Source organism: Lithobates pipiens, unplaced genomic scaffold (assembly GCF_037356315.1).
Source record: "Lithobates pipiens isolate NorthernLeopardFrog02 unplaced genomic scaffold, aLitPip1_a1.2 Scaffold_1, whole genome shotgun sequence".
NCBI classification, from domain to species: Eukaryota; Metazoa; Chordata; class Amphibia; order Anura; family Ranidae; genus Lithobates; species Lithobates pipiens.
The window spans coordinates 126,992,829-127,062,441 of record NW_027507685.1 but is presented as its reverse complement, the minus strand read 5'-3'; the positions used below and the strand labels follow the sequence as shown (position 1 = coordinate 127,062,441).

The window sequence follows — 69,613 nt, the reverse complement described above, 5'->3', positions numbered from 1 at the left end:
GTGTCATATGTAAACAGCAATTGCATCATGCATGTGAGGTATCACTATGAACATCAGATCGAGGGCAGTAATTCTAGCAGTAGACCTCTGTAAATCTAAAATGGTAACCTGTTAAGGCTTTTAAAAATGTATTGCTTGTCGCTGCTGCACAGTTGTGCGCAATTTTAAAGCATGTTGTGTTTGGTATCCATGTACTCGGCATAAGATCATCTTTTATGTTTTACCAAACATTTGGGCAATATAGTGTGTTTTAGTGCATTAAAGTTCAGAAAAAGTGTTTTTTTTTCCAAATACTGTGTAAAAAAAATTGCAGCACCCACCATTTTAATCTGTAGGGCGATTCCTTTAACCACTTAAGGACCGCTGTATTGCCATTGTATGTCATCACAATGGCACAGGCAGGCACAAGCACGTACATGTACGTGCCTGCCTTCCAGCGGGTGGGGGGTCCGATCGGACCCCCTCCCGCTGGATACGGCGGTCCGTTTCCCTCCGGGAGCGATCCGTGATGAGGGGATGGCCATTGGTTTCTGGCCACCCCCTCTCGATCGCTCCTGGCCAATGACGAACTTCCTCCCACTGTGTATTGTTTACACAGGAAGGAGGAAGTGATGTCATTCTCCTCGGGGCGGTCTTTTTGACCGGACTACGAGGAGAAGACTAAAAGTAAGTGCACCAAAACACTACACTGACACATAGGTACACAAACCCCCCCCCCCCCCCGATCGCCCCCCGATCCCCCCCCCCCCCCCAGTCACAGTGTCACTGATTGCATTGATCATTTCTTTACTGATCAATGCATTCAGTGTCAGTTGTAAAAGTAAAAACTGTCAGGGCAGTTAGTGTTAGGTCCAGGGTAGCCCCCTATCACCCCCCAATAAAGATTTAACCCCCTGATTGCCCCTAGAGTTAACCCTTTCACCCCCTTTTGCCAGTGTCACTAAGCGATAATTTATCTGATCGCTGCATCAGTGTCGCTAGTGACGCTAGGTAGCTAGTTATTTTTTTAGGTTCACCGCCAGGTTTTTATATCGCTAGGTACCCCGATATACTACCCAATAATGGTTTTAACATCCTGATTGCCCCTAGTTAACCCTCTCACCCCCTTTTGCCACTGTCACTAAGCGATCATTTTTCTGATCGCTGCATCAGTGTCGCTACTGTCGCTAGATAGCTAGTTATTTTTTTAGGTTCACCGCCAGGTTTTTATATCGCTAGGTACCCCAATATACTACCCAATAATGGTTTTAACCCCCTGATTGCCCCTAGTTAACCCTTTCACCCCCCTTTGCCACTGTCACTAAGCGATCATTTTTCTGATCGCTGCATTAGTGTCGCTACTGTCGCTAGGTAGCTAGTTATTTTTTTAGGTTCACCGCCAGGTTTTTATAGCGCTAGGTACCCGATATACTACCCAATAATGGTTTTAACCCCCTGATTGCACCTAGTTAACCCTTTCACCAGCGATCACAGTATAAGTGTCACTGGTGACGCTGGTTAGCCAGTTAGTTATTTAGGTTCCCCGTCAGGTTTTTATATAGCGCCAGGGACCCCCATTGACTACCTAATAAAAATTTTAACCCCCTGATTGCCCCTAGTTAACCCTTTCACCACTGATCACCGTATAAGTGTTACGGGTGACTCTGGTTAGTTTGCTTTTTATAGCATCAGGGCACCCACCATTTATTACCCAATAAAGGTTTAACCCCCTGATCACCCGGTGGGTGATATCAATTAGGTTTTAGGGTCAGGGTCTGCGTCGCCCCAGGCAGCGCTAGGTTAGTGCCAGTACCGCTAACACCCACGCGCAAAGCATACACCTCCCGTAGTGGTATAGAATCTGAACAGATCAATATCTGATCTGATCAGATCTATACTAGCGTCCCCAGCAGTTCAGGGTTCCAAAAAACGCATTGTTAGCGGGATCAGCCCAGATACCTGCTAGCACCTGCGTTTTGCCCCTCTGCCCAGCCCACCCAAGTGCAGTATCGACCGATCACTGTCACTTACAAAACACTAAACACATAACTGCAGCGATCGCAGAGTCAGGCCTGATCCCTGCGATCGCTAACAGTTTTTTTGGTAGCATTTTATATTTAAATCCGGAAGGCAGTGCTTGGTTTTCGGGGTCCCGTACGTGGCTAGGCTCCCAAAAAGTCCCCCACATGTGGTATCCCCGTACTCGGGAGAAGCAGCAGAATTTATTTTGGGGTATAATTTGACTTATGCCCATAGCATGTGTGAGCAATATATCATTTAGTGACAACTTTGTGCAAAAAAAAAAAGTTTGTAATATTCCCGCAACTTGTGGCAAAATATAAAATATTCCATGGACTCAACATGGGGTCATTTTGAGGGGTTTTGTGCTATTTTGGCATTTTATGGCCTTCGAAACTGTGATAGGTAGTGAGGAGTGAAATCAAAAATTTGCACCCTTAGAAATCCTGAAGGTGGTGATTGGTTTTCGGGGTGCCGTGCGCAACTAGACTCCCAAAAAGCCCCACACAAGTGGTATCCCCATACTCGGGAGAAGTAGCGGAATATATTTTGGGGTGCAATTCCACATATAACCATGGCATGTGTGAGCAATATACAGTGGTGTGAAAAAGTGTTTGCCCCCTTCCTCATTTCCTGTTCCTTTGCATGTTTGTCACACTTAAGTGTTTCGGAACATCAAACCAATTTAAACAATAGTCAAGGACAACACAAGTAAACACAAAATGCAATTTGTAAATGAAGGTGTTTATTATTAAAGGTGAAAAAAAATCCAAACCATCATGGCCCTGTGTGAAAAAGTGATTGCCCCCCTTGTTAAAACATACTATAACTGTGGTTGTCCACACCTGAGTTCAATTTCTCTAGCCACACCCAGGCCTGATTATTGCCACACCTGTTCACAATCAATGCATCACTTAAATAGGAGCTGCTTGACACAGTAAGGTCCACCAGAAGATCCTTAAAAGCTACACATCATGCCGAGACCCAAAGAAATTCAGGAACAATTGAGAAAGAAAGTAATTGAGATCTATCAGTCTGGAAAGGGTTATAAAGCCACTTCCAAAGCTTTGGGAATCCAGCGAACCACAGTGAGAGCCATTATCCACAAATGGCGAAGACATGGAACAGTGGTGAACCTTCCCAGGAGTGGCCGGCCGCCCAAAATTACCCCAAGAGCGCAGCGACGACTCATCCAAGAGGTCACAAAAGACCCCACAACAACGTCCAAGGAACTGCAGGCCTCACTTGCCTCAGTTAAGGTCAGCGTTCATGCCTCCACCATCAGGAAAAGACTGGGCAAAAATGGCCTGCATGGCAGAGTTCCAAGGAGAAAACCACTGCTGAGCAAAAAGAACATCAAAGCTCGTCTCAATTTCTCCACAACACATCTTGATGATCCCCAAGACTTTTGGGACAACATTCTGTGGACCGATGAGACAAAAGTGGAACTCTTTGGAAGGTGTGTGTCCAAGTATATCTGGCGTAGAAGGAACACTGCATTTCATAAAAAGAACATTATACCAACAGTAAAATATGGTGGTGGTAGTGTGATGGTCTGGGGCTGTTTTGCTGCTTCAGGACCTGGAAGACTTGCCGTGATAAAAGGAACTATGAATTCTGCTGTCTACCAAGAGATCCTGAAGGAGAATGTCCGACCATCTGTTCGTGTACTCAAGCTGAAACAAACTTGGGTTCTGCAGCAGGACAATGATCCTAAACACACCAGCAAGTCCACCACCGAATGGCTGAAGAAAAACAAAATGAAGACTTTGGAGTGGCCTAGCCAAAGTCCTGACCTGAATCCTATTGAGATGTTGTGGTATGACCTTAAAAAGGCCGTTCATGCTCGAAAACCCTCTAATGTAACTGAATTAGGACAATTCTGCAAAGATGAGTGGGCCAAAATTCCTCCAGGACGCTGTAAAAGCCTCATTGCACGTTATCGCAAACGCTTGGTTGCAGTTGTTGCTGCTAAGGGTGGCCCAACCAGTTATTAGGTTTAGGGGGCAATCACTTTTTCACACAGGGCCATGATGGTTTGGATTTTTTTTCACCTTTAATAATAAACACCTTGATTTACAAATTGCATTTTGTGTTTACTTGTGTTGTCCTTGACTATTGTTTAAATTGGTTTGATGTTCCGAAACACTTAAGTGTGACAAACATGCAAAGGAACAGGAAATGAGGAAGGGGGCAAACACTTTTTCACACCACTGTATCATTTAGTGACAACTTTTTTTTTTTTTTTGTCATTCAATCCCTTAGGACAAAAAAAAAAATATTCAATGGGCTCAACATACCCATCAGCAATTTCCTTGGGGTGTCTACTTTCCAAAATGGGGTCATTTGGGGGGGGGGGGGGGGTTTGTACTGCCCTGCCATTTTAGCACCTCAAGAAATGAGATAGGCAGTCATAAATTAAAAGCTGTGTAAATTCCAGAAAATGTACTCTAGTTTGTAGACGCTATAACTTTTGCGCAAACCAAAAAATATACGCTTATTGACATTTTTTTTACTAAAGACATGTGGCTGAATAAATTTTGCCCTCAATTCGATTTTTCTTATAACAAAAAGAAGAAAATATCTTTTTTTTTCAAAATTTTCGCTCTTTTTCCATTTATATCGCAAAAAAAAAAATCGCAGAGGCAATCAAATACCATCAGAAGAAAGCTCTATTTGTGGGAAGAAAAGGACGCAAATTTCGTTTGGGTGCAATATTGCATGACCGCGCAATTACCAGTTAAAGCAGCGCAGTGCGAAATTGGAAAAAGACCTCTGGTCCTTAAGGTGTTTATTGGTCCGGGGCTGAAGTGGTTAAAAAAATATATAACGTTTGGGGTGGTCCAGTCTTGTAAACTAGCGTTCTCGAAATGCAGCACACATTTTCTTCTTTCTCTTTCTTCTTAATTATTTAATGGGATAATAATGAAGCTGATTTGCTGGTGATACTGATGGAGTTATTGCAAACAATTTTTCAAAGGCTTTTTTTTTTCTAGTGATAGCAAGAATAATATTATGCTTGTTATTTTAAAAAAAATTTAGTGCAAGTTACCACAACGCCATTATCCCAAAGTTTTTAAGATCAAAGATACAACTATGTTGGTGTCCCTTGTTAATTTTACATTTATTTTGTATTTTTTAAAATGTAACTGCCTATTCCCAAACTGTCATTTGAAGTAAAACACAGCCAAGTATTATTCTCCACAATTTTTTTTATTTTGTATTAAAAAAAGAAAAGAAATAAAATTAGACGTGCATTCTGTGCATCCAAAAATATAGAAAATATACCAAATCAAATCATTATTATTCAACCAAAAAAATAAAATAAAGGCCTCATGCATGTGTCCTGCTTCTTAATATAGGGGGTCACCATGAAAGCATCCGGAGATAATTCCAAAAATCATCTGGATTATTCTCCTGGAGCTCCCGCAGCAAAGGCATATGACATAATTGAGGCATCAGTATATGTACCAATATATCCTTAGGTTTTACCTATGGTGGCCCCTTTGTTTTTGATTCCTTTCATGGTCCTTGATGTCTGATCGCTCTGTCCATTCTATTTCCATCTGTCCGATTGAGTACTGTACAGTCAACCTGTCAGCACTGCAGGAGGGATCATTGGATCACTGGATCTCCCTAAATAGCAAAATGTTGGATCGGGCATCATTCCTACAGGGGGGCTACATCAGCTGGAGATTTTCACCACCCGAGACTGGGAGACAATCCCTTTCAACTGGCTATCTGGTAAGCCTACATCTGTTAAGATGGTGGATACACATTTTTGCACATCATATGAGGAGTCATCATTGGGTGTCTTATCAATATCAACACATTGGGTTGACTTCAACCTTCGTGAATTTTTCCTGTGTTTGTGCACATTGAACTCTACTATTTAGACTTTTATTTTGAAGAGTATATACATCACGGTATATTGTGGTGTGATATACCCACTTAAATTTTGCATGTGTGTTCGCTATCATCATTTCTTTTATTTTCACACGTTTCATTTATATATATAATTTATTACAGCACAGCTCCCTATATTTTATTGTTTTATATGACATAATTGGTCACAATTAATAAAGCAACCAATTTTTGGTCCAAGAAATCCTCCTCCTCCTGGACTGGACTTGGGTCACAGCAATAACTCCAAGGCCAATAATAAATAACACGTTATCTCTGATTCCGCAACATGGCTGGTTGACGAGCGGCCGCCCAGAAACAAACTGAAAAGCGTGAAATGAAAAGCGAAAATCAACAATCACCAAACTTCTAACACAAAATTAGCAGAAGGAGCCCAAAGGGTGGCGCTAAAGAGCTGAAAATCCACTGCGTTCGTGTTTGTTGGCCGACAATTGTGTGCCGTTTGTATGCAAGACAAGTTTGGGGCCAACCCCCTTCGGACAAAAGTCTGAGGTTTTGTCTGCGGAAAATCCGATCATGTGGACAAGGCTTTAGGGCATAAAATGGTTGTTTCACTTCCTTACTACCTATCACAGTTTCAGAGACCATGAAATGTCAAGATAGCACAACCCCCCCCCCCCCCCCAAATTACCCCAATTTGGAAAGTAGACACCCCAAGGTATTTGCTAAGAGGCATGGTGAGCAGACTAAACCCCTGTTCTTAACGCATACTGTTATACATGTTGGTCGCTGGCTGGTTGGCAAGTTTGAGCTTGGAAATCTTTTTGTGTTTGTTTGACATACGTCGCCCTTCCAGTGCTCTTTGCTGCATAGACCAGTTATAGGTGGGGGCAGTAGCCTGTTGTTTCTATATTGGTTATCACCACCCCCAGCCCCTTCCTTTGATTAATTGTTCATCTCGTCAGTCAGTCTTTTTGACCCCCCCCCCCCCTTTCCTTCTAATCCAGGGAATGGATATCTCTGGGAATACTATTTATACTCCACATTCAGGTTGCTCTTACGCAGTGTTATCCAAACTGAGGGCCGTGGGTTGGATGCAGTCCTCATAGCACTAGTCTTCAAACTGATATTAGGCACTAACACCAAGATGAGGTATCATTCCTTCCACTGACAACAAAAGTAGGGCATCACTTCTATCACTGACACCAACAAAAGGGCACTATTCCTTTCACTGACAAAAATGATGGGGCACTATTCCTTTCACTCACACCACTGACACAACTATTCCTTCAATTGACAGCAAGAATCAGGCAAAATTCCTCTGAATGATCAAAATGATGAGGCACTATTCCTCTCACTAATACCAATGATGGGGCATTATTCCTCCCACTGACACCAACGATGAGGCACTATTCCTTCCACCAACTAGAAATGTGCATGACGGAAAAATGTGTTTTGTTTCGGATTCATTCAGTACGTTAATAATTTTTTATATTTCGTATATTCAGATTTGTTTTGCATATTTGTTATTTTCTAATTAAATCAAAAATGTATTTGAAATTCGAAAATGAATTTGGATTTGAAATGGAAACATATTGCAATAAATACAGTAAGGTATAAAAGGGTAATAAGATGATGATTGCTACTTAGGCTGTTTTCAAGAATATGATAGAAAAGAACAGAATAAAATAAAATAATAGAAAATAAAGAAATAGAATAAAACAGAATACAATAGAAAATATTCAATTATTTTATAATATATTCTTTTCTATTCTATTTTGTTCTTTTATTTTATATTCTATTTTGTTTTATTATATTCTAATCCCTTATTTTCTATTCTGTTTTATGCTTTTCTATTCTGTTTTATTCTATTCTATTACTTTATTTGCTATTCTAATTTACTCTAGTCTGTTTTATTCTATTCTACTCCTTTTTTATTATATTCTTTTACTTTCTATTCTCTTCTATTTTATTACATTATTTTCTATTTTGTTCTATAAAGCAGCCAAAGAAGGAGCCATCATCTTATTTTATACCTTACTGTATTTATTGCAATATATTCCCATTTCAAATACATTTTTAAATTCATTTTCAAATTCAGATAGATTTGTTTCATTATAATTTTTTTTTCGGATTAGTTGAAATTCATTACTATTGTGATCCGGAAATTCAGATGCATCAGAAACGAAAATTACATCCATATTTCCAATGAAACAAATCGTACATGTCTAACAACAACAGTGGGGCATTATTGCTCCTACTGACACCAATGAAGGGGGAATGCTTCCTCCCACTTACACCAATGATGGGGCAATATTTCTCCAACTTACACCAATGATGGGGCACTATTCATCCCACTTACACCAATGATGGGGCACTATTCATCCCACTGATGCCAATGATGGGGCACTAATCCTCCCACTTACACCAATGATAGGAAGCTATTCCTCCCACTTGCAACAATGATGGGGCACTCTTCTTCCTGCTGATACCAGTGATGGGGCACTATTCTGAGAGTGCAAAATCATGTGCAACTGTCCATGGTAGCCAATCAGCATCTAACTTCAGGTTGTTCTGGTAAGCTTAGACAAAAAAAAAAAAAAAAAAAACACGAAGCTGATTGGTTTCTATGCAGAGCTGCACCAGATATTGCATGCTCCATTTTTAGAAATGTACCCCCCCCCTCCCCCTTTACAAACACCAACTGCTAATAATCCTATAGCAGCCTGGGTAAAGGTGACAAATTACACTGATTGTCTAGAATAGGATATTTGCTAAACTGCACATGGTCTACCTACCCAGCCTCAATATCTGTAATACGTATTTATAGAGATTGAATAAATCCATTAATTGAACCTCTTCCTTAAATTAATATGCAGGTTCACCCATTACAAAATATGGCTGGTGGCTTATGTAGCACTGGTTGAGAGCACTGGTGTAGGTAATAGAGGACTTGCAGGAAGAAGTGGTATAACGGAGAGCAAACTGAAGGGGAATTGAGAAAGGTTGTAGGTTGCTTGTATTCTGTAGATGGTAAAGGATTTGCAGGGAGAGGTGATGTACATTGCATGTAGTACAGCAGGGAGGGGGGCTGCTGAACTGCAGAAGAGGGGAGGGGTCACTTTCAGCTCTAAGATGCAGAAACCGCTGCTACCGAAGGCATAGAAAATGGTGCATTTGTAATGAATACAGCATCTTGGGATCAAGGTAAGACAGGATGTTATTGTAATATAGTAATGTATTCCTTTAGTGTGCAGGATGTGCTCATGATAGAAGATTCATATATATATATATATATATATAGACAACTTTTGTATTCACCTCTTTAAATAAAATAGGTGATGCCTTCTGGATCAAATATTTGTATAGAAGGAGGTGGAGATAGTTCCTAATTATTAGATATCAATACAGGGAGGAGGTGGATCAAGAGCTTGATATTCACATACATTGGAGGAGGACAGATCTCATGTCAGATATTGTATCTGTATAGTAAAAGGATTTCTATTTATAGAGTCAGGGACGCATGTCAAGGATTCTAGCTAAGGTATGCATAGAGAGAAAAATATACATAGTCTAGATGTACATTTAGACAGGAGAGGACAATTGCTGGACCCGCTCTACTGCAGATGAGGGGGTTGAGTTGTCTGTGTGTGTCCAAGGTTCTAAAAAAAATGTATAGAGCTAGATTTAGGATCAGATACTGTATCCAGAGCAATACCTAATTTCTACCTGTGTCTTTGCCAAAAGGATGATGTGACTTTTAGGATAGAGATATATAGGAGATGGGCTCCAGATAAGGCATAGCTCCCAACTGTCCCTGATTTTGAGGGTCTGTCCCTGATTTGCAGCACTGTCCCTCATTTGCCCCTCATTTTGGTCTGATCCATATAGTTGTATATAAAATGCACTTTGTATCTTTCAAAAAGTGTTTCCCAGTGCTAAACCTTTCATCTAAATTGCTACATTTGTTAAGTTTAAAAGCCAATATAAAGGATTAATAATGGTAAAAAAAAGCCCTTGTGGATTTAATTAACCTTTTGTTTTTGGTTAATTCTCCTTTAAAGGGGTGTGGCAGGGTGTGTGTCCTATGCCTACATACCTTTTCTAGTAGGTGGCCCTCATTCCCATCTCAAAATGTTGGGAGGCATGGATAAGGTATAAAGTGCAGAAGACTGAAGACCGTATATCTATGTAATGAAAGAAACAAGTCTTTGGCTCTGTATCAGCCTGAAGGCCATTCCTCTCGAGAAAAAGGAGACAAGTTCTAGGTCCTGTATCAGAATGTCGACCATGTGATTACGGAATGAAAGAAACAAATCATAGGTTCTTTATGAGACTGGAAACCATATATCTATGGAATGAAGGAAAGAAGTCCTAGTTCTTGTATCATACTAGAGACCATGGGGGTGAGTTACTAAGAAGAAAGCACTGCACCAGTACATACATTAATTGGTGCACCGGAAAAGTCATTGATTGAACGTGCGAACTGGTGCACATTGAAGGACAAATAACGATAATAAATACCCGCATATATAAACTGCAACTGGCGCTATGGTACCTGTGGTTTTGATAATAGCGCACTCCCGATACAATTTCATCTCATTGGATGTGTCTTGTGAGGCAATTAGTAGGTGTACTCAGTTAATTAACTCTTTTGATGCCAATCTCATTCCTATCACTTTGAAATTATATCTTTGAAATGTATTTTTTTCTTTTTTTACCCAAATCTTTCAATACATTACAAAGAACTGAGAAGTGTTTCTAAACCCAATATATTTATATTTTCAGATCTTGATCTTTAACTGCTTCCCGACCACCTCACGTAGATATATTGCGGCAGAAGGGCACGTACAAATTAACATACCTGTATGTTGCCCTTTAAGAGGCGGCTTGCGCGCGCCCACCAGGAGCTCAGTGACTGTGTCCACGAGGATACCCATGACTGTCTCACGGTGAGGAAGAACGGGGAGATGCTAATGTAAACAGGCATCTCACTGTTCTGCCTAATGACACTGTCACTGATCACAGCTCCCTGTAATCGGGAGGGGGGATCAGTGATGTGTCACACAGAGCCCCTCCCCACAGTTAGAATCACTCCTTAGGACACTCTTAACCCCTACAGTGCCACCTAGTGGTTAACCCCTTCACTGCCAGTGACATTTTTACAGTAATCAATGCAATTTTTTAGCATTGATCGCTGTATTAATGCCAATGGTCCAAAAAATGTGTCAAAATTGTCCGATGTGTCTGCCATAATGTCGCAGTCACAATAAGAATTCCTGATTGCCGCCATTACTAATAAAAAAAATTATCAATAAAAATGCCATAAACCTATCCCCTATTTTGTAGACGCTATAACATTTGCGCAAACCAATCAATAAACGCTTATTGTGATTTTTTTAACCAAAAATATGTAGAAGAATACGTATCGGCCTAAACTGAGGAAAAAAAAGTTTTTTTATATATTTTTTAGGGGATATTTATTAACGCAAAAAATAAAAACCATAGAACCAAAAGAACGCTCTAATTGTGGAAAAAAAAGGACGTAAATTTTGTTTGGGAGCCACGACGCACAACCGCGCAATTGACCATCTTAAGTGCCAAATTTGGAATGTAGATGTGTCATGACCCACTTGTATTTTCCTAACGATATTTCTTGGGCATTACACATCCCACGAGGCATTGTAAAACTCTGACATTCACAGACACGACTAGGCATGATGGGAATTGTAGTTTCTGAACTGGAGGGCTGTAGTTTGAAGACCCCTGTGCTAGACCATTATTATGTCTCCAGAATTGGGAGTGTGGCATCTACCCAACTTCTCTCTGCTGGTGGACTCAACAACCTATATATATATATATATATATATATATATATATATATATAAAATATATACACACACACACTGAAGCAGGAAGCAATATATATTGGCCCGGAAGTGAATCTGTAAACAGGAAGTAGGTGTGTGTTTTGAGGCCAAATCATTTAGACATACACACATGAACCACACAAACACCACCCCATGTAAAAATTAAAGAAAAATTATCTTAATTTGCCAATAAGCATCATCTCTTTCACAGAGAACAGTGAGCGGGGCATGGTGGTGGTAAGAAATTGGCAGCAGAACAAGCAACTTCCTGGAGGGGCATGATGTCATTCCTGTGTGCTGCCCACCATTTACAGGAACCAGATATATGCCACGGGCACATACCTTCGCACACACAGCAGTTGCGCTTCCCATACAGCAAAAAAGATGAAGGAACCTCATTTTTTATGGAAATGAATAGTAAAGCAGATGCAGATTTCCAGGACTGGACTATCAAATGTTTATAGTGAAAGGAAAACTGTGTTTTCTATTAAACAAGGTCTAAATGGGCCATTGACATGCATCACAGTAGAAATTAGGAAAGTGTCTTTGCAAAGTTAAACTAAATGAAATCCTTTCCTTTTTTTGCTTGTAGATAGAGGGATTTGACAGAGGGATTAGAAGTCTTGTCAGTTTTCGGGGGTGTCTGCACCCTGATAGGGTGACGACCCCTCCCAAATTTTGCCAGTTTCTCCTTAAAATGTATTCACTTCCTGTCACATAGCCAAACAGGAAGTGAGGGTAAAACCCTAACAATGTCTTTCCTTGGGGACACACACAGGTCAATCTAAATGGTTTCCCCATTAGGTAAATGCACTCTAGCATTTTGTTGTGTACACCCCAAATTATTAGGTATCTTGGACTTTGGGGTTTATTTACTAAAGGCAGATCCACTTTGCACTACAAGTGCACTTGGAAGTACAGTTGCTGGAGATCTGAGGGGGACATGCAAGGGAAATAAAAATCAGCATCTTTGATTCTACGTGATTGGATGATAAAATCACCAGTGCTTCCCCCTCAGATTTACAGCGAGTAAATTGCAGAGTAAATTTGCCTTTAATAAACCCCAAAATACCTAATAATTTGGGGTGTACACAACAAAGTGCTAGAGTGCAATTTTCCTAATGGGGCCACTAGTTATACTGACCTGTGTGTCCCCAAGAAAATATATTGGTAGGGTTTCTCCTTCACCTGTTTGGCTATGTGACAGGAAGCGAAGCCAATTTTCAGAAAAGGAACACAAAGCCCAACCTAAAAAAAGACAAGCAGGGGTTCTAACACTCATTTAGTTTCCCTCAAATGCCCACAATTAGAATAGGATTGTCTTGATATAGATTTAAGCTCAGTGCTCAAAATGAGTGGTTCTCAATACCACCAAAAGGACATGTTTGCAGGTTTACCTTTATCTTGCACAGGTTCTTTAAATCAGAGTCAATGGCTTGGTATTGTGAACCGCTATTTAGCTAAGATAAATTCCCAAAACATGTCCTGTCAGGGGTACTTGAGGACTGAAGCTGAGAGCCACTGTGCTAAAATGGAAAATGTAAAACTTACCTCCCTGTAATTTTCCTTTTCCGGTGCCTATCCATGGCAGCATACCCACAATCCATGTGTATGCTACCATGAAGGCACCAGGAAAGTAGCTTTTAGGCTGGGTTCACACTGCGGGGGGAGATCCGGATGTGATTCGCACAGCAAATCACATCCGATCTCCGTAGCAATGCGAGTTCAGCCATACAGATAGTATGGCTGAATTCGCAGCGCTCCCGCAGCAAACTCACACGGGACCCTTTTTTGGGTCCGCAACAGAATCGGATCGCATGGGGGTTCACACCATGCGATCCGATTCCTGTGCGAGTCGGCAGATCGCACTGCGATATGCCGACGGATCTGGGGGTGTCATTAACATAACATTGACACTCCCAGCCGTCCGCATAGGGCAGTGTGAACTGCCGGCGGGAGGTGTGCGATGCGGGAAAACGCCACGGATTCGCGGCGTTCCCGCATCGCAGCGGTGTGAACCCGGCCTTAGACAAATCACACCTTTCTTTGTTTTGCCATGCCAATCAACTTAGTTAGGCTGCAGCTGGGAAATCTGTTGCATGGGAAAATTGTTTACTTGGATTAAGCATGCATCTACAAAACAAATTATTAACAAAACACACAAAACATAAAAATTTGCTACAAATTTTATTGGTCAACAAAACAGGACTTGGAAAAGAGCAACGAAAGCAAAAAAAAACATGTATGTTAATTTGAGACACTAACAAAATATGGTTTCAGGTCTGACCATTTTGCAAATTAACAGGAGTTAAAAGGACTGCGCCCACAAACGGACAATCTCTTAAGGATTCAGGCTGGGTTCACACTGAAGCAATGCGGGAATGCCGCGAATCCGCGGCGGGTTCCCGCATCGCATGTCTCCCGCCGGCAGTTCACACTGCCCTATGCGGACTGCTGGGAGTGTCAGTGAAACCTTAATGACACCCCCAGATCAGTTCGCATATCGCAGTGCGATCTGCAAACTCGGACAGGAATCGGATCGCATGGTGTGAACACCCATGCGATCCGATTCTGCTGCGGACCAAAAAAAGGGTCCTGTGCGAGTTTGGAGCGGGTGCAATGCGAATTCAGCCTTACTATCTGTATGGCTGAACTCGCATCGCACAGAGATCAGATGTGATTTGCACTGCAGTGCGGTACGAATCACATCCGGGTCTCCCAGCCACAGCAGTGTGAACCCAGCCTTAAACACACAAACGTAAAGAATGCTATCTGCAAGCTTTATATAACATAGGTTTGTGTGCTAATGAGGCAATTGAAAACACATGCACAGTCCATGAAACACATAAAATTGAAGTTCACACAATGTAGAGACAGAACTTCAAAGTGGTTACACCTGTTAAGGATGTCCTTAACCACTTTCAGACCGGACCAATTTGCTGGTCAAAGACCAGACCACTTTTTGCGATTCGGCACTGCGTTGCTTTAACTGACAATTGCGCGGTCGTGCGACGTGGCTCCCAAACAAAATTGACGTCCTTTTTTTCCCACAAATAGAGCTTTCTTTTGGTGGTATTTGATCACCCCTGCGGTTTTTATTTTTTGTGCTATAAACAAAAATAGAGCGACAATTTTGAAAAAAACACATTATTTTTTACTTTTTGTTATAATAAATATCCCCCAAAAATATATAAAAAAACATTTTTTTCCCTCAATTTAGGCCGATACGTATTCTTCTACATATTTTTGGTAAAAAAAATCGCAATAAGCGATTATTGATTGGTTTGCGCAAAAGTTATAGCGTTTACAAAATAGGGATAGTTTTATAGCATTTTTATTAATAATTTTTTATTATTTTTTTTTTTACTAGTAATGGCGGCGATCTGCGATTTTTATTGTGACTGCGACATTGTCGGGGACCCATCGGACATTTTTGACACACTTTTGGGACCATTGTCATTTATACAGTAATCACTGCTATATAAGTGCAGTGATTCCTGTGTAAATGACACTGGCAGTGAAAGGGTTAACCAGTGGGTGGCAGTGTAGGGGTTAAGTGTTCCTAGGGGTGTGTTACTAACTGTGGGGGGGTTGGGCTTTCATTTAGTGTACACTGATCTCTGCTCCAATCACATGGAGCAGAGATCAGCGTCACTAGTTGCTAGGCAGAATGGGAAAATGTTGTTTATACAGCATTTCCTCCATTCGGCCGCTCCGTGAGACGATCGCGGGGATGCCCGCGGCGATCGAGTCCGCGGGTCCCGCGACTGTACTCACGGGGGTCCCGACCAGCGCGGGAGCGCGCCGCCGGCGGCGCGCTCCCGATGGCATGGCGGCAACGAATATTGGACGTACATGTACGCCAATATGCCTGCCCGTGCCATGCTGTCGACGTACATCGTCGTGCGCTGGTCGGGAAGTGGTTAAATTACTAACCCAAAAAACACATTCTCTGAGCATGCCCAGAAAAATCCAAGTGCTGTTCACACAGAAAAAAGCACAAAAACAAAATTCCTGAGCATGCCCAGAACACCCAAATGCAGCTAGCACAAAATAAGCCACCCCCCATCCAAAATTAAGCACATCATCCAGCATGCTACAAAATTACAGATGGGACAAACACCCCCTGGTCCAGGGGGACAAACAAAGAGCCTAACATGGGCAAAAGTTATACAACAAATACTACTGGGGTCTGGGAATTGACTTGTTCATTTTGTGAATCCCCACTGGCTTATATTCCAGTTATTGGCCTTAAAATGGATATGGGGGCCCAGGTCCCACCCTGGGAGACATATAGCAATATCGCCAATTTGGACAACCTCAAAAACAAAACAAGAAGTGCCTTTAAAAATGCAAAATTGTTGAAAAGCTAGTAACTTGGGGGGGGGGGGGGGGCTTACTTTGCCTGCAAAGTGGTGCATCCGTAGATGCATCCAAAATGCTGCTTCAATGATGTGTGGCTTTAGAGAAAACTTACAAATCTGCATGGCAGCTGCAAGATTTTAACCCAAAACAAAAAATAGCCTGCCCCCCCCCCCCCCCAATACACACAAGGCCATTTGGGTCTGTTAAGGCTTAAAATGAGAACCCCCACGTGAAAAATGCCATCCCAAACTAAAAAAATATTGTGCCCCTCCCAAACACTAACAAACCCCTAGCCAAACACACAGCAAGCCAGCCCATGAAAGGGGGGTGGATGCTTGGGGGCAGGAGGGACACGGGCACCCCAAAAGCCAACCACCCTGTTCCCATGATATTCAGGAGGACAAGGGCCTCTTCCACACAACCCTAGGCTGGGGTTATGGGAGGCTGCAGACAGGAGGCTTTACAGAATGTGGAAAACCCCTCTAAACTAGTGGGTACAAGGGGGTTTGTTGTTGGTATTGGGCTGAGCCCAACATGCCCCAAAGGCAGCCAGCTATGTTGAGTGCATGTGGCCATGTATGGTTCGGGAGGGGGTTGGGCGATTGCTCTTCTTGTCCCTTTCCTAGCTGGCCCTGTTGTATACTCTGAAAAACTATGTGGTTTGGATTGGTGAAGGCAGCTCACAGCCTTTTGAGAATAGGGTGGAATGTGGAGTTCCCCTTTAAAAGAAAAAGTTAGCCCAAGGGGTTAGAGGGGGGAAGACAAGAGTATTGGAGTGTGGAGTTCCCCTTTAAAAGCAAAAGCTAGCCCAAGGAAATCATATGCATTATGAGGGGCAAGGTTAAATGCCCTTTTAGGAGGAGCAAGAGACTTTTTACATCATTTTAACAAGGTGCATGTCACGTGTTGGCAACGTTGCATGCTAACATGACCTGTGTGCAAATCTCCTTAAAAAAAATACATAAAGGTGAACCAGCATAAAAAAATAAATTGTCAAGTTTAGAGTTGTGCCTGGTCAACCCATGCTACTGCATGTACGTTGCTTAACATCCACTAAGATTTTGGCTGCACAGTGAACAAACACATGTGAATGAGCGCAACAGCCGCTTGCGCATGCACACTGCTTACATTGATCTCACACAGTTCTAAACGTACTTGCGGGCACAGCAGGCTTTCTCTGAAAGTTACTTTCTTATTCTATTTTCGGCATATTTGTTACTTGGGCAGTTGTTACTAAACTTCCTCACATCACCCCATAATATTGGCACCTCCATCTTCTGTCAATATTGATTTGGAGATGCCGTGCGCCATGTCCATAGTGGCGCACAGATTTCATTCTCCCGTGTGCCAAAATTGCTATAGTAAATGGGGGATTCACGCTCTGTTACCATTTTGTAAATTTGGAAACGTGCACCATTTTGTAAATATGGAAACGTGTACCACTTCCATCAGCTCATTCCCCACAATTACAACCTTTTGTACCACCGGCCCCACCCTATTAGATTGTAAGCTCTTCTGGGCAGGGCCCTCTTAATCCTCTTGTATTTTATTGCATTATAACTGTATTGTCTCCCTTTTATATTGTAAAGCGCTGCGTAAACTGTTGGTGCTATATAAATCCATGAGCTTGATGACGCATGGCTTTTGTAAATCACCCCCCTGTATCTATGGAATCAAGTAGACAGCTCCTAGGTCAAATACCTGACCGGAAACCGTTGGGTTGATTTACTAAAACTGGAGAGTGCAAAATCTGGTGCAGCTGTGCATGGTAGTCAATCAACTTCTAACTTCAGTTTGTTCAATTAAGCTTTGACAAAAAACCTGGAAGCTGACTGGTTCCTATGCAGAGCTGCACCAGATTTTTGGTCTCTCCAGTTTTAGTAAATCAACCCAAATATGTCTAAGTCCTGTATCAGACCAGAAACAATGGGGGAATTTACTAAAACTGGAGCAGACAGAATCCAGAGCAGCTGTTCATAGTAACCAGTCAGCTTCTAGCTTAGCTTGTCCAGCAGTTTTGAAAATGAAAATTAGAAGCTGATTGGTTGCCATGCACAACTGCTCCAGTTTTAGTAAGTTCCTCTCAGTAAATGTCCTAGGTCCAGACTGAAGATTATACGTCTACTGAATAACGGAGCCAAATCCAAGCTCCTATATCAGACTGGACACCTTATATTTATGGATTGAAGTGGACAAGTCCTAGGTCCTGAAACACAATGAAGACCATATATCAATGGAATGAAGGAGACAAGTCCTAGCTCCTGAATCACACTGGGGACCATACATTCGCTGACATTTTATTAGGTACACCTTGCTAGTACAAGGTTGGACCCCCTTTTGCCTTCAGAACTGCCTTAATTCTTTGTGGCATAGATTCAACAAGGTGTTGGAAACATTCTTCAGAGATTTTGGTTTTTATTGACATGCAGTTTGCTGCAGATTTGTCGGCTGCACATCCATGATACGAATCTTGCATTCCACCACATCGCAAAGGTGCTCTATTGGGTTGAGTTTTGGTGACTGTGGAGGCCATTGGAGTACAGTGACCTCATTGTCATGTTCAAGAAACCAGTTTGAGGTGATTTGAGCTTGTGATAAGGTCCATTATCCTACTGGAAATACCCATCAAAAGATGGCAACTCTGTAGTTATAAAGGGATGGACATGGTCGGCAACAATACTCAGGTAGGCTGTGGCATTTGAATAATGCACAATTGGTACTGACGGGCCCAAAGTGTGCCAAGAAAATATCCCCACCATTACACCAGCCTGAACCATTGATACAAGGCAAGATGAATCCATGCTTTCATGTTTACACCAAATTCTGACCCTACCATCTGAATGTCGCAGCTGAAATCGAGACTCATCAGACCAGACAATTTGTTTTTCCAATCTTCTGTTTCATTTTGGTGAGCCTGGACAAATTGTAGTCTCAGTTCCCTGTTCTTAGCTGACAGGAGTGGCACTCGGGGAGGTCTTCTGCTGCTGTAGCCCATCTTCTTCAAGGTTTGATGTGTTGTGCATTCAGAGATTGTATTCTGCATACCTTGGTTATTTGAGTTACTGTTGCCTTTCTGCCCACTCTCCTCTGACATCAACAAGGCATTTCTGTCCACACAACTGTCACTCACTGGATATTTTCTCTTTTTCTGACCATACTCTGTAAACCCTAGAGATGGTTGTGCATGAAAATCCCAGTAGATTAGCAATTTTTGAATTACTCAGACCAGCCTGTCTGACACCAACAACCATGCATTGTTCAAAGTCACTTAAATCCCCTTTCTTCCCCATTCTAATGCTCGGTTTGAACTTGTGTTACCAAGCAATTGAACAGGTGTACCTAATAAAGTGCCCCCTGAGTGTATATCTGTGGAATGAAGGAGACAAGTCCTAGGTCCTAAATCACACTGGAGACCATATATTTATGGAATGAAGGAGACGAGTCCTAGGTCTTAAATCACACTGGAGACCATATATTTATGGAATGAAGGAGACGAGTCCTAGGTCTTAAATCACACTGGAGACCATATATCTATGGAATGAAGGAGACAAGTCCTAGGTCCTAAATCACACTGGAGACCATATATTTATGGAATGAAGGAGACGAGTCCTAGGTCCTAAATCACACTGGAGACCATATATCTATGGAATAAAGGAGACAAGTCCTAGGTCCTAAATCACACTGGATACCAATGAAGGAGGCAAATCATAGGTCCTATATCAGACTGGGGACCATATATCTATAAAGTGACAAAGACAAATCTTTGTTTCTGTATCAAACTAGAGACCATATATTCACAAATTTAAGGAGACAACTACTGGATTCTGTATCAAAAAATATAATTATGGAATGAAGGAAACAAATCCTAGTCCCAGTCTCAGGCTAGAGGTCATATATTTGTGATAAAAAGACAATCCTGGGTCTTGTGTCACATATAAGTTCACATAGAAGGGGGTGGGATCTTTAACCACTTGTGGACCGCCGTATTGCCAATGTACGTCAACACAATGGCACGGGCAGGCACAATCACGTAAATGTACGTGAATGCCTTCTAGCGGGTGGGGGGTCCGATCGGACCCCCTCCCGCTAGATACGGCGGTCCCTTTCGGTGCCGGAGCGATCGGCGATGAGGGGATGGCCGTTGGTTTCCGCCCATCCCCTCTCGATCGCTCCTGGCCAGTGACGAACTTCCTCCCCTGTGAAAATGTAAACACAGGAGGAGGAAGTGATGTCACACTCCTCGTGGCGGTCTTTTTGAACCGGACAGCGAGGAGTGAAGACCTTCAAGTAAGTGCACCAACAGTCCACTGACACATAGGTACACACAGGCACACATTTCACCCCAGTCACCCCCCGATCACCCCCCCGATCGGCCCCCCGCCCCCCCCCAGTCACAGTGTCACTAATGCAGTGTTCATTTATTTATTGATCACTACATTTAGTGTCAGTTGTGACTGTAAAAAGTGTCAGGGCAGCTAGTGTTAGGCCCCTTTAGGTCCAGGGTAGCCCCCTACCCCCCCTAATAAAGGTTTAACCCCTTGATTGCCCTCCCAGTTAACCCTTTCACCCTCTTTTACCAGTGTCACTAAGCGATCGTTTTTCTGATCACTGCAATAGTGTCACTGGTCCCGCTAGGAAGCTAGTTTTTTTTTTAGGTTCAACGCCAGGTTTTTATACCGTTAGGTACCCCGATATATAACATAATAAAGGTTTTAACCCTTTGATTGCCCCTAGAGTTAACCCTTTCACCAGCGATCGCTGCATAAGTGTCACTGGTGACGCTGGTTAGCCAGTTAGTTATTTAGGTTCCCCGTCAGCTTTTTATAAAGCTTCAGGTACCCCCATATAAATACCCAATAAAGGTTTTAACCCCTGATCACCCGGCGGGTGATATAAATTTGGTTTTAGGGTCAGAAAGGGTCTGCGTCGCCCCAGGCAGTGCTAGGTTAGTGCCAGCACCGCTAACACACACGCGCAAAGCATACACCTCCCTTAGTGGTATAGTATCCGAACAGATCAATATCTGATCTGATCAGATCTATACTAGCGTGCCCAGCAATTTAGGGTTCTAAAAAAACGCATTGTTAGCGGGATCAGCCCAGATACCTGCTAGCACCTGCGTTTTGCCCCTCTGCCCAGCCCAGCCCACCCAAGTGCAGTATCGATCGATCACTGTCACTTACAAAACACAACACACATAACTGCAGCGTTCGCAGAGTCAGGCCTGATCCCTGCGATCGCTAACAGTTTTTTTTGGTAGCGTTTTATACAGTCGCTGACAGGCTAGGTGCTTTTTTACCTGTGAGTCTCACTACTGTACCCCTAAATTTAGAGCCCAAAATGGCAAAGCGAAGGTACACTAGTGAAGAGGCCTACACGTTTCTGAGCATGACAGATAGTGAAGAGGAAGACACTGATCTGTCAGATTCAGGCTCAGAATACGAACCTGTAGAGGACAGCGCCTCCATGTCAGATAGCTCTGACGACGAAGAAGAGGTCCCTGCTATTGTCAGGCGTACCCGACCCCGATTTTCTGATGTTGTTGAGGTGCAGGAACCGCAAGTCCCTCGTATGGAGTATAGAGCCAGTACTAGCGCCGCTCATCCTTTTGGTGAACTGGCAAGCACCAGCGGCCTAGTACACCCTGGACGTACATCTAGCACTGCAGTAACACGTGGTGACGTGGCGAGTCCCATAAGTGCAGTTCAAGCTGGCGAGGTGGCAAGCACAAGTAGTGTCCCGCTGCCACCAAGAAGAAGACAAAGACAGGCCCGTCGTACCCATAGTGCCCTTCCTGCAGAATTCGCCAATCCTGATTGGGTGCCCACCACTTCTGCAGAACCCGTACTTCCCCCATTCACTGCCCAACCCGGTATTCAGGTGGATACAGATGATTTTACGCCACTCGATTTTTATTCTCTGTATCTCACGGAAGATCTCTATAGATCTATTGTGGACCAAACCAATTTATATGCTGGTCAACGCATCGCCGCTAATCCCCAGTTGCCGTCTCTTGCCAGAGATTGGAAACCAGTTACGGTTTCCGAATTTAAGACGTTTTTGGGCCTTTCCCTCAACATGGGCACACACACATTTATGCGGATGCGGGCTTATTGGTCCACGCATCCGGCTGACCACATGCCCGTGTTCTCTAACTCCATGTCCAGGAAACGATACGAGCAGATCTTGCGGTTCTTGCACTTCAGTGACAATGAACTTTGTCGTCCACGTGGAGACCCTGAATACGATCGGCTCTACAAAATTCGGCCCCTCATAAACCACTTCAACCAACGTTTTGCAGACTTGTTTACTCCCCAAAAAGTTGTCTGCGTTGATGAGTCCCTGGTTAAGTTTACTGGTCGCTTGTCATTCAAACAGTACATTCCCAACAAGCGTACCAGATACGGGGTCAAGCTCTATAAGTGCTGTAACAGGGCCACAGGCTATGCATGGAGCTTTATGGTTTATGAGGGTAAAGATAGTTACGTAGAGCCGGAGAACTGCCCTGATTACATAGGAAGCGCTGGCAAGATAGTGTGGAAATTGGTGTCACCCTTATTCGGAAAGGGGTACCACTTGTACGTGGACAACTATTACACCAGCGTGCCACTGTTTAGTCATTTATTTGATAATCAGATTGGAGCATGTGGCACCGTGCGACCTAATCGCCGGGGCTTTCCCCAGCGGCTTGTAGATTCCCGTCTTAGGCTGGGGGAGAGAGCCTGCTATCGGTGTAATAATTTGCTCGCTATGAAGTGGAGGGATAATAAGAATGTTTTCGTTCTTACCTCCCTTCATGCAGACACGACGGTCCAAATTTCTACGGCGACTGGTATTGTGGAGAAACCCCTCTGTGTCCACGAATATAACAAAAATATGGGAGGGGTGGACCTCAATGACCAGATGTTGGCGCCGTATCTAACTTCCCGTAAGACCAGACGCTGGTACAAAAAAGTGTCTGCTTACTTATTTCAATTGGCTTTGCTGAATGCTTTTGTGCTATACAAAACTTCAGGCGGAACATTAACCTTTCTTTTCTTCCAAAGAGAGGTTGTCACAGAGCTTCTGTTTCCAGACGGTTCTGTACCTCACCATTCCCAACCAAATGCAGTAAGCCGGCTGCATGAGAGGCATTATTCTTATGTCCTCCCGAGTACCCCTACCCAACGAGCCCCCCAAAAAAGATGTCGTGTCTGTAGCAAGCGCGGATATAGGCGTGACACCCGTTCTTATTGTCCACGCTGTCCTGGCAATCCTGGTCTTTGTCAGGGTGAGTGTTTTGAACGCTACCACACACTAGTGAAGTATTAGCGTAGGGTACAGCATTTCACAGGCTAGGCACACTTACACAGGGTCTCCCAAGATGCCATCGCATTTTGAGAGACCCGAACCGTTACAGTTACAGTTTACAGTTCAAAAAAAAGTGTATAAAAAAAAAAAAAAAAAGTAAAATAAAAAAACCAAAAAAAATATAAAATATAAAAACCAAAAATAGTTGTCGTTTTAGTGTTCTCTCTCTCTTCTCTCAAATTTTTTATACTTTACTGTTTACTGTGTTATTGTTAACCATTTTTCATGTTTTCAGGTACGCCATTCAGCTGCAGCGTGGATTTATTTATCTTGACAGCAACAGCGTTTGCTCCCACGATACATAAAGCCGCGACTCCAGTGCTGTAGGAGGTGATTTCACCACCACAGTTAAAAAAGAGCATATATGCCGAAGCATGGGGGCATAAGGGGTGGAGGAGCGATTTTGCTCCTAATGCCGCGTACATACGGTCAAAATTCCGACGGAGGGCTTGCCCGTGGAAAAGTTTGAACGTATGTACGCAGCATAACTTTTTGCGGGAGGATGCCCCCATGCTTCGGCATATATATATTTTAGGCACAGGTTGTGTTAAAAAATGTTTTATTTTTTACTGTTTTTTTTGGCAATTGCTTTGCAGGTATGGTATGGTAAGGTTTTACTGGGATGTTACTTTGTTTTAACGTTAACCATAATTTGCTTAGCAGGTACGCCATTCAGCTGCAGCGCGGATTTATTTCTTGACAGCAACAGCGTTTGCTCCCACGATACATAAAGCCGTGACTCCAGTGCTGTAGGCGGTGATTTCACCACCACAGTTAAAAAAGAGCATATATGCCGAAGCATGGGGGCATAAGGGGTGGAGGAGTGATTTTGCTCCTAATGCCGCGTACATACGGTCAAAATTCCGACGGAGGGCTTGCCCGTGGAAAAGTTTGAACGTATGTACGCAGCATAACTTTTTTGCGGGAGGATGCCCCCATGCTTCGGCATATATATATTTTAGGCACAGGTTGTGTTAAAAAATGTTTTATTTTTTACAGTTTTTTTTTGGCAATTGCTTTGCAGGTATGGTATGGTAAGGTTTTACTGGGATGTTACTTTGTTTTAACGTTAACCATAATTTGCTTAGCAGGTACGCCATTCAGCTGCAGCGCGGATTTATTTATCTTGACAGCAACAGCGTTTGCTCCCACGATAAATAAAGCCGTGACTCCAGTGCTGTAGGCGGTGATTTCACCACCACAGTTAAAAAAGAGCATATATGCCGAAGCATGGGGGCATAAGGGGTGGAGGAGTGATTTTGCTCCTAATGCCGCGTACATACGGTCAAAATTCCGACAGGGGGCTTGCCCATGGAAAAGTTTGAATGTATGTACGCGGCATAACTTTTTTGCGGGAGGATGCCCCCATGCTTCGGCATATATAAATGGTGCATGCATGTCCATCATTAGAAGTGGGTGGATGAAGGGAGGTATCTAATGGTGAGCATACCCACCGATCAATCTCTTTTTTTTCGTTCAGACAACATGACTCTCAGTAAATAGCTTGGGGTGTCTACTTTCCAAAATGGGGTAATTTGGGGGGGTTTTGTGCTATTTTGGCATTTTATGGCCTTTGCACCCTTAGAAATCCTGAAGGTGGTGATTGGTTTTCGGGGTGCCGTACGCGACTAGACTCCCAAAAAGTCCCACACATGTGGTATCCCCATACTCGGGAGAAGTAGCTGAATATATTTTGGGGTGCAATTCCACATATAACCATGGCATGTGTGAGCAATATATCATTTAGTGACAACTTTTTGTACATTTTTTTTTTTTTTTTTTTTTAGTCATTATTCAATCCCTTAGGACAAAAAAAATAAATATTCAATGGGCTCAACATACCCATCAGCAGTTTCCTTGGGGTGTCTACTTTCCAAAATGGGGTCATTTGGGGGGGTTTTGTGCCATCTTGGTATTTTATGGCCGTCAAAACTGTGATAGGTAGTGATAGGTAGTGAGGAGTAAAATAAAAAAATTATGCCCTTAGAAATCCTGAAGGCGGTGCTTGGATTTTGGGGTCCCGTACGCGGCTAGGCTCCCAAAAAGTCCCACACATGTGGTATCCCTGTACTCAGGAGAAGCAGCAGAATGTATTTTGGGGTGTCATTTCACATATGCCCATAGCATGTGTGAGCAATATATCATTTAGTGACAACTTTGTGCAAAAAAAAAAAAGTTTGTAATATTCCCGCAACTTGTGGCAAAATATAAAATATTCCATGGACTCAACATGCCTCTCAGTAAATAGCTTGGGGTGTCTACTTTCCAAAATGGGGTCATTTTGGGGGGTTTTGTGCTATTTTGGCTTTTTATGGCCTTCGAAACTGTGATAGGTAGTGAGGGGTGAAATCAAAAATTTGCACCCTTAGAAATCCTGAAGGTGGTGATTGGTTTTCGGGATGCCGTGAGCGACTATACTCCCAAAAAGTCCCACACATGTGGTATCCCCGTACTCGGGAGAAGTAGCGGAATATATTTTGGGGTGCAATTCCACATATAACCATGGCATGTGTGAGCAATATATCATTTAGTGACAACTTTTTGTACATTTTTTTTTTTTTTTTGTCATTATTCAATCCCTTAGGACAAAAAAATAAATATTCAATGGGCTCAACATACCCATCAGCAGTTTCCTTGGGGTGTCTACTTTCCAAAATGGGGTCATTTGGGGGGGTTTTGTGCCATCTTGGCATTTTATGGCCGTCAAAACTGTGATAGGTAGTGATAGGTAGTGAGGAGTAAAATAAAAAAATTATGCCCTTAGAAATCCTGAAGGCGGTGCTTGGATTTCGGGGTCCCGTACGCGGCTAGGCTCCCAAAAAGTCCCACACATGTGGTATCCCTGTACTCAGGAGAAGCAGCAGAATGTATTTTGGGGTGTCATTTCACATATGCCCATAGCATGTGTGAGCAATATATCATTTAGTGACAACTTTGTGCAAAAAAAAAAAAGTTTGTAATATTCCCGCAACTTGTGGCAAAATATAAAATATTCCATGGACTCAACATGCCTCTCAGTAAATAGCTTGGGGTGTCTACTTTCCAAAATTGGGTCATTTTGGGGGGTTTTGTGCTATTTTGGCTTTTTATGGCCTTCGAAACTGTGATAGGTAGTGAGGGGTGAAATCAAAAATTTGCACCCTTAGAAATCCTGAAGGTGGTGATTGGTTTTCGGGATGCCGTGCGCGACTATACTCCCAAAAAGTCCCACACATGTGGTATCCCCGTACTCGGGAGAAGTAGCGGAATATATTTTGGGGTGCAATTCCACATATAACCATGGCATGTGTGAGCAATATATCATTTAGTGACAACTTTTTGTACATTTTTTTTTTTTTTTTTTTTTTGTCATTATTCAATCCCTTAGGACAAAAAAAATAAACATTCAATGGGCTCAACATACCCATCAGCAGTTTCCTTGGGGTGTCTACTTTCCAAAATGGGGTCATTTGGGGGGGGTTTGTACTGCCCTGCCATTTTAGCACCTCAAGAAATGAGATAGGCAGTCATAAATTAAAAGCTGTGTAAATTCCAGAAAATGTACTCTAGTTTGTAGACGCTATAACTTTTGCGCAAACCAAAAAATATACGCTTATTGACATTTTTTTTACTAAAGACATGTGGCTGAATAAATTTTGCCCTCAATGTATGACTAAAATTTAGTTTATTCGATTTTTCTTATAACAAAAAGAAGAAAATATCATTTTTTTTCAAAATTTTCGCTCTTTTTCCATTTATATCGCAAAAAATAAAAATCGCAGAGGCAATCAAATACCATCAAAAGAAAGCTCTATTTGTGGGAAGAAAAGGACGCAAATTTCGTTTGGGTGCAATATTGCATGACCGCGCAATTACCAGTTAAAGCAGCGCAGTGCGAAATTGCAAAAACACCTCTGGTCCTTAAGGTATTTATTGGTCCGGAGCTGAAGTGGTTAATGATATCTATTCAGAGCAGTGGTGAGACCAATTCTATATCAGTTATCTATGTACAAAGGATACATGGATATATGAGTTCAAAGGAGTTAGAACAATTTTACATCAAATATGTGGACCAACTGAGAGAGGAGGGATTCTTGGATTTGTACAAAGAGAAAAGATATCTGAAGAGAAAGATAGGTTCAGTGTTTTCATTCAATGATCATCTTAAAGGCTCAGTCAACCTAAGGCTACTTTCACACTGGGGTGTTGTGGGCGGGCGCTGCCCCATTGTTTTCTATGGTAAATACCCCGCTACCTACAGCACTCCAAAGATGCGCCTTGCAGGACTTTTTGACCGTCCTTCAAGCACACTGCTCCAGTGTGAAAGCCTGAGGGTTTTCACACTGGAGACACAGCAGCGGCTGTTTCAGGGCACTTTGCAGGCGCTATTTTTAGCGCTGTAGCGCCTGCAATGTGCCCCAGTGTGAAAGGGGCCTAAAAAAGAATATTCTAGTCATAGAAAGAGCCTGGTGAGATGAGTCAACCACTGGCTTTTTAAATGACGTAAATGTTCCAACAGAAAGATCTCTCTGCCATAATTTAATTTACAATGTTGATAAAGTTGAATAAAGACACAGGTTCACCCAGTTTAGTGTGTGTATAAGTCACTAATATTGCTCATATTCCTGTACAGTGTGTTTGCTGAGGAACACATATAAAAGCCGACACTGTTCTTGTCCACTTAGTTATGGGTGTCCCCATTAAGCTTTATGTGTTCCAGTTCTTCATGTTACTTTCTCCATAATATAAATACAAAGAAATAATAGGAATATTGGAAACCCATCATAATAGAAAGTGTGCAGACCCAACAACTCAGCACAGTGATGTCACCAATTGTGTTCCTTAGAGATAGAAGTCACTGTTAGACCCCATACACACTATTAGATCTGCAGATTTTTGTCTTCAGATTTACCAAAACCATATAATATGAGGTCAAACCTTAAGAGTTTCAATTTGTATGCAATCAGGCAGGCCCTTGCATTACATCAGTGATGGCGAACCTTGGCACCCCTGATGTTTTGGAACTATATTTCCTATGATGCTCATGCACTCTGCAGTGTAGTTGAGCATCATGGGAAATGTAGTTCCAAAACATCGGGAGTGCCAAGGTTCGCCATCACTGCACTACATGGTTTGGGTAAATCTGAAGTGTGTTGTGTGAAGTGTATGGGGCCTTAGGCTTTGTAACTGCAAACAACTGAAATTTTATTCCTTAACCACTTCAATACCGGGCACTTAAACACCTTCCTGCCCAGACCAATTTTGAGCTTTCAGCGCTGTCGCACTTTGAATGACAATTGCGCTGTCATGCTACACTGTACGCAAATGAAATTTTTATCATTTTTTTTCCCACAAATAGAGCTTTCTTTTGGTGGTATTCGATCACCTCTACAGTTTTTATTTTTTGCTAAACAAATAAAAAATACCGAAAATTTTGAAAAAAAAAATGTTTTTTTTTGTTTCAGTTTCAAAACTTTGCAAATAAGTAAGTTTTCTCCTTCACTGATGGGCACTGATGGAGTTACACTGATGGGCAATGATAAGGCGGCACTGATGGGCACCGATGAGGTGGCACCAATGAAGTGGCACTGATGAGGTGGCATTGATGGACACCGATATGTGGCACTGATGGGTGGCACTGATGGGCGACACGGATGGGCACTGATAGGTGCCACAAATTGGCATGGATGGGCATGGATAAGTGGCACAGGTGGGCATGGGTTAGGTGGCACAGGTGGGCATGGGTAGGCGGCACAGGTGGGCATGGGTAGGCACTGATAGGCGGCACAGATGGGAACTGATAGGCGGCATTGTATTATAATATATTGTACTAATGGATGCCAATCAGTGCCAATCAATAATGCATGCCAATCAGTGATGCCCATTGTGGGCACTGATTGGCATCCATTATGGGCACTGATTGGCATCCATTGTGGCACTGACTAGAATCCCTGGTGGTCTAGGGTGGCATACCTTGTCCTTGGCATCCTTGGTGGTCTGGTGGCGTCCCTAATGGTCCAGTGTGGGCATCCTCGGGGGGGCTGTGCTGATAATCGATCAGCACAGACCCCCCCTGTCAGAGGAACAGCCGATCGGCTCTCCTCTACTCGCGTCTGACAGACGCAAGTGAGGAAAAGCCGATCACCGGCTTTTCCTATTTACACTGTGATCAGCCGTGATTGGACACGGCTGATCACGTGGTAAAGAGTCTCCGTCGGAGACTCTTTACCGAGATCGTAGTTGCCGGGTGTCAGATTGACACCCCGCAACAACGATCGCCGCGATGCGCGCCCCCGGGGGCGCGCCCCCGGGGGCGCGCAGTGGCTCATAATCCTGATCACGTCATATGACATCCGGTCAGGATTATGCAACCACTTTGCCGCCGTCTATTTGCTATAGGGCGGGCGGCAAGTGGTTAATGGACTAAAGTTTTAAGCAGTGGTTGGTTAGTCATTTAGCTGAGACTACCTCAATTTAATGTTGTATTTGTTTTTTGTCATCCAGGTGATTCCCCATGGAACCTCATGGACATGTGGAACTGTACGACACAGACTTTGTCCAGAATGGCAGGGCGGTCACTGTCCTTTGGGCTTCCTGTACACTCTTCCTAGGCATCTTGGAGATTGTGGTGCTCCTGCAGCCTGCCTGGGTTTTAGGAGGGGAGGGTAGTGGGCAGTTTGGACTTTACCAGGTGTGCGAGGAATCAGACTGGGGCACCGAATGCAGGGGACCCCCAGCTGCTCTGGAGGCTCTCCCTCCTTTCCAGACTGCAGCCGGGTTCATGGTTGGAGCTCTCCTGCTGGTTCTGTTCAGCCTGGCTTGCATTGGACTGCTGTGGTTCTGTAACTCAGGGACAGTTTTTAAGCTGTGTGCCTGGCTTCAAATCAGTGCAGGTAAGGCATTGCATGGGACAGTGTCAACATATCTGTGTTTTTACTCATACTGGGGCTTTCATTGCTTACCACCTTCTGAAAATGCCAGTTGCATGGCTGTTATGGTGAGCCACAGTTTTTATTCTTTTCTGAATGCCTGACTTGGATCATGTATGCAGATCAGGAAAGTCTGAGTAAAATCAGAAGTCCTTATCTGCACAATTGTTCTGGGTTAATAACTCAATGGATTGAAGTCAGATAACATGACAGCCAGCCAGCCAACTAGAATTTTTTGGGAAAGGGGGATTAAAGCCATTGCAATATTTGCAGAAATTTATATTTTTTGTGACTTTCAAGCCTTACTAATGAATGTAGCAGAGACAAAATTTTAGTCAGGTCATTTCTGAGATCCCATTACAGTCATCACTTTCTGTCCTTGTGATGCCTGTAAAGAAACTGGGTGAGCTGTTGTAATCTGGATAAGAAGGAACACATAGCACTAAAAATACAAATTTCAACACTTCTCCGCTCTACTAAAGGTGTGTTTTTGCTTATATCCTCATTGAAAAGATTTCCATCACTTTTAGTCCCAGGATTAAAATACAATGCCTTCAATTGCTTTTTTTTTTCTCCAAAAGAATGTTGCCATCTTTGTTCAGGCGTTATGTGTAGCCACCATCTACTTCCTAGACTGAGATGCTGGCTCAAAGATGACACACATGTAAACCCCAATGTCTGTGCAGTGTTTGGCTGTGTTCACAAATGTCAGCCCATTGCTGCAGCCTCATAATCTGCTACAAATTTACAATGTGCCCCAGTGATCACTGGGGGAGAGATGATTAAATTAATGCTTCCTCGTGCCTGCAGCAGACTAATGACATCTCAGCCTGGGCTTAGTCACTTGACAGGATCTCAAGGACTGTTTGTTAATAATAAAAAGTAGAGCTCTTAAAGCGCTTGTTAACCGAAAAAAGCATTTTATACAGCACAGTGCTTGTGCTGTGTGAAATACCTGGCTGATCCTGCCAGTTTCTACCCTCCCCTATGTAGACTGACCCCGGTTCATCATGGCTGCTGAGCCCTGACGCCGTTGTCAGTTTATGTGCCTTCGTCATCCACAGCTCTCCTCTCTGCTCTTCGGTTTCCTCCTCCTCCCCCCTCCACTCCCTGCCTGCCTGCCCCTGTGTCAGTACCCGCTCCCTCTGCACCTGCTGCTCTCATAACTGTTAAAATGTTATATAAGCCCCTTTGTGTCCTAATAACAAGTGCTCCTGTCTGTGTGCTTTATTAAAACAATGCCTCCTTTACCAGATTGCACAGCAGTTCCCTGCGATCAAGTGACCAGCCGGCTCTCTCTCACCTCTCCTCCTCATATCCTGGCTCATGTCAGCGGGGGAATCTTGGCCCCGCCCACTACATCTGTCAGCCGGGCAGAGGAGAGAGCCGGCCAGTGACCTGATTGCAAGGAACCAATGTGTAATATGGTAAAGGAGGCATTTTTTTAACCACTTGCTTACTGGGCACTTAAACCCCCCTCAGTCCCAGACCAATTTTCAGCTTTCAGCGCTGATGCACTTTGAGTGACAATTACGCGGTCATACAACACTGTACCCAAATGAAATTTTTATCATTTTTTTCCCACAAATAGAGCTTTCTTTTGGTGGTATTTAGTTACAGCTCGGAGTTTTATTTTTTGCTAAACAAACAAAAAAAGATGCAAAAAAAAAAAAAAAAAAATCACGTTTTAATAGTTTGTTATAAAATTTTGCAAACGGGTCATTTTTCTCCTTCATTGAAGTGCGCTGATTAGGCGGCACTGATAGGCTGCATTGGTGGGCACTGATGGGCTGCATTGGTGGGCACTGATGGGCTGCATTGGTGGGCACTGATAGGCTGCACTGGTGGGCACTGATAGGCATAGTTAAGGCGGCACTAATAGGCACAGATAAGGCGGCACCGATGGGCACAGATAAGGCGGCACTGATGGGCAAAGATGGGCACAGATAAGATGGCACGGATGGGTGGCACGGATAAGTGGCACGGATGGGTGGCACGGATGGGCACTGATAGGTACCACAGATAGATGGGACTGATGGGCACTGATAGGTGGCACTGATAGGTGGCTCTGATAGGTGGCACTGCTGGGCACTGATGGGCGGCACTGCTGGGCACTGATGGGCGGCACTGCTGGGCACTGATGGGCGGCACTGGGGTGCAGCACCTGAGGCAGATTTTGGGTGGCACTGTGGGTGGCACTGCTGGGTGGCACTGTGGGTGGCACTGTGGGCACTGCTGGGTGGCACTGTGGGCACTGCTGGGTGGCACTGTGGGCACTATGGGCACTGCTGGGTGGCACTGACAGGGGGGCACTTACTTTATTTCAGGATGGCACTGCGGGTGGCAGGTGGGCACTGGCAGGGGGCAGGTGTCCTTTTAAATTGCTGGCCGTGATCGGGACTGATGTCCCGAACACGGCCGCCGGCGATCGGCTTTTTTTTTTTCTCCTCGCGCTGTCAGCGCGAGGAGGAATACTAGCCGATTACCGGCTCCGTTTTATCACATGATCAGCTGTCATTGGCTGACAGCTGATCACGTGATAAGGGGTCGGGATCGACCCCTTACACGGATCGGTGATCAGGCGAGTCTCACGGACTCGCCGATCACAGAGCGCGCCGCGCGCGCCCCTCAGAAAATGTGGGTCCGCGCTATTGCCGTCATTTTGCAATAGCGCGGATCCCAAGTGGTTAAATAAAACACACAGACAGGAGCACTTATTATTAGGACACAGTGGGGCTTATATAAAGTTATATAAATGGGTTAACAACCACTTTAAGAAATGATTCCCTTCTTCTCTTGGCAGTAGGCAAGGTGCCATCCTCTCTAGAAAGGGAGTAGATGGTAGGTTTTTGCAGTGTGCATAGAGGTCAGAACAGAACGCTGTGCTAATATAAGAAATGGTTTGTGCATGGGACATCACACCCACAATGTAAGTAAAGGTTTTCTGAGAGTCAATCAAATTAGCAATCTTCAAAAAAAAAAAAAACTGACTGACCGTGTCTACCGTGGACGCTGTTGAGTATTGGGAGTACCTGAGTATTTTGTGTGTATTGTGAGTACCTGTGTATTGTGAGTACCTGTGTTAAGTGAGTACCTGTGTATTGTGAGTACCTGTGTATTGTGAGTGTTGGGATTACCTATGTATTGTGAGTACCTGTGTATGGTGAGTACCTGAGTGTGTGAGTAGGTATGTTGCTCGTACCTGAGTGTTGTGTGTATTGTTCATACCTGAGTATTGTAAGTACCTGTGTATTGTGATGCATGTGGGCAGTGAGTACACGTGGGCTGCGAGTGCACGTGGGCTGCAAGTGCACGTGGACTGTGAGGGCACGTGGGCTGCGAGTGCACGTGGACTGTGAGCGCACGTGTGCTGCGAGTGCACGTGGGCTGCGGGTACCTGTGTATTTTATTGTTGAGTACCTGTGTATTGTTGAGTATTAGTGTCAGGAAGCTAGTTGTTAGTTAATTTGGACAGGGTATAATCCCCAATCCTCATTAAATTAGTAGGTACGATGCCTGGCGGGTGTGGAGATGCGACTCGGTATACATCAAACGGCATGTATTCGTTCCTTGGTCATCCGATTGAGGGAAAATACTGCTGTGCAAAATTTAAGCAAAAATTGTTTCCCTGAAAGCCCAGGTTCTGAATCTAGGGAATCATCTATCAGCACAAAGAATAATGTACAAGTGAATGCGAAGATGATATCACTAAGGGAGCTAGGGAGAAGATGAAATCCTTATGGGTAGACTAGAGCTCCAAAGGGATGAAACTGTATAATTCCCCCATTGTGTGCCACCTAGGTGTGAATTCCCATTTTTAATTGAGTTGCTGTCTGTCTGCTAATCCTCCAGGAGATGTGATTAGTATTGTGTCCACTTTACCTCCTTACCGAACATTGTGGGATGTTTTTTACCTGTTCGTTAGATGTACTGAAGATATTACTGTTTAACCACTTACTGACCGCTGCACGTGGATTTCGTTGACAGAATGGCACAGGCAGTCAAAGGGACGTACCTGTACGTTCCTTTAAATTTACCTGTACATTCTTTTAAATTTGTCGCCTAGTACACACACACACACCAGCCCCGCAAATTTGATGTTTGCTGATGGTCCGTAATTGTGGCGAGTAGAGGCAGAACGAGGAGATGCCTATATAAACAAGGCATTTCCCTGTTTCCCTAGCAACATGACAAGGTTTTTCTGTTCCCTGTCACTGGGAGCAGTAATCTCTGTCATGTTGTAATGAGCCCACCCCCCTACATTTAGAACACATCCAGGGAACTCACTTAAAGTGGGGTACCCCTAAAAAAAAATTTTTAAAGTCAGGAGCTACAAATACTGCAGCTGCTGACTTTTAATAATTGGACACCTACCTGTCCCAGGGTCCAGCGATGCGGGGGAACGAAGCCCCCCCTCGTTCCCCGCTCCGCTCGCGGTGCCGTCATTCGTACTGTGGGCACCTGGCTGTGGCTTCACAGCCGGGCACCCACTACGCATGCGCGAGCAGCGCAGGGCACCGTGATACGCCGTGCAGTCACCTGGGACACGTGACAAGTCCCAGGTGACTGTGCGGCGCGAGGGGAAGTGATGTCACCAGCCCGGGCAAGGAAGAAGGCAGACTACGAGGGACCCCCTAGCAACAGATATTTAGAGGTGAGTAAAAAAAATTTTTTGCCAATTATTTATTTTAATTTTTTTAAAGAATTTTAAAAAAAAATTATTTTTTGGTGGCAACACCACTTTACCCCTTGATTGCCCCCTAGTGTTTAACCCCTTCCCTGCCAGTGTCATTTATACAGTAAGCAGTGGCTATTTGTAGCTCTAATCGCTGTATAATTGTCAGTGGTCTCAAAATAGTGTCAAAAGTGTTCGATCTGTTTGCCATAATGTCGCAGTCCCAATAAAAATCACAGGTTGTCGCCATTACTAGTTAAAAAAATATATATATAATAAAAATACCATAAATCTATCCTCTATTCTGTAGACGCTATAACTTTTGCACAAACCAATCAATATACACTTATTGCGTAACTGCCTAAACTGTGAAAGAAAGAGTGACAATTTTGAAAAAAAATTATAATTTTTTACTTTTTGCTATAATAAATATCCCCCAAAAATATATATAAAAAAAATGTTTTCCTCAGTTTAGGCCGATACGTATTTTTCTACATATTTTTGGTAAAAATAATCGCAATAAGAGATTATTGATTGGTTTGCGCAAAAGTTATAGCTTTTCCAAAATAGGGGATAGTTTTATTTTAATAATTTTAATATTTTAATAATTTTAATTTTTTTACATTTTTTTTATTTTTTTTTTAAATGGCAGAGATCAGTGATTTCTATTGTGACTGCAACATTATGGCAGACAGATTGGACATTTTTGGGACCATTGTCATTTATACAGGAATCAGTGCTATACAAATGCACTGATTCCTGTGTAAATGACACTGGCAGTAAAGGGGTTAACCAGGAGGTGACAGTGTAGGGGTTAAGTGTGTCCTAGGGGCGTGTTTCTAACTGTGAGGGGCGTGGCTGTGTTGTACACATCACTGATCTCTGCTCCAATCACATTGAGCAGAGATCAATGTCACTTGTTGCTAGGCAGAACGTTTACAATAGCATCTCCCCAATCTTCCGCAGGTATCCCCGCGATCGCCGATCGCCTCATGGAGCCTCTTAAAGGGCAACGTACAGGTACTTTATTGTGCCTGTATGTGCCCTTCTGTCGATAAATATCGGTGTGAGGCAGTCGGGAAGCGGTTAACCCAATCAAAAGTTTTGCTGGGAATGAAGTAAGGGAAATCCAAAATGTTGAGTTGCCACCAGAAGAGGAATAGAAAGGAAATCTTTCAATGGGGACACTTGTTCAGAAGAGAACTGTCTAAAGCCTCGTACACAAGATCGGATTTTCGGCAGGGAATTGTGTGATGACAGACTGTTTGCCTAAAATCCAACCGTTAGTACAATTGTTGTCCAACTTTCCGCCAACAAATGCTGGATGGCAGGCTAGTAAATTTTCCACAGACAACGGTCTGTTGTCAGATTTTCGGATTGTGTGTATACAAGTCCGTCACACAAAAGTCCAAAGTACAAACACGCTTTGTTGAATCAATGTTCACCAAACACTACATTAGCAGAAGGTGCCCAAAGCGTGGTGCTCAAGAGCTGAAAAGTCACGTAGTACATCACTATGTTCGTGTTTGTTGCCCGACAATTGTGTACTGATTGTATGCAAGACAAGTTCCTGGCACACACCCTTCAGACAAAAGTCTGACGCTTTGTTGGCCAACAATCTGATCGTGTGTACGAGGCTTTAGAGGGTGTTATCCTCACATTGGAAAGATATCATCTCACTTCCTGTTGAGTCTACAGGACAGGATGAGGAGGAGATTCTCCTTAATGACACAGGTGGCAAAATGAAAAACTGATAGCTATTTTAACCCTCCCCTACTGTATCCAAAATTAAAATACTAGCATTTTCAAGAGAGGTACAGTAAGCAATGACAGCACCTACTCCAATTATCAGAACTACCATGTCATTATTCTTCACTGCTGAAAAAACAACAACACCAAAAAATACTAGTTTTAAAACCTGAGGTCAATCTGACTGGGGTGAGAACAATACAAAACTGTTATTGGCAATTATTATTAGCTATTTATTAGCTAATTATTAGCTGTTAACTTTTAGCTAGTTATTAGCAATCATCTACTGTCTTAGCTGCTCTGCACTGATTGTTTTCTATGGGTTGCTTCTTTTAACACATCATCACTGCCTCGCTCTGTTGCATTAAAAAAAACATATTCTTGCCACTGACCTTTGGTAACTTTTTTATATATGTATTTATTTTAAGCCTCATGCCAAGCTTTGGGTTGCATCCTCTTCCCTGATGGATGGGATTCTGCTGCCGTCCGTCCATTGTGTGGCTACCGCTCAGACAGATATGAGCTGGGGACGTGCTCTGTGCACTGGGCATATATACTGGCCATACTGGGAATATTTGACTGTCTTATTCTATCTGTACTGGGGTTCACCCTCGGGAAACGCCATGACGCCCTGAATCCCAATGAGGTCAAATACCCCACTAAAGGTGAGTAGTCCTTTCTGTATATTCTCAAGACACATTTTTCTGCCTGATTGTTAATGAAATTGCATTATTATTGGTATTAATAGATTATACAAGAAAAGCATATTGCATATATCCAACTTGTCCACTAGCCAGTCAGACTCTTTAGTCTAGGACCATTTTGCCTTGGCAATGATTGCAGCAGTTTTGCTGCTCATTTGAGCAGTTAGTACTTTATCTGACTCAGTTCAGTTAGGGAGTGCAGGTCCAGTCTGTGAATATAGAAATCAGAACTTAAAGCCCAACTCCAGCCAAAATATTTTCTTTCGATGTTGGGCGCCACAGTGGTGTAGTGGGTAGCACTCTCGCCTAGCAGTAAAAAGGGCCGCTGGTTTGAATCCCAACCACGACACTACCTGCCTGGAGTTTGCATGTTCTCCCTGCGCCTGCGTGTGTTTCCTCCGGGTACTCCGGTTTCCTCCCACACTCCAAAAATATGCAGGTAGGTTAATTGGCTTCTGTCCAAAATTGGCCCTAGTACATGAATAGGGACCTTGGATTGGGGGTTCCTTGAGGGTAGGAACCAATGTGAGTGTGCAATGTACAGGAATATGGACAGATGTAGACACTCACTCTGGTTGAATTGGATGGACTGGTGTCTTTATTCAACCTTACTGACTATGTAAAAGAGTGGAAGGGCTGTTTCTGCCTCTCTCTCCTTTGGAGGAATTTCATCTCGCTTACTGCCTATATAACGGGGTATCAGACACAACAGAAATAAAATAATACCTCCTCACTTCCTGTCTTTTTAAGAGGCGTCAGACAGAACAGGAAGTAAGTCAAAATCCTTCTAATAGGGACATAGGCAGCACTAAAAACACATTTTGTAATAAAGTGAGGAACATTTAGGTTTGCCTTTTGCCTAAATATATTTGTCTATTTGTCTAAATATATTTGTACAAAAATGCATCCCACTTTCCCATCTCAGAAATTAGGAGGCATGATATTGCATTTACACATTTTGCTGCCATTGTTGGTTCTCCATGCAAACTAAAAAATTCCTGGCATCCTCTGGGTTTTGTAATTTAGCACGATCAGCTGCTGATTTCATAAGTACATTGAAGGTTGTCTGCTCTCCTTACTAACAAAGCAATACTGTGATTCATTGTTGTGTCCTTGTAATTAATTTACATCCAGCTGGAACTGTGAGTCTCCTCTCTGACCTTATTGGTCTGTTGCATTAACATGGTGGTAGGTGGTCATTTGCAAGAGCTGACTCTGTGTTCTGGTTGGGTCCAGAGACCAGAGAAGTAAAAGCAAAGTATGGTGTGAAAATTGAACGCAGGTAAATACAGTAGGTAAGATAAATAGGAACTGTTTTTTTGCACATACTCTTCTAATCCACCCACCTCTGCTGTGCTATATGCCTTTGGAAAATATAAAGGGCAACAGCACTGTCTGAACTCTGCAATTTTGCAGGCTCCATGCCTCTGCCACACCCCCTGGCAGCGGTTTGAACTTTATTATTAATGGCATACCCACACTGGTGAGGCACACACTCCTGTAAAGCCCCGTACACACGCTCAGAAAATCGTACAAAAAAATACCGCTTTCGACTTTAGGCAAGACACAATTGTCATTGTCTTTGTATGCCTCACCTGGTTGCTGCCACACATGCTTGACACCATCTGAACCAAATAATTGAATCTTGGTCTCATTCAGACCACAGGACATGATTCCAGTAATCCCTGTCCTTAGTCTGCTTGTCTTCAGCAAACTGCGGGCTTTCTTGTGCATCATCTTAAGAAGAGGCTTCCTTCTGGGACAAGAGTCATGCAGACCAATTTGATGCAGTGTGCAGGGTATGGTCTGAGCACTGACAGGCTGACCCCCCACCCCTTCAACCTCTGCAGCAATGCAGGCAGCACTCATATGTCTATTTCCCAAAGACAACCTCTGGATATGACACTGAGCACGTGCACTCAACTTCTTTGATCGACCATGGCGAGGCCTGTTCTGAGTGGAACCTGTCCTGTTAAAACGCTGTATGGTCTTGGCCACCTTGCTGCAGCTCAGTTTCAGGGTCTTGGCGATCTTCTTATAGCCTAGGCCATCTTTATGTAGAGCAACAATTCTTTTTTTCAGATCCTCAGAGAGTTCTTTGCCATAAGGTGCCATGTTGAACTTCCAGTGACCAGTATGAAAGAGTGAGAGCAATAACACCAAATTTAACATATCTGCTCCCCATTCACACCTGAGACCTTGTAACACAAGACACCGGGGAGGGGAAATGGCTAATTGGGCCCAATTTGGATATTTTCACTAAGGGGTGTACTCACTTTTGTTGCCAGCAGCTTAGACATTAATGGCTTTGTGTTGAGTTATTTTGACTCTATGTCAAATGAGATCATGTGATCTGGTTTGCCTAGACTTTTTGTCACCAGATCTTTGTATCCAGAGCAAGAGGGAGGCACCTACAGTATATACACAGAAGGGATTTACCAAAACCAGTGCACTCAGAATCTGGTGCAGCTGTGCATAGAACCCAATCAGCTTCTAACTTCAGCTAGTTCAATTAAAGTGGAAGTAAAGTTGTTTTTAAATCAAATGGCTGACAGGCAGGGTATGGCAGAAGAGACCTTATTGGTCTTTTCTGCCTTAAATGCATCATTCTGCCTGTCAGTTACCATTTTTAACATTTACGGGCCCTATCTGTGCCGTGACAATGTGACTCCCATGCACATGCACAGGAGTGAGGTCATCGGAAGGCACTGGACCCGGAAGGAAGATTGGGGTGAAGATGGAAGTGCCGGGGTCCGGCGGAGCGATCCCACTACAGCGCTGGAGGACACCATATGACAGGTAAGTCTGCCATTATGTACTAATATGCTGTGCATACTAGCACATTATGGCATAACCTACCCAGGGGGGCCGTTTACCAGTGCCCTTGTGTTGTAGCTTTACAATACCAAACTTGTCAACAAAATGTGGAGAGAAGTTGAGTTACATTTTAACCTATGGTTACATTACTGGTCTGTTCAGAATATGTCAAATCAGGTTTAATGATGTTTATGTTTAATTAATGTTTTACAGGTCTCACATTGGAAACCCTGTGACTGCCAGTGACAGCAAGAAGCATTGTTTTCCACTGTGATGGTGTTTTTTTGTTAAATGGCAAACTTATTGTTATATGTATTGCATTTATTTGTTGTGCAATAAAAATAAATGAAAAGTGTGAATTATATTTCAAGGATAAGTGAGGTTTTTTCACCCTGGACCTACAATATGGCATTATTGTCTTCTGCTATCTGCAGGTAATGCACAGTCTTGGGGCGCATTGCTACTGTGCTGTGTAGAGATGTGTGCTCATATGTCCCTACGAGTTCCATGTTGGACGCTTTTGGTGATGTGGGTCACTGAACCATCAGGGACTCCTTTGTCATACTGGTAAACAACCATTTTCACAGGCTCCATTTTGCCACAGCCCCTAGCAGCTGATTAGACTATTAATGGCATACCCACACTGGTGGGTTCATAGTTATCTTTTTGGGTCATTGGGAGGTCCCTGATGATACAGCTCCTGTGCATGTGCACAAGAGTTGCATCGTTCACAACTCGATGAGCTGGTGTGTACACTGCAAAGCGTGCAGTGTACACACCAGGAAGGAAACGAATGGGAGAAAAGGAGAAGCAATGTTTTGGCAGAAGAGACATTGCTTGTCTTCTCTGCTAAAAAACAAAACTTTCCAACTATTTTTTAATTTTTTTAAACAATTTGATGAAGGGGGCCTATTAGAACCTCTGGAATGCATTGGTTTGTGTTTTTATTATGTCTGATGCTACTGCTCTTTCGTGTGCCCTGAATGTCACCCGAAGCACCCCCTAGAGACCGCTATGAAGTAGATTTACTAAAGGAAAATAGTGTGACAGACTCACCAGGGACAGCATTTTTATTTTTTTTTGCTATGGTAATTATATTCCTGTGTACAGTTTGTATTGTTAGAGTGATATGATCAGGAGGGGGGGATGTCCTCCTGTGGGGTATAACGTATGTGTCTGAGTTTCAATAAAAAGTCATTCCTTTGTTTTTTTTCCTCACATCTTGTCTGTGTACGATGTTTGGGATAAAAAGTGCTGGTATTAGCTCTTGGTCTTCTCGGAACGGTTGGGAGGACAGGAGGTGCTGTTTGGCGGACAGATGCACCTAGTCGGGGTGCCCGAGCAATTCTGTCACACTCTGCAAGTGCAGTTGTACAGTTGTACTCATTTCCCTTAGTAAATGTAAAGCTTATGTTTGTAAAGAATGCCCAGTCAGTTGCATGGAAAATTAAAGAAAAGCATTTTGCTTGCACATGAGTGTATGATGGAAATCAACAGAACTTTACCACATTTACTAAGTCTGGGGAAAATTATTGCACAGCTTATTTAACTCTAGTAAATCATCCCCTTTGTTTCCAAGTTGCCTATTAGAGCCTGTCCATACAGTTTACATCTTGACTGTCAATGCACCTCAGCCCCCCCCCCCCCCCCCCCCATTTCTCACACTCTATATAGAAGGATCTGTTCGGTTAGTAGTTTATTCATTTTCTTGCGTATTTATTGTGTACAACAAAATATTTTTTTTTTGATGGTGAAGGCCATTGTTTGTGCCAGGGCTGCTCAGGAAGGTATTGGGAGAGGAAGGTCAGAGGAGTTTTGTGGTGTAACCCTGACTAATGAAAATCCAGGGCTGAATTACTTTCCTTTTTTATCGTTTTAAGAACTATTTTTCCATTATAAACTATACACTTTTTCATTTGACTATTGTGTTGAGCGTCAAGCTTCAATTCCTTTTTAGCCAATGTGCTGAATCAAATATACATATCAGTAAAGCCAGTGAAATGTTAGGAGCCGTTCACATACACTGTATCTCCACTGGAAAAGGGTGTACTACATGGATGGAATAATGGTGCTGGGGGATATCAAGGGTGTATGGGGGAAAATAATACTGAGGGGGGTTCTGGGGTGTATAGGGGGTAGCAATGCTTGAGGTATCTTGGGTGGCTATAGTGCTAGAGGTATCAGAGATGTAGAGAGGCCACAGTGTAGGGGGTATCAGGGATGTAGTAGGGTCACAATACAAGGAATATCTTATGATATATGGTAACAGTGCTGGGGGAATATCTAGGGTGCAGAGGGGGATATCTGGGGTGTAGGAGTGCCTATACAACTGTCCTGAGCATCATTCTAGCAGATATATTATATCCATAGGACAGCTTGGTTAATTTATGTATGTAGTATTTTCCCACTGTTTCTTTGCTGTACAGAATGATTGTTCATGTAGTTAAAGCGGGGCCCCACCCAAAAGGGAAAGTTCCACTTGTCTGCCTCCTACCTACTTGATGTCTGTTTACCTGTGCTGTCTCCATTGTAGGGGCCCCAGAGCATTACTTTGCCAAAGGAACCCGTGATGCTATTAAGAAGGCCCTGGTGGCAGCCTCTGTGTTTCAGTTGTGATAGGTTGCCTTTAATCAGAAAGAATGTAGTGTACCTTAAGGACTGTGTCTATTGGCGGAAATAGCAGACAGGTGTGGATTCCATATATTGAACACCCAAATCATCAATGTGATCATCCCCTTCCCTCACAAGAAGTTGCACAAAGAGTCCATTGATGCACAACTTTATATAACTTTTTTTGCAGAGCAATATACAATAAATTACATTTCTTTTCAGATCAAAGTGCACATCTAGGCAAGAAGCAAAGTTTAAAAAAAATAATGCACATACAAAAATCGAAACACTCAGACATGACTCTGTAGAGAGCGCAGTGTGAAATAACAAACACGTACATAAATGCTTTATGGGCCTGTATGTCTAAAGCAACACTGCTGCTTGCAGTTTTCTGCTCCTAGTGTGGTTGGTGGGATTATCTTTGCGGCAAAGAAATGCCCTTGCCCTGCTGATAAACAATGGAGGAGTCATTTTTGCAAAGCCGCCATAGTCTCAATTATGTGAATTGATTCTCCAGCCTTTCTGTGCATCCAAGATGGAGCCAACAATAAGATAGAGTTCAGAGAACCATTTTCTCTGTGAGGACACTTCCATAACAGGAGCATAAATCACAAAAAAATTCAGAAGGCTAAGGGTATAAGTCAGGTTGCTAGGAACGCTTAAGCAAGATGGAATAGATCATAAATTAGTATGGACAACTGCTTTTAATGAAGAATCATTTTCTCTGTTGAGGACACTTTCATATTTGTGAACTGTAATCACAGAGAGGGTCAGACGACTCTGGGGTCTTAGGGAAGGATAGGTTATTGGCAGCTCAGGGTAACGTGGACATTGTGGGTATATGAAAATTGAGATGCCCTGAGTGGATCTTGAGGTTAAAAACATTCCTGTTTCAGCATAACTGAAAATAAGTGATAGCTGTAATATCCAGCCACACAGATTAAGCTGACATTATACATTCTATAGATATTAAAGTGCAAACTCCACCTAAAACAGCTTCTTCTGCATTAGGGAGAATGAAGCTGGCTTTATACCAAGTCGGCTGCTTCCTGATGTCCAAGAGCTTGGAGAGAGGTCTTCCTCCCGTAGATTGGGTCATGACACAGTCTGAGAGGTAAGGTTAACTGGGGTAGCAAGTGATCCCCTTCAACTAGGCTACAAGGCACTAGAGAAAGTCATATAAGGGATACAACTCTGGCCCACTCCACCCTGTACTGAGATCACTGTTTTAGGGGGAGTTACTGTTTAAGAAAAGACTTCGAACACATCATGATTGTGGAGCTACTGTCACTACAAGAGGGCAGCATGGTACACATGGCAACGGTAGGTCTAATTTCATATCCAACTGGACAAGAGACTGATGTGTTTCCAAAGTAACCGATCTGATTCCAGAGGTCACATTTTGAAAATAAAGAAATGGGCAGTTTTTTTTAAGACATTGTCAACTCTAGATCCTACTGAGATTTAACAAGGGTTATATTCTAAAAGAAATGCAATAAAACAGTCACCACAGCAATCCGAAGTTTGCTTCTGTTAGCATAGCTGATGCTTGCTGAACTGATTGCTGATTGGTTGTTGGCATTTTTCCAGAACATCGACTTACAGAATGGCTATCCATTTTCTGCTACAGGTTAGAGGTTTACAACTGGCTTCTGAATTCTTGATGTTGACAGTACATTTTTTGCCTTTCTAATACTCTTAATTAATTAAGCTCTTCCAATAGGGGTAAGGGCAATGGACTGGGTGCAAAAAGAGTTAGCTAAAAGCTGTAATCCCTTTGGACAAAAAGAGCCACATAGATAGTGCTCTTTATCCAGTTTTAAGTTACCTGAAGTTTTTTAAGACTTTAGTTTACCTTCAAGATTGTATATTAAGATTGTATAAGATTGTATAATAAGGCACTGCAAAGGGCACTAACTGCATGCAAAGTGCAGGGACTCATTTACAACCAGTTATTTTCTTCAACTGAGATGTCTACACATAATTATACAAATACAGTCTGTGGGTTACAGCTTTTTCCAAATAATCACTGCTCTAACTTGTTTTAAATGGGCAGCCATGATTACAAAGCTATTTTCTTTGATCTTTCGATTTACATGAACAGGGAGTGTACCCGGAAGGCCGGTGGCAATGGTCTGTGTGAAACAATCCTGCTTTATATTGCTGGCACAGTCTGCTATCTTGTGGCAATTTAAGCATACCCAGGTAACGTTTGCAAACCAATTAAATGGATTAAAACGGGGGTAGTAAGTTACTTTTCTCTGTTAATGAGAAGCTGGTTGAAATTGTCACAAAACTGCCAAAGCCAACATGGCCAATTTGAGTTGCAAAAGGCATCCTTTTCTTAAAGAAACAACTTTAGTATGGTTGTTTTTTAATGACCCAAAATTTCTAATTTTAGTTAGAATTCCCAAAACTTGCCTGAGAGGACCTGTAGATGCACACTGACACCCCATTATTTAAGTGAAACTGTCAGTAATTTTAATCTTCAATTCTTCTTTAATAAATTCTTGTCATCATCTTAGCTAGACCATGAAAGCCTCCTCCGCGTGCCTCACTGATGGAGTTACACTTTGCTAAGGGGTTTGACTTCAGGAAAGGCCATTTTGCTGTCCAGTGATGGTGGATAACCTTTAAAGAGGTCCGTCTAAATCTAAGCAGAACTTTCACTTTTTAAGTTTACATTATGGTTTTGGTCGCATACAGGCACATGGTAAATTTTGATATGGGAAAGTCCCAGCATGTCAATAGCTGGCAGGGCATATTGTGGCATGTAGTCCCTCAACAATTGTTAGCCATAGTTAGTCCATCTTGGATCTAAAATGGTGGAATTGAAAAGGGGAATATGTGTGGGGCAAACAAAACTGCATCGTTGTGAAATACAGATATGTATGTACAGAGACGAGTGTGAGCATGGCATCGAGGACTGTACGTGGAATTTTGTAAAGAATTATTCGGGAAAATATTTCAAAAGCTGCTCAGTCACCCTTTGATCTGTGAAATGCTGGGATCCCCTCTGATGATCGAGTTCTCCCTCTGGTTTTTTCCTGTGCAGCACACCATTGGAGATGTAGTCAGGGTTGTCAGTGTCTAGGCGTTTTACACGTAGGAGGTTGGCTGGGGCGTCTTCGCTGTGGTCATCCTCCAGAGAGCGCCTCATGCGCCGCGGTGTCTTTGAGGTTAAGCGTTGAGGCATTTCTGCTTCACTCATTGCTGTTAGGACCCGTGTGACCAGGTACCTATATTGTAAAAGAACATATATTTTAAGATTTTCACATCAATGACTTATTTATCTTAAAAAAAGCATTTTATGCCTTAGGTGAAAGAATTATCAGATTAATAGGTAGGACAGCTGATAATGGTTGTAGGATTTTTGATTTGTTCCTGAGTTACTGAATACTCTTCTGAACCTAAGGGTTGACACACACATTCTATTTTTTTAAATTCTTTCATGTGTAGCTGACTGTTAGATCCATGGGGGACTCAAAAAAATAAGGGGTATGATTATACAGAGGTGAATGATCAGCTTTTCAGATAAACAAGCTGTTTCATTATCAAGGAGATTGTTTTGTACATAAAATGTACTTCCATAGAACACACCCTTCAGCTTACCTTAACATCTCTTCATCCATGGGATAGCCATCATCATTGCCCTCTTCCTGTGGCAGCCGTAAAGAGGGGCCTTCATACCCCCGGTTTTGTCGGTAGTAGCTCTGCAGAGCTTGTGCCATTTGGTTGCGGGATACCTGTGGCCGTGTCCGGCTGGTCACCACCTCGGTCTCATCATAATCTTGGTATGGTCTCTGGTAGTCTCCCTCTTGCTGACTAGGGCCAGTAAATGCTTGCAACTGGTCAGTGTAGGCCTTGTCCCGGTTGATCTGATTCCAGAGATGCAGAAGGTTGGCCAGATAGATGGTCTCCTTGTCCCTCCTTTGACCTTCCTCTACCAGCTGTTGTAGGGATGGACCATTCCGAGCAGGGTCCACCCTGTGGGGGGAGCCCATTCTTTCCAAGGCCTGAGCGAGGAGTTCTTCTTGAGGGTAGGCAGCAAGTCTGGCAAGCATGGCCTGGTTTATGTCAGCATATAGTTGTTCATTGCGAAGAGCTTCTGGTGGAACGTAGGACATCATATCAGCTTCATAAGGGATGTTAGCTGGGAGGCTTCTTCTGACCCTTAAGGGTGCTCCAAGGTCATCATGTGTCAGTAACCCCAGAGGCTGGATGTGGAAAACAAAAGGTTTAATCAATATTGCTTATAATCTCTTACTGGTTATCTAAAATTTAGTTTAGGTGCAACCCTAGCAGTAAATGTATTTGCTTCCTTTTTGTTCTTTTCTATATAATTGAAAGTGTTTTATTACCTCTGTTGGATAAATGCAACAAAAGTATTTGTTAAAACTACTAGAAATGCAATGAGCTCCTAACTTTCTGTGGACACTGCATTCTTATCTAGTCTTGTCAGACGTGCACAGGCTACTTTTTGAGGACTTCAAAAAACCTTCCCACATGGTATGGAGATGAAGAGAGGGGGAGTGTTCCATAGTCCTAATACATTTCCTGTCCTTGGGTGAGCATGCCGTTCCACCAGAGCTACAGCACACTTAGTATTGTTACTCTAAGAAAACAAATGCAGCCACCATATCTAAGGACTGGTAGACTGTCCCTTGCTGACTGAGAACTGAGCGATCAAACACTGCCGATCGCACAGTTCTCAAAGCTCCCTGAGCAGAGTGCTGCTGCTGACTTTCAGTCACCGGTTCTCTGCTCTGCCCCTTCCATGATCACTGGAGCACTGGGGTGTGAAGGGGATGGGAGCGGCTGGCTCAGGCTCACAGTGGCTCGCTGAGAGGCTCATCCGGGTGCCAGTCCAGGCATGTGGGTGGATCCTGGACTGGCTCTGTGTCATCAGCCAACAGCTGCACTCCTGTGATCCAAATAGAAGGGGGGGGGGCAGAAGCTCCAGGAGAAGTATACTATATCATTCATTGGTATTGAGCCCCCAGGGCAAATAATTTTTGTTTATTTACTGCTGTGGTCCACAGGAGAAGTACAGCCAAACGAGGTTTACCTGTACTTCTCCTTTAAGTTATTTATAAACTTGTATTATATGAGTCATTTCGTAGTCCTTTAAAGAAGGTATATTAAGCAGGTCAGGGTGTGAAAACAAACTGATTTGTATATTATTACAAAAATGAAAGCATTACATAGCAAATATAAATTATGTTTAACAGGACACGTATCACCTTTCTAACCTAGATAATATTTCATAGAATTGACATTAAAACGTCTCTGAATATGAATTATATTTCTACAAATGTGATATTTTTACATCACATGTTTAAAGTGAACCAGTCTCACCAGGGCTTGTGTAAGAACCCCAAGCATTCTTTGTGCAAACTTGCCTACAAAAGATTTAGATTGGCCACCTTATTTAGGTTTTAATAGTTTGCCTGTGCCTAAGCCTTGCCACACAAGGTGGTCACAGCAAAGGTATAACTAAACAGAATTTAGTTTTTTCTGCTATATGTTGATACATGGGTAGATAGAGAGACAGACAGACGCATTCAGGTTTTTCCATCCATTAAAATACAGCATAATTCTAGTATATACCTGTACCTCTGTGACACCAAGCCCTTCTATGCCCAGCTAGACATCCAGGGGCACTCCTATAGATCTATCCATCCCCTACGGTTACCACATCATTAGTATCCCTCTCTACACTCCCAGCATCCTTCAGGTCCCTGTTTGGTGCAGATTCCCTAATGACTGTTGTATCTCCCAGTGTCATCCAATTAGATGCAGGCAGACACTAATCAGGGGTTTATCAGTATCTATGACTAATACCCCAAGCATCTGCAGAAGGAGAAAATGTCATTACAGATAATGAGGCATCACATGAGATCCTTGGACATTATAGCTTCCGTACGCACAGCAGGACCCAGGGAGGGGCTGTATACTGTGTAGGTGATACAACATTGAGCTTCAAATATGAGGTCCATGGATGTATAATAATTAGAAACCACAACCACATTCTCATAATATAATGAGAATAGAAGTAAGTGCATGTGGTCACTGATCACTGCATACCAATTGATCATGGGGCACTGAATACCAATGTATAAGGGGCATTAAAAACCAGTGTCAAGGGGTACAGACTACTGAGCACCAATATTTAAAGAGGCACTAACCAGCAATCACCAATGTTTAAGGGGGTACTGACCACTTAATACGAATCAATAAGGGGACACTGACCAGTGAACACCAACATACAAGGGGGAACTGACCATTGACCATCAATCTATAAGAGGCTCTGACCACTAAACGCTAACATATAAGGTGACACTGACCAATGAACACATGTCTAAAGGGGTACTCACCACTGAACACCAACATTTTAGGGGCATTCACCACTGTTTAAGGGGGTACTTACCACATAACATCAACAAAGGGGGCACTTAGTCCTTGCAGCTGCACTCTATAAACTGTGTTATGCATAGCATAGTCTTAACCAATGCAGTCTTTTCACTGTGTCGTACATTATATAGTCCTGACCTCACACTGTATAAGCTGTGTTGTAGTTTATAAAGTCCTGATTACTGAACTCTATACAGTATGCTATAATATAGATTACATAATCATAACAACTGCCCTATGCTATGTTGTATATTACTTTGGTTAGTCCTGACCTCCGACTGTTGCACCCTATACACTATGTTGCATGTTACATAGCGCTGACCTCAACACACAATACTATATTGTATGTTACATAATCATTAAAGCTCTGCATCCCAAAACTATGTTGTACATGACATAGCCCTGACCTCTGCACACTATTTGCTATGTTGTATGGTACATAAGCTTAAAAGCTGCACTCCATAAACTATGTTGTACATTACATCTGTGTGTAGAAAAGCATACATAAGGAAAAAGCTTTATTTTTTATTTTTTATTATCATTGTTTATGATGCTAATCTTTGTCTGTGAGACTGTCATTTATAGCATAGTAATTGAAACACATTTTTGGGGTCCAAAGACTTTGGCATATGTGTGCCATGTATACAGAAAGTAGGCATGGGTTCTATTTAACCATTCCCCTTTAAGCCTCTCCCATGGTCAGGCGCAATCTGGCCTTGCCCACCATTCCTTGTGCACAATTTATCTCCTCAATGTGCCCTAGGGCACTCCGCGTCTTTCCCAATCCTAGCTACAAGATGGAGAAAGATGAATGCAAAGACAAAACCAGACCGACGTAGAGTGTCATTGGATAGAATGGAAAGAAGACCGACGGGTGGGGAAGGGAACGAATCTGGAGAGACTGAGGCAACCTGGCAGAGAGATAGACGGAGAGAAGAGAGTAAAAAAACAGGTGGAGGAGGGGGGAGAGGAGACTTAAAGGGGGCAGAACGAGAGAGAAGATGTAAGTGAAAAGAAGGATGAGAGATTGGGGGGGGGGGGGGTATAGAGAGTAGCAGAAGAACCAAGGAGAAGAAAAGAGCTAACTGGAGGGAGGAAGAAAAGAAAAAAAAAGCTGGGGAGGTGGTGAGTGAAAGGGAAAGAAGAGAAGGAAAAAAGAGAGGGGCAGAGACAAGGAGACTAAAGGGACAGAGGAGAGAGAGGGAAGAGAGAAGAGAACAGTGGGAGGAGAAGAAACCAGAGAGAGAGGGAGATGGGGGGGAAGAGAAGAGGAGAGAGAAAAAGAAAGATAGTAACAGGAGCTGGGGGGGGGGGGGGGGCAGAGAAGAGGAGAAAAAACAGAGAGAGGGAGATTTGGGGGGGAAGAGAGGAGAGAGAAAAAGAGAGATAGTAACAGGAGCCTGGGGGGGGGGGGGGGGGGGAGAAGAGGGAAAGAAAGAGGGTCGGAGAATAAAGAGATGGAGGAAATAGAGGAAGGGGAGAAGAGAACAGTGGGAGGGGAAGAAAACGGAGAGAGAGGGAGATGGGGGGGGGGGAGAAGAGGGAAAGAAAGAGAGTGGCAGAGAAGAGGAGAATAAAGAGAGAGAACAGGAGGTGGAGGAGAGGAAAAGAGAGAGAGATGGGGGGCGGAAAGGAAGAGGAGAGAAAAAAATAGAGAAGATAACACGAGCTGGAGAGAGGGGTGAGTGAATGAGAAAAAGAGAAGGAAAAAAAATAGGGAAAGAAAGAGAGGGGTAGGGAAGAGGAGGGTAAAGAGAGAAAGAGAGGAGAACAGAAGATGAAGGAGAAAAAAAGAAAGAGGGAAGGAGAGAGAGGAAAGAGAAGAGGGGAGAGAAATAGAGAGAAGGTAACAGAAGCTGGGGAGAGGGGCAATTGAACGAGACAAAGAGAAGCAAAGAAAGAGAGGGTCAGAGAAGAGGAGAATAAAGAGAGAAAGAGGAGAACAGAAGGTGGAGGAAAGGAAAATAAAGAGAGGGAAATGGGGGGAAAAAAGAAGAGAAGAGAGCCATAGAGAGAAGGTAACAGGAGCTGGGGAGAAGAAGGGAGAAAAATGGAGAAGAGAAAGAGATGAAAGGAAAGAGAAGAGGCGAGGAGGTAGAGATGAGGATGAGAGAGAGAGATGAGGGAAAAGATAAGAGGAGAGAGGAAGAGAGAGAAGGAATGGAGAGAAATGTGATCAGAGGAGAAAAAAGAAAAGACATGAATAAAAGGAGGTAGACATTGAAAAGATACTGGCAGAGGAAGAAGAGAAGAAGAATAGAGAGATGAGCAAGAGAGCTAGGAGAAGAGAGAAGAGAGAGGGTGACATAGCAAAGGAAAAGAAAGGTGGCTGATAAGGATTACTGTTAGAAAAAGATTCCCCCAAAATCAAACAACTAACCTTGCCAAGGGTGCTGGGGACAGACAAGCAGACAGTGACAGCCACCAACAAGACACAGGGGCCCATCCTGATACGAAGACGCTGCCCTGATTCGAGAAGCTGTGACTGCTGGATGAAGAGACTGAGGTCTGCCGAAGAACAAGGGGGAGGGAGATGGAGCACCTCCCACCCTGCTGCATTGTCACAGCAGCCTGGAGGAGACAGAGCCTGGGTACCACTGATGCTACCTGTCACTTCATCAGAATACACTGATACAAAGACATACTGACCTTCCGCCTCTGCATATAGAGGAATAAAGACATTACACCCAGGGGAAGAGGTGCAGACAATATATGTTAGAATTATTATTATTATATAGGGTTTATATAGCGCCAACAGTTTGCGCAGAGATTTACAACATGCGGGCAAACAGTACAGCTACAATCCAATTCAATACAGGAGGGATCAGAGGGCCGTGCTCCTTAGAGCTTACAATCTAGAATTAGCATTTTCGTGTTGCATTTTGAAGAGCTAGTGGCCATGTTTGCTGAGTCTGCAGACTTTGCTAGATGTGGTTTTGTACCATTTAATTGGAGAGGACACACTGATAGATAGTTAGTAGTAGTAAGGTTGAATAAAGACACCAGTCCATCCAGTTCAACCTGAGTGCGTGTCTACAATTATCCCTATTTATTTAAGGTACCCATAAAGCGACATCAATTTACGCAGCGCTCCACACATACATCGCATCACTCACTCCCTACCCTCAAGGAGCCCACAATCCAAGGTCCCAACTCGCATTCATATACTAGGGCCAATTTTGGATAGAAGCCAATTAATCCACCAGCATGTCTTTGGAGTGTGGAAGAAAACCGGAGTACCTGGAGGAAACCCACGCAGGCACAGGGAGAACATGCAAACTCCAGGCAGCTAGTGTCAGGGTTGGGAGCTGAACCAGCGACCCTTTTTACTGCTAGGCAAGAGTGCTACCCACTATACCACTATGCCACCACTGTGATGTGGGCCCTAGGGGTGACATCAGAGAGGCACCAAGAAAAGGAGGGGGGATTATTGTAGCACTGGAAAGTAAAATGGAAAGGATGTGAATGGTAATATTAAATGTTTTGCTCAAACCTTTCACAAACCTGGGCAAACTAAGCATGTGATGGAAAACATTTAGTATAAGGTTATGTTATGCAAAAACCACATGTCAACATGGTCAGTAGAGTCAATGATATACACAGCTGAAGTTACCTGCAAATCTCAACCAACCTGTAAACATCAAACTTGTTTATTCCCCTTTCATCTCCCAAACGGTCCTTTAAGGTGATGGGTGGCCTGACAGACCAAAAGATGGGCCCTGAAGTTTGGAATGGATGGAATCAATCTTGTCTTTTAAAGAAAAAATTGCTTATGAATTTAGCTGCCCATACCTTTTGACCTACTGATCATTCTGACAAGCATCCAAAGGTAATATCTACTTTTGCATTTTTTTTATCACATGCTCGGTTTGAATTGCAAGGGTTGTGATGGGTTTACTAGTTCCTCAGAAAGCTCGATAGATCATTTTCTTCAACAGGACAACATCTAACAACATCATATTGGACTGTAGAGTAATATAAAATGTCATGGATGCAAAAATATTCTTGACATGAAAAAAAGGGAAAGAAAAGAGGGACAGGAGAGCAGAGAAAGAAGGAGGAGGGAGAGACACAAGAACGAAAACGAGTGATATTAAAATGTTTGAGGCTGGAGGAACTTATACGGTATATGCGTACTTCCGAAAAATTAAAAGAAGTAACTAAACACATAGAATAAAAAAAAAAACAGTCATCGCTCCTTACGTGAGTGCCACATATTAGTAGTGCAGGTTGAGCAAGCCAGTGACTGCACAAGAGCTTGCAATTAAATCAATCTTTATTACGTTTTTTGTAGAACAAAGTTTCATACCAGACATGGATTAAGGCAGAGGTAGGCAACCTTTTGAGCACAGTGTGCCAAAAAATGTATTTTCAAAGAAATTGAGCGTGCTGATTTTATAACAAAAAAATGTCAACTTCACACTCTCAATCACAAAAGGGATTTTTTATAAAGTAAATGCTGTAAACTACTTTAGTAGTGAGAAATTAACATCCTGCACTCTCACGCCTCAGATCAGCCCCAATTCCTGCACCTTTACACCTCAGATCACTATCTCCCCTGCTCATCTGCCCCACCAGTGTACCCCCCTGCTCATCTGCCCCCCCATGTAATCCTCTGCACATCTGCACCACCACTGTAACCCTCTGCACATCTGCCCCACCATTGTAACCCTCTGCACATCTGCCCCATCATTGTAACCCTCTGCACATCTGCCCCACCACTGTAGCCCTCTGCACATCTGCCCCACCACTGTAACCATCTGCACATCTGCCCCACCATTGTAACCCTCTGCACATCTGCCCCACCACTGTAGCCCTCTGCACATCTGCCCCACCATTGTAACCCTCTGCACATCTGCCCCTCCACTGTAGCCCTATTACATGTTTATTACCCATTTATGTACTCATTGTCCATTTTACATATATGTTTTACAACTGGCCATTGCTGATGATAACAATGTATACATCACTTTTACCTGAATAAACGCATATACTTTATACTTCAGTTACTAGTATGATGATTTTTGGCCAAATGGTGCCCACCTCGTTTAATGTTCCATTAGGGCGAATCTTTTGTTGCATTTCAGGGAGGGAGCTGGGTCATCGGTGACACCAGACCCTTTTTATTTTTTCAATATTGGGATGACCACAGCCCAAACCTGGTCTGTGGTCACCCCGGCCATTACATGCATCCATTCAGATATACTATATATTTTTATTTGGTTCATATAACGGACTCGCTAATGCTCAGTTTGCAATTTCCAGCATTGGCACACATGTAGGCCCCCCTGTTGTGTAGTTCCTTTGTGGTAGCAGCACCATTGTCTTGCCTGGGAACTGCGAGGTGCATACAGGGAGATTTCTTGTCTCCAGCTGCCCCACCTGCTCTTTGAGTGGATGGGGACACCTACACCTCGACGCCATGCATGTGTGGCGGCCGCATGGTGTCCGCGATTTTGTGATGTCATTGCGGCTGGACGCATTAGGCCATCTGGATGCATTGGGGAGGCGTTTGCTGTTGCATGCCCCCCCCCCCCATGACGCTGGGTGCCTCCTACACTCATGTGTCAGTCATACTATCATGGCGTTGGGGGCGGAGCCCTGTTGGATTTTCTGGGGGTATATATTGAAGGGCTGACATGGTGTGCATTCTTTGCATCACAGAGAACACACACCTGTTGTTTCACCTGCCTAGACTTAACAGACTCCCCTACCAATTCAGTACACTTCATTTCTTGCACATGGCTCACTCTAAGCATTCATCTTACTTTTTGCTTTTTTGTCACCATTTCAATTTCAATTTTAATTATGTTTTCACTTTTTCTTTCTCTCTTGTTTATTCCTCTGACTCTTATCACTTGCTGGCATTTCTTTGCCATTTTCCTTTCCCCCTTTAGTCTCCTATGCCCTTACTATTCTTGGCTCAGGCTCTCTATTTACACAGATACATATACATATCATTAGTACTTAATGCATTATTATACTTTATTATGCCTACAGTTTCCATTATACTGTATATGGACTCCTGGGCAAAAGAGGCTTTGCGTGCCGGAAGGGTGCCTACCCCTGGATTAAGGCATAGGTTACAAATGTAAAAAACTAGATTAAAAAAACAAGAAATCGTATCAAAAGCCAGAAACAAAGTCTACCAAAAAAAGAACATGGTGCCACTGTGTAACAATTTTCCTGGGTGTAGGCAAGAAATCCCAGTAGCACAATAGCAGTAATATGATTTTACCCCTCTTGCACGTTTAGTTTCAAATGACAGAGAGGTATATTGTACAGCTGGAAACCACACCAGTGAACAGGACCAGTGATCACTATATGGGGAACTGCCTGAAGATTTTCTGGATAATATGCATTATAACCAGGGCCGTCTTTAAGGCAGGGCAAAAGGGGCAACTGCCCTGGGCCTTCTCATTGTTGTGGGGCCCAAAGCAGCTCCCTCATACTTCCTAACTATCCCAGTTTAAATTGTGCTGTGTCCCGATATCTCAGTGTGAAGTGCTGTTACTAATACTGCCCTGCTCTGGCCTATTGTTGTGTACAGATGACTCACCTGCAGACCCTGTGTTTACATGTAAATAACCGGCATTCATATGTAAACAACCTCGGCATTACTAAGTAAATAGCTGTGGCCGGAGGCATTTATATGTAAATAAAGGCGGCATTCATATGTATATCATGTTCCCCTGCAGTGAGGAGATGATGTGCTGTAACCTCTAGCAACTAATCAGTGAGCCGTAATGTGTGCTGTAACCTCTAGCAACCAGTCAGTGAGCAGTAATGATATGCTGTAACTGCTGGCAACCAATCGCGATTGATGACTGATCTGATACAGTAAACTGATTTTAAGTCTAGCTTTTTATTGTATGTCTCAGAGCAGGTGGAGAGTGAAATTGCATGGGGGGGGGGCCAAGAAAATTTTTGCCCAGGGTCCAATCAATATTAAATACGGCCCTGATTATAACACATGATTTTCTATAGAGAAGGCAGCAAGTCAACAGGTTACAAGCTATCTTTGCTGGCCAGCTGTAAAACCCTTCCCTATTCAAACGTGCTAATGTAATGTTGACTTTATTATCATAATGGCCACGCACTTTCCTGTTATTATGTTAGTTGCCAGAGCAACCTTTTTGAAACCATCCTCTCTGAGAACCTTGTAGATCTGTTATTTATAAGTGGATGTTTTCCTTCTGTGGGAGAAACGCTTTCAGGTTTTCCCTTTGTTCTTCTTTTAAGGCTCCTGTTCTTTCTTTTATATTCTGCATCATCTTTTTATAATCTCGCTAGGTCCCTGAATTATTCTTTTCTTCATAGGCTGGCTTACTTGACTATTGTGGAGGCACACTATCTATTTGATCACCTTTTTAAACAGGGTCCCCAAAAGAACAGCTCTCAAGTTAGGATGGCCATACACTAGTAGAATTTAGACATGTGCGCCGTCAATTAATTTGTTTCGCTTCGTTCCGTTTCGTATTAGCCGTTAATTTGTATTTTGTAATTCGTGTCCATAACGAAATACGAATTTTCGTTAGGTTTGTTAACTTTTCGTAACAATTACGAACGTTCGTTATGATGAATTTATCATTATGAGGGGCTCCAACCACCCCTGTGCTATACTGACTTCCTGGGTTTTTAACTTCATCATAACGAATAATCGTAATGAATGAAAATTCTTATTTTGACCGATTCTGAATCTCCCATCGACTACCCGTACCAGTCTCCTACTCCCATATTAAAAAAGGTCATTTTTCCCAACCCTCACTCAGCAGCAGAAGAAAACATCTGCTTGGTCAACAAAACACCAGTCACGTTTCCATTGTAACGGAATTTGGATCCGAAATTCGTAAACGAAATTTCGCATTTAGTACAAAATTCGTAAGCATGGCAATTTGTATTTCCGATCCTCCCAAATGTATGAATTTACGGAAATGAATCGCACATGTCTAGTAGAATTTTGTTTTAAGATTATTTGACTTTCTATAGCCACGTGCTGGATTGCAGGAAAATGGAGAGGGAGACATTGCCTTTTATTCTTCTTTCCCTCTGACATACTGACGTTATGCTACACCACTTCCCTCTGGCCAGAAGAGAAGTGCTAAAGCCATGCAAGCCCATAGACTTCAATGCAGAACGTTGAAAATCATGAGAGTTGTAGCTTGAGGTGGCTGTAGCACCCTCTAGTGTACGCTAGAAGTAGAGTAGGTTTTGTTAGTGTAGGTCAGGGATATGCAATTAGTGGACCTCCAGCTGTTGCAAAACTACAAATCCTATCATGCCTCTGGGTGTCATGCTTGTGGCTGTCAGAGTCTTGCTTTGCCTCATGGGACTTGTAGTTCTGCAACAGCTGGAGGTCCGCTAATTGCATATCTCTGGTGTAGGTCAATTTAGTTAGCTCAAGGTTAAGCCTGAGCTGTTGAATCTGGGTCAGGGTTCAGTGTCTCAAGGCTGGATGACTCATCCTGCCAGCTCCTCTGATGCCTCCCTCTGGTCTAGAAGGTTGTAGAAACTTCTAGAGCTAGTGGGCATGAGGTTAGGAGGAGCTGCCTTGAATATTTATGAGGCCTCGGCCAATCTCCAGAAGTGGGCTGGCAGGGGGCAGAGCTTACCTCAAATAGGCATAAGCTATGCCAGCAGGAGCAGTCGGGTGCAAGATAGACTTATAGTGCTGAGGAGACTGTCAGTGGCCCTCAGGGGTACCCCCTAGTCTGGGGAGGTTCTGCTGCCTGGGGCTGGGGCTCGGGTGCTGGAAGGACCCTGTCACAATACGCGGAGGAAGCCCTTGCTTGAGGCATGGGAGCAAGAGAGGAAATCGTGAGTAGGTTAGCACTACTGGGGACTTACAAGGTGGGGGGGGGGGGGCTGCCACATGTAGCCAGTTCTCCCTGAAGACAGTGGTGTACTTAAGTCTTCATCCTTCCCTGGGAGATCTCCTGAGAGTCAGCTGGGTGGGCTGGTGAGAGAGTCAGCCATGTGGGCTGGTGAAGAGTTATCCTGGAGGGCTAGTGAAAGGGGCAGCTGCAGCCAGGTGGGTTGGCAGTGCCTGAAGAGGTGGTGTTGAGATCAGTGACCACAGGGAGGAAGTAATGTGAAAGTAGAAGCTGTGACACTCTACTGATCTACAATCATAGGGGCTGCGAGTCCCTGCCTGTAATGGGCTGTCAGATCATCATAGAGTGACATAGCTGGAACAAGCAAGTGTGTGCTGGAGGAAGAAGTTGAAGCTGTATATAGAGACTGTGTATAGGAATAATGTTACCGATGTTTTCATGAAGTTAAAGGTGGCATCCCATAACCTCCCATCCCTATCCAAGTTATTAACCCTCAATAAATAATAAAAACAAAGTCCATGACTGTTTTCTGACTCTGGGGTACCTGTAAAAAATTGTGCCTGGCTGTGCAGGAGTGGGGGATCAAGTTCATTTGCAGCTCCTGTAGGAGTTCACTACACTGCAGCCATATAATGTTGCCAGTTGATCCCTTACACTACAGATCCCAATAGGCACTGTGCAGAAGGAGGAGTGAGAGATGATTTTTATTATACTGTCTAGGAAAGTTCTTCGTCTAGGCACTGAGGAAGTTAAACAGAGAACACCTCTGTCTGAATATACACTTGCCAGCAGGAGACCTTACAAGCAGAGATTGGAGCCTGAGACTAGGAGTGAGGACACCCGAGGGCAGTGAAGTACTGACCACACCACAGCACCTGCACTGCTGACACAGGGAGACTGGAGCATCCACTCACCCTCTGGTTCCCACCTCTGATCACTGGAGGCTTTTGGGGAGAGAGTGACGGACCCCCCGTCTACAGGGTGAGGTTACTGCAGCATCCCAGGGACTGATGATAGAGCTATTCACCCATTGCTTATACTGCCATTAGGGACGGAGCTAATAAAAGCAGGACACCAAGTGTGCTCAATGCAGACTGCACTCATACTGCACTCTATACTGCACTTATTCCAAACCTAGACGCTGTACCCAAACAAAATTGACATCCTTTTTTTCCCACAAATAGAGCTGTCTTTTGGTGGTATTTGATCACCTCTGCGGATTTTAATTTTTTTGCGCTATAAACAAAAGAAGAGCGACAATTTTGAAAAAAACACAATGGGGCTGATTTACAAAGCATTTGCGCTATGAGTAGCGGCGCACGGTGATGCGCAACGGCCGTTTTTGTATTCACAAAGCATTTGCGCCTGTATCAGCACAATTTCCCATTTACTATGAGCATGCCGGCGCACGGGCGGTCGCAATCTGTGCGCCGCTATAGACCTGGCGCACGGCATCTTCAACTCAGAATTAAAAGAAGCTGGAAGTGCGAATATTATGGGAGTGATGTGAAGAAGTATAGATATGACTGTCCACGTAACAAATATGCCCAAAATAGAACGGAATATTAACTTTCTCTGGGCAAGCATGCTGCGCCTGCAAATACACTCGGAACTGCGTGAGATCATTTTATGCACTGCGCATGTGCAAGCGGCATTTGCGCCCGTTCAAGTGCTCTGGTTCACTGCGCTGGCAAAAGCTTAGTAAATATCAAGTCACATAGGTTCATTTGCATAAGTTGAACAGGCGCACCTCACAACTTGACTTTTTTTGCGCTGGTTCACTTCTATGTTTTTTTTTTACGACCATTTGCACACGGGTTGTTCGCATTAAGGAAAAAAAAATGAAGAAAACAAAAATGCGTTGGGGTCACCCGAAATTCCATACTAGGCCCTTCAGGTCTGGTGTGGATATTAAACGGAACCCCACGCCAAAAAAAAAAAAATGGCGTGGGGGTCCCCCTCAAAATCCATACCAGACCCTTATCCAAGCATGCAACCTGGCAGGCCTCAGGAAAAGAGGGGGGGACGAGAGAGTGCCCCCCCTCCTGAACCGTACCAGGCCACATGCCCTCAACATTGGGAGGATGCTTTCAGGACCCCCCCAAAACACCTTATCCCCATGTTGATGAGGACAAGGGCCTCATCCCCACAACCCTGGCCGGCGGTTGTGAGGGTCTGCGGGCGGGGGTCTTATGGGAATCTGGAAGCCCCCTTTAACAAAGGGACCCCCAGATCCCAGATGCATGGAACAGTGCGCCAGAGGGGGCGGGGTCACTGGGTGGCCCCGCCCTCCATTATATAAGACCTGTCAGAAGAAGAGAAGCATCACACAGCGGGGGCCTCCCATTGCGCGGAGCGACCCGAGAATGAAGAAGAGACGCCGTGGAGGAAGATGCCGGACGAGAACACCGAAACAAGAAGAAGCGGATCAGAGGAAGAAGAAGAGGGAGGAAGAAGATGAAGAAACCGAAGGATGAAGAAAGGAAGAAGGAAGAAGACCAGAAGAAAGAAGATGAAAGAAGACTTTAATAAAGGACTTGTCAAAGACTGTCGCCTGTCATTTTTAACACTTTTGTCACTTTTTTGGTGAAAGGGTAGAGGTACTTTTGTACCCCCTTACCATTTCACACAGGGGGGAAGGATGGGATCTGGGGGTCCCCTTGTTAAAGGGGGCTTCCAGATTCCGATAAGCCCCCCGCCCGCAGACCCCCACAACCACCGGCCAGGGTTGTGGGGATGAGGCCCTTGTCCTCATCAACATGGGGACCAGGTGCTTTGGGGGGGGACCCCAAAGCTTCCTCCCAATATTGAGGGCATGTGGCCTGGTACGGTTCGCCCCCCATCTTTTCCTGCCAGGTTGCGTGCTCGGATAAATAAGGGTCTGGTATGGATTTTGAGGGGGACCCCCACGCCATATTTTTTTTGGCACGGGGTTCCCCTTAAAATCCATGCCAAACCTGAAGGGTCTGGTATGGATTTTGAGGGGGACCCTCACAGCATTTTTTTATTTTTTGGCACGGGGCTCCCCTTAAAATCCATGCCAGACCTGAAGGGCCTGGTATGGATTTTGAGGGGGACCCCCACGCCATTTTTTTATATTTTTTGTCGTGGGGTTCCCCTTAATATCCATACCAGACCTGAAGGGCCTGGTATGCTCTTGGAGGGGAACCCATGCCGTTTTTTTTAAAAATTAAAGTCGCCTGGCCTGGGGGCAACTTAACGTCGTGTTGTAAGTCTCCCCAAGTCACGCTATGATTCACACTCAAGTCGCGTCCAAGTTGTCTCCCAAAGTCCCGCTGGAAGTTGTGTTGTCCCTATGTAAAAGGACTGTTAATGATACGGCGCTCGCTATTATGAATTGCGCCGGCATATTTTTTTACAGAATTTTCTGTATTTTTTCTTTTATAGCACAAAAAATAAAAAACCCAGTGGTGATTAAATACCACCAAAAGAAAGCTCCATTTGTGTGAAAAAAAAGGACAAAAAATTCATATAGGTCCAGTGCCGCATGACCGAGCAACCGCGACTCAAAATGTGAGAGCACCGTAAGCTGAAAATTGGTCTGGTTATTAACCACTTCAATACCGGGCACTTAAACACCTTCCTGCCCAGACCAATCTTGAGCCTTCAGCACTGTCGCACCCTGAATGACAACCGCGCGGCCATGCCACACTGCACCCAAATGAAACCCCTATCACTTTTCCCTTACAAAAGTTTTTATTGCAGAGTAACAAGGTTACGGGTCAATACAATAGGCTTACAGTGTGATGTCGGTACAGGAAGTTTCAGTCCAGTACAATTAAAGTAAATTTCCAGGTAACATTGTACATATTCCCTGGATCAAAACAGACCCTGGGTTCACAGAAATGCAACACAAACACGGCCTGGAGAATGCCTGAAGCCTATGGTGATCATATCTAGCGTAGTTGAAGGATGAAAAAGAAAAAAAAAAAAGGAGGGAAGGAAGGAGGGGGAAAGTTAAGGGACAAGAGAAGATTGGAGGGGAAAGAAGGTGTAGAGTGCCACAGAGGAATAGGGGGGTCTGGAGGGAAGAGAGGGAAGTCAGAAAAAGGAGAGGGGGGATGGGCCCACGGGGTGTGCCCCATCGGGCTCCTACAGCGACAGCAAGGTGGTATCGAATCTGGGAGAATGGTGATACTCTATCCAGGGTTGCCAGACTCTAAGAAATTTGGCATGAGTGTCAGAGAGAACAGAAGACAGTTTTTCATTGACCATGACATCATTCAGACGGTTTTTGACCGCCTCAAAGCTGAGGGCCGGGGTTCTCCATGCTCGCGCTATAGTCAGCTTAGTTGCGGTAAAAAGATGCTGTGCCAACTGCCGTTCGGAGCGTAGCAGTTCTGGTATCGCTTTCCCGAGAAGAGCCTCGAAAGGATCCCTTTTTAGATTCACCCGGAGTAAACTGCGGAGTAACGCGTAGACCCTGACCCATAATCTGCACACCTTCGGGCACGTCCACCAAATGTGGGCCATTGTACCCTCCTGGTCACACCCCCTGAAACAGAGAGGGGAGCAGGTGGGAAAAAAGTGGGCTAGGCGTGTTGGGGTGTAATACCACCGGTATAGGACCTTGTAGGAGTTCTCTAGGATCGTGACATTGCAGGAGCATTTTGACAAGGTTAGGGTCATTGCCTGCCAATCCTCCGGGTCCAGCTGTTTCCCCAGGTCCCTCTCCCACTGCAGGTGATAGGATCGCACCGGGGGTTTCTTCCCGGTGATCAAGGCTGAATATATTAAGGAAATCAGACCAGGAGAGTGAGGCCTGGATCTGCAGATGCTCTCGAACGGTGACAACCGGTATGGGGCGTCCTGGGACTTGATGAGGCTTTGCAGGAAGTGATGAATCTGGAGATATCTAAAATACTCCCTTAAGGGTATATCATGAGACGAGCGCAAGGCTGCAAATGGTAGTATTCTAGTAGGAGTAAGTAAGGAATGAACGTCTACGAAGCCATTGAGGGTCCACCATTTAAACTGTGCAGAGTTATCAAGACCCGGGGGGAAAAGGGGGCAACGAAGGAGTCGCAGCAGCGGGAGATGGGAAGAAGCCAACCCTGCCGAATACTTCACTGAGTCCCAAACTCTCAAAGTGTGGAGCATGCAGGGCCCCGTAACCGTGGGGCGGAGTTTTGGCAGGAGCCAGGGTAAGGAGGAAATGGGGATGGGGTCCACGTCGAGTAGGTCGATAGTAGCCCACAAAGGGAGCTGATGCGTCTCGTGGGGATGAGAGAGGGGTGCTATGGTGGCTGCTATATAGTAGTCTCTTAGATTTGGGACTGCCAGGCCTCCATTTGCTCTCTTAGCGAACATGATTTGTCTATTGATACGGGGGCGGGATGAGCCCCAGATAAATTGTAGGACCCTACGCTGGTGAATATTGAGGATGTGTGGAGGAATCGAGATTGGGAGGACCCGAAAATAATATAGTAGCTTCGGGAGATATGCCATTCTGACGGCCGATATCCTCCCGAACCAAGAGAGGGGTAAAGATGACCACGATGTCAGCATATCCGATAATCGCTTGAACAATGGTGGGTAGTTAGCCTGATATAGGGCCTGATATGTGGAGGTGATGTAAATTCCCAAATAGGGTAAGGATACCCATTGATAGGGAAAGGCCGCTCGCAAGTCCCTCAGTAGTTCCTGGGTCAGGTTGGTCGACAACGCCTTCGATTTCGACGGGTTGATCTGGAGCCCTGAGAGTGATGCAAAAGTCTGTAGTAGGGCGTGTAGATTGGGCAGGGAGGTTCTAGGGGAAGTGACAAAAAGGAGAATGTCATCAGCAAACAGGGAGACCTTATGGGGAGAGCCGGCTATTTCAATGCCCTTGATGTCGGGGTGAGTCCTTATCGCTTCCGCCAGGGGTTCAAGCGCCAGTACAAAAATAAGGGGTGACAGTGGGCAACCCTGGCGGGTCCCTCTTCGGATATCAAAGATGGGGGATTCAAACCCGTAATATTTTACTCTTGCTCTGGGGGAATCGTATAGAGCCGATATCCAAGACATAAACGGGGACCCGAAGCCAAAACGTCGCAGAACCGACATGAGGTAGGGCCATGACAAGGTATCAAAGGCCTTAGTCATATCGAGGGAGAGAAGCATAGATTCGAGAGAGCGAGTGTGAGCTAGGTGTTGAAGTTGCACTATGCGGCGGATTGCGTCGCCAGCCTGTCTCTGGGGCACAAAACCGACCTGATCTTTTTTTATCAGACGAGGGAGAAACGAGTTTAGGCATGTCGCCAAGATTTTTGTCAGAAGCTTCATATCGATATTGATAAGTGAGATAGGCCTGAAGTTAGCCCAAGATGTGTGATCACGATCAGGTTTCGGAATCATTACTACATTTGCCATCAAAAGATCCGGGGTAAGAGGACAACCTCTCTTCACCGAGTTGTGCGCCGGCATATTATGTGTTGCGCTTATGCCAGTGCCGGTTCATACGCTCACTTGAAAATTTATCTGGCGCACAAATTGAGGTATGAAGCACAGAGCATTCATCTTAGGAAATCAGCCCCATTATCTTTTACTTTTTGCTATAACAAATATTTTTCTCAGTTTAGATCGATATGTATTCTTCTACATATTTTTGGTAAAAAATATCACAATAAGCGTAAATTGATTGGTTTGCACAAAAGTTATAGAGTCTACAAAATAGGGAATAGATTTATGGTATTTTTATTATTATTTTATTTTTTTACTGGTAATGGCGGTGATCTGTGATTTTTATCGGGACTGCGATATTGCAAATTGGACACTTTTGACACATTTTTGGGACCATTCACAATTATACAGCGATCAGTGCTATAAAAATGCACTGATTACTGTATAAATGTCACTGGCAGGGAAGGGATTAACACTAGGGGGCTATCAAGGGTTTAACTGTGTTCCCTAGGTGTGGTGTAGGGGGGGTGGGACTGACTAGGGGAAGCGAGAGATCATTGTTCACACTTAGTATGAACACACAATCTGTCTCCTCTCCCTTGAGATCCCACAGATCCCGGTTCTCGCTCTGTCACAAGCGATCATGGGTGCCCGGCGGTCACCGCGCGTGACCCTAGTGGCCAAAAGGTGAAGCGACGTAAGGTAATGTAAATTTGCCCAGCCAAGCCAACCTGCCACAGTAAAACTGCGGCGGCTGGTCTGGAAGTGGTTAATCACAACTGGGTTTTTTATTTGTTGCTAAATAAATTAATAAAGACTGTAAAAAAAACTACATTTTTCATAGTTATAAAATTTTGCAAACAGGTAATTTTTCTCCTTCACTAAGGTGTGCTGATGAGGCTGCACTGATGGGCTGCTCTGATGGGCACTGATGAGGCGACATTGATGGGCACTGATAGCACTGATGGGGTCTGATAGGCGGCACTGATTGTGGCCCCCTCTATCCACGCCACTCTCTATATGGTTAATGGATAGATTCATGCATAGCATGAATCTATGCACGGCCGCCGCAGCCACCCCCCATTTCATGCGCCCGGCCCCTTTCAGGACACCAGGTGCTTGAATTACAGCAGCGGGGGTGTTTTTTTTGAAGTACCTGATTAGAGCCATAGGCTTTAATAGGCTACAAAATAGGGTGGACGCATTGCGCTTGGAGTCCACCCAGGTGTGTTAGAAAAGCAAATGAATATTCACTTTTCTAACACTGAATCACCTCTCCACAAATCAGGAAGCGCTGGTCTGTTACTCATTTCCCAATTGGCTGAAAGGACAGGCGATCCTAGTGGAGGCTTAGGAGGAGGGAAGGAGATGCATGGCGGAAACCGCCGTGATCTCAGAAGAGAAGAAGACACAGGAGACGCTGCCAGATGCCTGCTGCAGATTGATCTCCTGTCCAATATGCCCGCCAGTGCCCGCCGATCCCCGCCACTATGTGCCCACCGTTCCTCGACGTGCCGCCGATCCCCACCGCCAGTGGGGTAAGTGGCGGTGGACTGGCAGACAGCAGGGGGGGGTTTGAGGTGCTGCGGGAGGGTGCTTGTTTGCCCCCCCAAACAAAAAAGCACCAACCGCCACTGATTGTAGGTATTAGCTACTCAGGGGTAGTATTAGGCAACCTTCAACAAAGAGGGAAGTCACAACTCTTAGCCCTTGTACACACAGTCGGAGATTCTGACAACTAAATCCATCGGATTTTGTCCGATGGATTTTGTCCGAAACTGTTGCATACACACGGTCGGACAAAGTTATCGGAAAATCCGACGTGATTAAGTTATTTCATTACGACGGGACTACGTTCAGGCTAGTAGCCAATAGCTTTGGTGTAGGAATTTGATCTGAGCATGCGTGGCACTTTGTCCGATCGGAACTCTCTACACATGATCGGAGTATGTCCGATCGGAGAATTTTGTTGGAAAATTTTACCAAGAAGTTGGAAAAGTTGGTCCGTCAGATACTCCGACGGAAACAGTCCGATACAGACCACACACAGTCGGAGTATCCGACAAAACGCTCCGATCGGACACATTCTGTCGGAATCTCTGACCGTGTGTACAAAGGCTTAGACATGTGGATTGGATGTGGTTTCAACTACGTATACATGTTCACCTAGTCATTTGTAAGGTAGTCCACTAATTAAGAGATTCAGGGTCAGTATTAGTAGACAGGTCCTCTACTCAAATGTCCCAAACTTTGTGGAATTTTTTAGGTCATCCCCTTGCCAAATAAGTGGCCTTGTACAGAGGGAAATTAACATTAATTAACTTTTTACACACAGTAAGGGTTGGAGCAGATGAGGATTCCCAGCGGAGAAGAATAGTTTTTCTTGCATAGAACAATAATAATCCTATCAGCATCCTGGAGGCCCAAAGATGGGCCAAAGGGTCCCCAAACCCAGCAAACAAACCTCCACTGTCTGGGGCACATGAATAGTGGTCACAGAGTGTATGAGTATAGTTTCCCAAATATTTTGAATGTAAGGGCATTGCAAAAGATGTGGATAAAATCGGCTGAGTCAGCTGCACACCGTCAACACTCAGCAGGAACGGAGTGATATATTCTGTGTAAACGTGCAGGCGTGAGATAAATCCTATGTGGGAGTTTGTACTGAATCAACCTGTCCCTTGCGGAAACCAGCTGTACAAAGGCGCACTCCCATATTTCCTCCCAACCTTTATCATCTAAGCTAGGGACATCCAGTGCCCATTTAGATTTAAGAGTTTCCAGCCCCTAGTGGACAGAGGGAGACACGGTCTTATAAATAGGGGAGAGGGGTTTAGTGAGAGTATCATCTCTGAGTACTTCCTCCAGGGTTGAGGTATAAAAGGCTACTGGTTGCAGATTAAATTGAATTTGAAAGGCATGTCTCATTTGTAGATATCTAAAAAAGTATGCAGAAAGGTCAAAGTGAAAATTTTAAGTTAGTTCTCCAGCTAAACATATGTCTTCTAAGTATTTAATGCCCTTCATTGCTCAAACCTGCGGATCGGGATAGAGGTGAATTTTCAGTAATAATGGATTGAGCCATAAGGGATTATGTGGTAAGATATGATCGGGAGGGCTGGGACGTAGAGCTTGGGCCAGCAACCAGGCTTTCAATACGGCTTTCATGGCTGCAGTTAGAAGAAGGGAAGCAGAGGCCCCTCTGTATAAGAGGTTTTTAAGGGCCTCAAAAGGAGCCTACTCAGGAACCCTCCAATACTACTGTTGCAATAGTCTCATTCTGCATGAGCCAGTTATGGGCATGTGTGAGCAGGGAAGCCAGGAAATATTGGTGGACATCCAGGCATGCCAAACCTCCCTGTAACCATGGCCATTTCAAAACTGTCAACTTAAACTTTGGGTGTTGTGAGCCCCAAATAAAAGCAGTTAGATTAGAATTAATCATTTAAAAAATTTTCTTGGGAATCCATACTGGCGCATGTCAGAGCACATAGAGAAAAACAGGTAACAGCTTCATTTTAAACAGGTTCATGCGCCCTTTTAAAGACAAAGGAAGCTTTTCTTGAAATAGGGCACAGTTTGAATTTCATATTGTAAAGAAGTTTGGATTTCATATTGCCAGTTCCCCATATTTCCAGTTTTGATTTCATATTGTCAAGAAATGGGACTAAGATGAAATCTCAATCCTTAAATATCTGATACTGGACGACAATAATAGAGGTAGGGTAGGATCAGCTCCAACTCAGGCCTGTCTATCAATAGGTAGAATTTGTGGTTCCCCCCAATTATGTTGTAGTCCAGAATAAATGGAAAAATCAGACAGTATACGTAATCCCTTAAGGGATGGCCCTGGGTCATTCAGAAACAATATGAGATCATCTGCATACATGGCTATCTTTTACACCAAGGTTCCTACATGGATACCAACAACAGCAGATAGCGACTGCCACCGGCTTCATCAAAATAGCGAACAGTGCCGGAGACAGTGGGCAACCCTGTCTCGTACCCCTCCTGACTGGTAAGGGTCCAGAGAGCTCACCCCCTAGCTTAACCTAACTAACTGCTCCCACTTCAAAAACTCGGGCCTGAACCCCATAGTGTCCAGCACTGAGAGCATATAAGGACAGGTCAGAGAGTCAAAGGCCTTCTTAATGTCAAGCGCTGCCAATATTCTAGAAGTGGATTCAGTTGGGAGTAGATGTAAACAAGTGGAAACCTGGCAGATATTGATATCCATAGATTTTCTGGGTATAAAACCTGTTTGATCAATGCTGAGTAGTTCAGGGATAATTTTCTTCAATCTAGTGGCCACAATTTTAGTTAATATCTTTAGATCATAATTTAACAAATAAATGGGCCTGTAGTAGGCACATTTGGAGTGGTACTTTCCTGGTTTGGGGAGTAAGACTATATGAGCCTGATACACAGATGAGGGTAGCGTCATCTTTTCCAATGACTCAGAATACAATCTGTGCAGTTTGGGTGCCAGGGTAGAGTGATACATCCTATACCACTCCCCAGAGATACCATCTGGACCCGGTGTTTTCTTACTGAGAAAGGAGTGTACAGTTGCCTAAATTTTATCCAATGAGATGGGTTTGTCAAGAAGCTCTACTAGTGGTGAAAGTGTGGGGAGGACTAGGGTACTGAGTAATTCCTGGATAGTGGTTTTGGATGGACTTGGGACTGCTGAATATAACCGGCTAAAATAATTGGTGAATTTGTGTAGGATGATAGCTGAATCAGATGTTACAGTATCATCTGCACAACGTGTGTACGAGATTACTGTTTGAAACCTATGCTCCGCCACCAGATTAGCCAGCATTTTCCAATTTTTGTCCCCCGACTCGAATACCATGCCAGCCACAAAGTGCAATTCTAAATACTTAGCCGAAGCCACATGTAAGTGTAGCGCCGGTACTCCTAATGAGTATGCGTTATATGTTAAATTTAGTTTTTGCCCAAAACTGTAATGAGTTTTGGGGCTAATTGTGCTAAATTGTACTTTGGCATCAGTTTGGCTGGGCTGCATAGAAGTTCTGCCTGGTCATAG

General features: G+C 43.8%; 2 protein-coding genes across 2 annotated transcripts; one reads left to right on the top strand and one right to left on the bottom strand.

The window, feature by feature from the left end:
- The first annotated feature begins 8,930 nt into the window (after window positions 1–8,930).
- Window positions 8,931–40,664, top strand: LOC143974673 (LHFPL tetraspan subfamily member 3 protein-like). The gene is made up of 4 exons (XM_077476292.1): window positions 8,931–9,069; window positions 29,931–30,319; window positions 37,208–37,444; window positions 40,514–40,664. Exons 2-4 carry the CDS (start codon window positions 29,941–29,943, stop codon window positions 40,534–40,536), a joined length of 639 nt encoding a protein of 212 aa, XP_077332418.1. The 5' UTR covers window positions 8,931–9,069; window positions 29,931–29,940; the 3' UTR covers window positions 40,537–40,664.
- Window positions 40,665–43,063: 2,399 nt separating this feature from the next.
- PCSK1N (proprotein convertase subtilisin/kexin type 1 inhibitor) lies at window positions 43,064–51,868 on the bottom strand. The gene is made up of 3 exons (XM_077476279.1): window positions 51,705–51,868; window positions 46,523–47,127; window positions 43,064–46,149 (listed from the first exon to the last, which is right to left on the bottom strand). Exons 1-3 carry the CDS (start codon window positions 51,768–51,770, stop codon window positions 45,861–45,863), a joined length of 960 nt encoding a protein of 319 aa, XP_077332405.1. The 5' UTR covers window positions 51,771–51,868; the 3' UTR covers window positions 43,064–45,860.
- Between the last annotated feature and the right edge of the window lie 17,745 nt (window positions 51,869–69,613).

Coding starts and splice junctions, on each gene's coding strand:
- LOC143974673 (XM_077476292.1), top strand. CDS start 29,941: ATGGAACCTCATGGACATGTGGAACTGTACGACACAGACTTTGTCCAG. Junction 30,320..37,207: donor CTGGCTTCAAATCAGTGCAG/GTAAGGCATTGC, acceptor ATTTATTTTAAG/CCTCATGCCAAGCTTTGGGT. Junction 37,445..40,513: donor GGTCAAATACCCCACTAAAG/GTGAGTAGTCCT, acceptor AATGTTTTACAG/GTCTCACATTGGAAACCCTG.
- PCSK1N (XM_077476279.1), bottom strand. CDS start 51,770: ATGGGCCCCTGTGTCTTGTTGGTGGCTGTCACTGTCTGCTTGTCTGTC. Junction 47,128..51,704: donor TCCCCAGCACCCTTGGCAAG/GTTAGTTGTTTG, acceptor TTCCACATCCAG/CCTCTGGGGTTACTGACACA. Junction 46,150..46,522: donor ATGGATGAAGAGATGTTAAG/GTAAGCTGAAGG, acceptor TTTACAATATAG/GTACCTGGTCACACGGGTCC.